We start from the raw sequence: 72089 nt of genomic DNA on the forward strand, positions 1-72089 counted from the left end.
ACCCTCCTCAACTACTTCCTATTATGCTTACCTCACTCATTCCCAAGCTATCCTTATCAAATCAAGGACTGAAAAAGGTGAATAAGGTCAAGAGACTGGCATACTTTAACAATGACTCCTTAGTCACTATCAGTCCACCCCATCAGCTGGGGCCCTAGTCAGGGAGTCCAGAGATTCTCAAACAGACATTATGGGATTAGGCCTCGAATAAATAAATCCCTCTCTCCATTTTTACCAGTCATCTCTATCAGAAGCAACAAAACAGACCCCTTTGTGGGCCCACATAGGACCTTGCCCTCATCTTGGATCAACAACTGTAGAGAATGTTCCATCCTCTGAAGGGGAGATGGACAACATAGTCTATATTCCACCTGAGGAAAATAGGTTCTGAAATTGGGGCAGCTTGAAATGTTCCTACACATGAACACAGAAAATGAGCTCAGATCTACAGATATGCAGAGGTCACATAGGCTCCTAAGCTGAATATGGACCCCAGATCACATCAAATCAGTGGGGTTTACAGTCAACAGTATTTTTACATGTTTTGCATATTTGGGAGCTACTTTCTTCCCTGATTCAGCTTTCTGGTCTTTTTTCCAGACATGAAATCATGTCCCCAGACAGTAAATTGGATCCACTTGTATATCAGATTTCAGGCTCAGAAAAAAAAAAAAAAAAAAAAAAAAAAAAAAAAAAAAAAAAAAAAACTACTATAGCCACAGGCCCTTTGGAATATAACTAAAATATGTCTACTATCTATCCACTAAAGATAGACCACCACCAACTCTTCATCTGCACTATTCCATCCTTTAGGTTCATAATTAGTTAACAATTTGTTTGGCTTCATATGTTAACTCTCTTTTCAGCCACCAGGTTCCTGATGCTAGCATGATGCCAACCAGACCTCCCTGGACAGACAACCCCACCAATGTGTCCTGGAGCTCTGCTTCCCAGAACCCTTCCCTACTAGGGAAAGAGAGAGGCAGGCTTGGAGTATGGATTGACTTGTCAATGCCCATGTTCAGCAGGGAAGCGGTTACAGAAGCCAGACCTTCCACCTTCTGCATCCCACAATGACCTTGACTCCATACTCCCAGAAGGTTAAAGATTAGGAAAGCTATCAAGGGGATGGTATACAGAGTTCCGGTGGTGGGAATTGTGTGGAGTTGTAGCCCTCTTAGCTTATGGTTTTGTCAGTATTTACTTTTTATAAATAAATAAACAAACAAACAAACTTACGGCCATATGATAAAACTACATTTCCAACTAGTAATGATTATATAAACAAGAAAATCAATGCAAAAAATAAGATATGAGTTCATATAACTAAATTTTAAATAAAGTAACTATTATGTTAGTTTAGACCTAAAGATCCTTTCTCTATAGATTCTTAGACATTATTGTTTGTGATGTTTAGTGATCAAAGGGCTCTAGACACTTGTATTGTCCTACTCCTTCAGCTACATCAGAGATGATGTGTCCTAAGCATACAAAATTATTTTTTGCTACAGAGTAGTATTCCACAGAGTATTTATCTCACATCTTAGGTAAGTCAAATGTCTATAGGCACTTCGCTGCTTCCAATCTTTCACTATTGTGAATAATTCAGTTACGAAAATAGGAGTCCCTTCACATTAGTGTTTGAGTATCTCTTGGATAAATACCCAGAGTCCTATTGCTGGGTCATCAGGCAATTACACTTTTATTTTAATTTTATTATTTTATATTTTTATTATTGTATAGAGTCTTCCTAAGGGCCTTCACCAGTGTGCATTCCCACCAGTAGTGTAGCAGTCTTTCTTCCCCCACAACCACACCAATACCTGTCATGTCCCTTTTTGTTGTTGTAAAGTACTCCCACAGGTCTACAGTAGAATCTTGCTATAGTTTTATTTTGTATTTTTTTAGTAATGAACAAGGCTGAACATTTATTCATATGTCTATGAGCCATATATACCCCTTCTTTGGACAACTGGCTATTTAGTTAATCAGCCTGTTTATTTTTCCTTTGTTGAACTCTTATGTTCTTTTTTAGATGTTTAGTATCAGTCATTAGTCAGATGTTCATCTTCTCTGACTTAATGGGTTGCCTGGATTCCCTTGCATAGTTTGCTTTTGATATGTTGTAGCTTTTTAGCTTAATGTAGTGTCATTTATTTATATTGTTTTCATTTCTTGTGCCCATGGGTTTGAGACTTCAAATAAATCTTTGATGTGAAAATTCTGCAATATTTCACCAGTGTTTTATACTATATATTTTTGAGTATTTAGTTTAATATTCAGGTATTTGAATATTAAACTAAAATTAATTTTATTTGATTTTGGTTTATGATGTTAAATAGTAGTCTAGTTTCACTTCATTATCCTATGGAATGATTCTGTCCCTTTGTAATACATTAGTTTGTTTGTGGGCTCCAAGTCTTTCTGGATGGGTATGTTTGGTTCCTTAGGATATATCTGCAGGAGAGGAATTACAGGATCATAAAGTAAGTCCACTTTTTTTTTTCTTCTGAGAGCTCTACAGTCTGCTCTCCACAGGGGCTGGACCAATTGGCATTCCCACCAGCAGGACAGGAGTGTTTGTTTGTTCCCACAACTTCTACAGCATTTGCTACTGCTACCTTTTCTGATGCATGGAGTTCTCACAGGAGTGAATTTGTATCTCATTGTTGTCTTTATTTGCATTTCTCTGACAACCAATGACTTAAATCATTTTTCCATGTGCTTGTTGCCCTTTTGGTACTTTTTTATGGACAATATTCTCATATTTTCTCCCCACTTTTTTTGGATGGGATCATTTGGTTTTTTTTCTTGTTGAGTTTGGTCAGCTCTATGTATTTTGGTTATTAGCTTCTTGTCTGATGTATGACATGTACAAATATTCTCTCATTTTGTGAGGGGCCTTTGTGTTTGGGTAGTGGTTTCCTGTGCTGTGCAGAAGCTTTTTTATTTGATATAGTCCCATCTGTTTATTCTGTCTTAGCCTTCTTTGTAACTGGATTCATTTCATTGAACATGTCTTTAAAATATATATGGAAAAGAGTTCCTCTATTTGATATTTTCTGGTCTAACATCCATTCCCTTGCTCCACTTGGAATTTTTTTTTTTTGGTGAAATATAGTGGTTCACTTTCATCCTTCTGCATGTTTCAACCCATTTTTTCCAACACCATCTGTTGAAGAGACTGCCCTTTCCCCATTTAAAAGTCTGGGTACCTTTATCAAAGATTAGATATCCACAGGCTCGGGGGCTTACTTCTGGGCTCTCAACTCTATTCCACTGGACAGTGCATCTACTTATGTTCCAGAACTAAGGAGTTTTTATTACAATAGCCCTATAATATAATTTGGTATCTGTGAGTATGGTGCCTCCAGTTATGTCCTTTCCTCTTAAGATCATTTTGGCAATTTGTGGTCTCTGGTTCCAGATAAATATTTGTAGCTTTTTCTCTATTCTCCCCAAAAATTGATTGGGACCTTGATGAGAATAGCATTAAATCTGTATGTGTCTCTGAGTAGTATATTCATTTTGAAGGTGTTAATTCTTCCAAACTATGAACATAGAATGATTTTCCACTTTTTTGTTTCTTTTTTTACTCTTGAATAGTGACTGATAGTTTTCAGTATATAAGTCTTTCACTTCTTTAATTAGATTTCTTCCTAGATATTTTTTATTGCTATGGTAAAAGGGATTGATTTATGGATTTCTTCTTCTAACTTAGTGTTTGCATAGAGGAATGTCACTGACATTTGTATGTTAATTTTGTAGCCTGACCCCTTACTGTATTACCTGATGATTTCCAAAAGCTTTCTTGTTGGGTTCTTTAGGTTCTTTATTATTATTATTATTTCTTTATTGGGGAATTAATGTTTTACATTCGACAGTAAATACTTTAGTTTGTACATGCATAAATGTTGGTATGTATGAGACCCCTTCTGTTTCATTTGGTTTAAATCCCCCCTGCTTAACACTATTCTATTTACATAACCACTGTTAACAAGTTTCACCTCCCTCCAGGGCATTTGTGGTTCAGTGATAGGATTCTCGCCTGCTCCACCCCCTCCTCCACCCCCTCCTTGTCACACCCTGATCCCTTCTTTGTCACACTCTGATTTTCACCAGTCACTTTTCTCTCCACCCTCTCTATGTCACATCCTGTTTCCACCTTACTTGGCAAGTATATATAAAGACAGCATTGTGAGTAGTACTGTACTTTACCTTTAGTTTAGCTCAGCTCGGCTTAGATTGCGCTGCGTCCTGCATGAATAAAGAGATACTGCTTACAGCTCAACTATGAGTCCCTGGTCGTCTGTTACCTGCCCGTGAAGCCAGCCCGGCGAAAACAACCTAACCCGGCGAAAACAACACATAACATTTCCAAGTTTTCCATATAATAATACAAACCCCTTTAGGTCCTCTGTCATCCCTCATGGACGTGTATTCTCCCTCACACACACCCGAGAGACTTTTACTTTGGTTCAATATGCCAATTCCAGTTCAGGTTCTACTTGCATTTTCTCAAGGGAGTTCGTTTCACAAGTAGTGGAGCAGTGCTGCAGGTGTCTAGCTTTATCTCCCCCTTAGGTTTTCCCCTCCTCTCTCAATTTCCCTCTGTATTATCCAACAGCAGTAATAACAACAACAAGGGCAACCAAATGGGAAAAAATGACATCCAGGAACAATAGATTTGTAGTGCAGGCACTGAGTTTCAGTGATAAACCTGGAGGAAGAAAAATGCTGAGAGACACTGAAAACAACAACAAAGACATACAGGATGGCCTCAGAAGAAGAAAAACACACATTATTGGCATACCACAAGACAGAAGAGAGGAAGGGAAAGAATCTTAGAATAAATAATAGATGAAAATTTCCCCACCCTAAATTACAGAAAATATATCAAGGTTCGAAAATTCCAGACAGTCTCATACAGAATCAAACCAGACCTGAAGAAACCATGACACATCATAGCTATAATGTAAAGAAGTACATGCTACAAGAGAAAAACAGAGTCATATACAGAGGAAAACTCATAAGACTGTCAGTAGACTCCTCTACACAAACTCAGAAAACCTAAAGAGAATGGCGAGTTCTCAATGGAAAGGGAATCAACCAAGAATAATCTATTTTCCTAGAAGTCATTCAGACTAGATTCATTGGGAAATAAGTCTCATACAAACAGTGATTAAAGAAGTAAAATCTCATCAACCTTGTCATGAAAGATGTTCAAGGGGGCCAGAGCCAAGATGGCAACTCAGAGACAATGCATGGCCTTAGCTCTCCAAGGAGGCTGCTTCAAAACTGGGGAGTTATGGTGATGGTAAGAATTCTGGGTCAGTAGTGGGACAGGGGTGCACTGAGTGGACAGACAAGAACTAAATAAGAGTTTTATAACTCATATTTGGGCTGGCAAACAGAGCCTGAAAAGGGACAAAGGGAACTGAGATTGGCTGGGAGTTTTCTGTTTTGCTAGTTCCCAACCTCACACCAGCTACTCCTAGTGGGATTCCTATAGAGGGAATTTCTTCAGCAAGATTCCTGGATCAGCAGGGGTCTCTTTCAAATGTGTGTCATTCAAAAGACATTGAAGGTAGCAGGAACTCTATCTGAGTGACAGAATAACTGACCAGTCAAGGCCTTGGACTCCCCTGGTGTGTTATTCTGAAGTGTTTTTCAAAAGACATTGAAAGTAGCAGGAACTCTATCTGAGTGATAGACTACCTGACAAATCAAGGCCTTGGTCTTACCTGGGGTAAGGTACTTGTGCTTTTCTGCTAAAACTTGAGTTTGCCTGATATTTACCTCCTATATTTGCTTATTTTTAGTTTGGTTTAGGAAAGAGATGAAGCTGTGTGGTTCCAGTCTGTACTGGTTCAATCAGCAGATTGACTGTTAGAGCATTTTATTTAATTTTATTCTATTATCATTATTACTTGTGCTTACCTCTTTCCTCCCTTCTCCAACTTTGGCAAAAGTAGCCATTGCTGCTTCTTCTACTGATAGGTGATTGGATGTGCTACACATTCTGGGAGGGACTTACTCCCCTCCCTCTCTCTCTTTCCTCTGCTTTTCTTTTACTTCCTTTAAAGCTGATCTGAAAAATATCTTTCCTTTCACTGCTTTTTTTTCATTCTTTTTGACTCACTGGCACTCATTTGTGAATTCTTGTAAAGAAATCTGACTGAGAGTAGACCCTTTCTTCTTCTTCTTCTTCTTCTTCTTCTTCTTCTTCTTCTTCTTCTTCTTCTTCTTCTTCTTCTTCTTCTCCTCCTCCTCCTCCTCCTCCTCCTCCTCCTCCTCCTCCTCCTCCTCCTCCTTCTATTCCTCCTCCTTCTCCTCCTTTTTCTTCTTCTTTTCCTGTCTTCCTCAGGTGTAGCACAGAGTATGTTGTCCATCCTCCCTTTGGAGGATGGAACATTCTCTCTACCACTGTTGATCCAGGTTGACGGAAAGATCCTATGGGGCCCACAAAGGGGTCTCTTTTGTTGTTCCTGACATAAATGGCCAGTAACAATGGAGAGAGGGATTTATTTGAGTTATAGGCCCATCATCTGTTGGGGAATCACAGGACTCCCTGATTAGGGCCCCAGCTGGTGGAATGGCCTGATAGTGACTAAATAGTCATTGTTAAAGTATGCCACTCTGTTGCCCTAATTCAGCTTTTGTAGTCTTTGTTTTGATAAGGTTAGCTTTGGAGTGAGTGAAAGAACTGTAATAGGAAGTAGCTGAGCAGGGTATCTAAGTATAAGTGGACACTATTTCATTATGAATTTGATACTGACTCACTACAGACTATTGTGTATTTTTGCTTTCATGTATATATTTTGCCCTAATTTATGAATACATGTGAACACATGCTCTATCTTACGGGACCTGGCCTATATCTAGGTTTTGGGACATTGTTAGGAAGTGAACCTCCTGGGTTGGAATTAGAGAATATCATGAAAGGAAAGGTCTCACCCGAGTGATTAGGGTGAAGGGTTGGCAATCCATGACTAACATCTCTGAACACAGACTGAGGTAAAGCATGCTGAGATGATACTCGTTGCATTGATTAGGTTGGAATCAGCAGATGTAATATCATTTGGCCTGAAATGAGAGAAGTATGTAGATAAGAGAACCCCACCCCAGAGGTTCCAGTATTGGGAGAAACATAGGCTCTATAGAGGAAGGGGGATATTCCTGTTGTCTTAGGGTTTAAGAAGACAATATATAGTTGTTTTTTTATTTACAATAATCACATTGTTTGTAAATTGGGTTAACTTTGGAGAATATGTTTGTTAGGATTTGCTGTATCATACACACCCTCACCATATTTCATGCCCTTTGACATTGTTTGCACATAGCTATGCCACCAATTGCTTTTGTTCTCCCTGGACTAAGCTTTGAAGAGAGTCAACATATCAAAGACTCAGCCTTTGCATTAAAAAAGACTCAGTCTATGCTTTAAAAAGTTTGAGATATTCAATCAGTCTTTCCCCTCTCATCTTAATTAAATAGTGATTTATATGACTGCAAATTGATAGGAGTGTACACAAACACTATTCCCACCACTGAAAACAGACCTAAATCCTGGAATAATACAGATGAAGTGTTGAGGGCGTACTCTCTGCAGACTCTTGTGTACTTCTGCTTTCAGATATATATTTTTCCCTCGTTTATGGGCATGTGTGAACATATGCTCTATCTCAGGGGACCTGGACTATATCTAGGTTTGGGGACACACAAACAAACTATATATTGCTTGCAAGAATCCCACCTAACCCAACAGGGCAAACACATACTTAAAGTGAAAGAATGGAAAACTCTCCTACTTGCTAATGGACCACAAGAAAGGCAGAAACAGTCGTTCAAATCTCTGACACAATAGATTTCAAATCAAATAAAGTAATAAAGGGTAGGCAATGCCATTATATAGTGATCAGAAGATCAATTAACTAAAATATTTGATAATTATTAGTATCTATGCACCCAAGAAGAGCCCATCTAAATACATCAAACATTTACTGAAAGAGCTACAAAAATATATCAGTAGTAATACATTAATAACAGGAGACTTCAACACCCCACTCTTACATTTAGACAAATCAAGAAAGCAGAGAATAAACAAAGAAACATGAGAGTTAATCAAAGGGATGGATAGAGTAGACCTCCTAGACATTTTCAGAGATCTTAACCCCACAAAAGTGGAATACACATTCTTTTCAAATCCACGTGGCATAACCTCAATAATAGATCACCTGTTAGACCACAAAGACAGTATCAACAAATTCAAGAGAATTGAAATCATCTCAAGCATCTTCTCAGACCACACTGGAGTAAAACTAACATTCAATAACAAACAGAAAATTACTAAAAGTCAAAAAACTTGGAAACTCAACAACATACTGCTGAAAAACTGCTGGGTTAAAGAGAAATACAAGAAATAAACTCAAATGTTTCTTGAAATAAATGAAAAATGAGGACACAAACTATCAGAATATATGGGACACAGGTAAAGCAGTAATAGAGGGAAACTCATAGCCATACAAGCACACGTTAAAGAACAAGAAAAGACTCAAGAAAGCCAGTATACTGCAAGCCTTAACGACTTAGAAGAAGAGAAACAAAAGAACTCTAAAGCGTCCAGAAGGACTGAAATCACCAAAATTAGAGTAGAAATAATCAACATTGAAAATAAGAAAACCATATGAAAGATCAATGAAGCCAAATGTTGGTTCTTTGAAAAACTAAACAAAATTGACAAACCCTTAAACAAACTCACTAAAAAAAGGGGGAAGAGAAAAATCAAATAAATCTAATTGTAAACAATGGAGGGAAGAAATGGAACAATTCTGGTTCCAGAATTGTTCAACAATGGCTGGTTCAACATCCGTAAATCAATCAATGTCATTCATCACATCAATAAAAGCAAAGCCAAAAACCACATGATTATCTCAATAGATGCAGAGAAAGCCTTTGACAAAATCCAACACCCATTCATGCTCAAAACTCTACAAAAAATGGGAATAGATGGGAAATTCCTCAAGATAGTGGAGTCTATATATAGCAAGCCTACAGCCAACATCATACTCAATGGAGAGAAGCTGAAAGCATTCCCCCTCAGATCAGGGACTAGACAGGGCTGCCCACTGTCACCGCTACTCTTCAACATAGTATTGGAAGTTCTTGCCATAGCAATCAGGCAAGAGAAAGAAATCAAAGGGATACAGATTGGAAGGGAAGAAGTCAAGCACTCACTATTTGCAGATGATATGATAGTATACATAGAAAGACCTAAAGAATCCAGTAGAAAATTACTGGAAGTTGTTAGGCAATATAGCAAGGTATCAGGCTACAAAATCAATGTACAAAAATCAGTGGCATTTCTTTATGCAAACACTAAATCTGAAGAAGAAGACATCCAGAAATCACTCCCATTTACTGTTTCAGCAAAATCAATCAAATACCTAGGAATAAAGTTGACCAAAGAAGTGAAAGACTTGTATGCTGAAAACTATGAGTCGCTACTCAAGGAGATAGAAACTGATACCAAGAAATGGAAAGATATCCCATGCTCATGGATTTGAAGAATAAATATCATCAAAATGAACATTCTCCCCAGATCCATATACAAATTTAATGCAATACCCATCAAAGTTCCACCAAGCTTCTTTAAGAGAATAGAACAAACACTACAATCATTTATCTGGAACCTGAAAACACCTAGAATTGCCAAAAACATCCTAAGGAAAAGAAACAGAAATGGAGGCATCACACTCCCAGACCTTAAACTATATTATAAAGCCATCATCATCAAAACAGCATGGTACTGGAACAAAAATAGGCACACAGACCAGTGGAACAGAATTGAAAGCCCAGAAGTAAATCCCAACACCTATGGACATCTAATCTTTGATAAGGGGGCCCAAAGGATTAAATGGAAGAAGGAGGCTCTCTTCAATAAATGGTGCTGGGAAAACTGGGTTGAAACATGCAGAAGAATGAAATTGAACCACTTTATCTCACCAGAAACAAAAATCAACTCCAAATGGATCAAAGACCTAGATGTCAGACCAGAAACAATCAAATACTTAGAGGAAAACATTGGTAAAACACTTTCCCATCTACACCTCAAGGACATCTTTGATGAATCAAACCCAATTGCAAGGAAGACCAAAGCAGAAACAAACCAATGGGACTACATCAAATTGAAAAGCTTCTGCACATCCAAAGAAACTATTAAACAAACAGAGAGACCCCTCACAGAATGGGAGAAGATCTTCACATGCCAGACATCAGACAAGAAACTAATCACCAAAATATATAAAGAGCTCAGCAAACTTAGCCGCAAAAAAGCAAATGACCCCATCCAAAAATGGGCAGAGGAAATGAACAAAACATTCACCACAGAGGAGATCCAAAAGGCTAACAAACATATGAAAAACTGCTCTAGGTCACTGATTGTCAGAGAAATGCAAATTAAGACAACACTAAGATACCACCTCACTCCTGCAAGAATGGCATACATCAAAAAGGACAGCAGCAACAAATGCTGGAGAGGATGTGGGGACAGAGGAACCCTTTTACATTGCTGGTGGGAATGTAAATTGGTACAGCCTCTGTGGAGAGCAGTCTGGAAAACTCTCAGAAGGCTAGACATGGACCTTCCATATGACCCAATAATTCCTCTCCTGGGGTTATACCCCAAGGACTCCATAACACCCAACCAAAAAGAGGTGTGTACTCCTATGTTCATAGCAGCACAATTCATAATAGCTAAAACCTGGAAGCAACCCAGGTGCCCAACAACAGATGAATGGCTGAGAAAGCTGTGGTATATATACACAATGGAATACTATGCAGCTATCAAGAACAATGAACCCACCTTCTCTGACCCATCTTGGACAGAGCTAGAAGGAATTATGTTAAGTGAACAAAGTCAGAAAGTTAAAGATGAGTATGGGATGATCCCACTCATCAACAAAAGCTGACTTAGAAGATCTGAAAGGGAAACTAAAAGCAGGACCTGATCAAATTGTAAGTAGGGCACCAAAGTAAAAACCCAGTGGTGAGGGGTAGACATGTAGCTTCCTGGGCCAGTGGGGGGTGGGAGTGGGCGGGAGGGATGGGTCACGGTCCTTTGGTGATGGGAATGGTGTTTATGTACACTCCTAGCAAAATGTAGACATATAAATCAGTAGTTAATTAATATGAGAGGGGGAAATCAATTGTATGCCTCAAAGGTTCTCAAAAGACAAACTGAATCTTTTTAATAGATAGGCTACGTATTTGATATGCGGACTCTCTCAAAAGCCTAGACCAAGTAGATTAGAAGCTTCCAATAGCACAGCTATATACAAGATACTGGGTACTGTACAGCAAACCATAACAAAGGGACTTTTCAAAGTTAACCCAATTAACAAATAATGTGATGATAATATTAACTATTGATTGTCTTTTTGAACCCTAAGACAGCAGGAACCTCACATCTTCACTATAGAGCCCCTACTTCCCCCAGTCCTGGCACCCTTGGATAGGGCTCACTTTCCCGTATGCATCTCCCAATCCATACCAAATAATATTGCATCCGCCGATCACAACCTAACCAAAGCAACGATTGCCATCTCAACATGCTTCACCTCAGAATGTATCCAGAGACTTCACGTGTGGAATGACAACCCTTCAGCTTCATTACTTGGGTGAGACCTTTCCTTTTATAGTACACTCTAATTTCATCTCAGGTAGTTCACTTTCTAACAAAGTCCCATAACCTAGACATACAACAGTTTCTGTGAGAGAGAGCTTATGTTCACACGTATCCATAAACTACTGCAAAATATATACCTGAAAGCAGGATTACACTGGAGTTTGCAGTGAGTACCTCCCTAACACTTCCTCTCCACTATTCCAAACTTGGGATCCATGATTGCTCAACAAATTGTTTGGCTTTGTATGTTAACTCTCTTTTCAATCACCAGGTTCCAGATGCCACCAGGATGCTGGCTAGGCTTCCCTGGATTGAAGACCCCACCAATGTGTCCTGGAGCTCAGATTCCCCAGAGACACACCTTACTAGGGAAAGAGAGAGGCAGACTGGGAGTATGGACCGACCAGTCAACGCCCATGTTCAGCGGGGAAGCAATTACAGAAGCCAGACCCTCTACCTACTGCAACCCTCAACGACCCTGGGTCCATGCTCCCAGAGGGCTAGAGAATGGGAAGGCTATCATGGGAGAGGGTGGGTTATGGGGATTGGGTGGTGGGAATTGTGTGGAGTTGTACCCCTCCTACCTTATGCCTTTGTTCACTAATCCTTTCTTAAATAAAAAATTAAAAAAAAAAAAAAAAGAAATAATCAACATTGAAAATAAGAAAACCATATGAAAGATCAATGAAGCCAAATGTTGGTTCTTTGAAAAACTAAACAAAATTGACAAACCCTTAAACAAACTCACTAAAAAAATGGGGGAGAGAAAAATCAAATAAATCTAATTGTAAACAATGGAGGGAATATCACAGCAGACAACACAGAAATTCAAAAACTCATGCGAATCTTCTATGAATAACTATATTCCATCAAGCTCAAGAATCTGGAAGAAATGGAAGAATTCCTAGAAACATATCATTCCAAAAGTGAACCAGGGAGAATTACAGAACTTAAATGCAAAAATCACAGACAGATAAATTGAAACCATTATTAAAAATCTTCCCAACATCAAAAATTCTGGACCAGATGGCTTTAAAAATGAATTCTACAGGGAGTCAGGCTGTAGCACAGCGGGTTAAGCACAGGTGGCGCAAAGCACAAGGACCAGCATAAGGATCCCAGTTCGAACCCCGGCTCCCCACCTGCAGGGGAGTCGCTTCACAGGTGGTGAAGCAGGTCTGCAGGTGTCTATCTTTCTCTCCTCTTCTCTGTCTTCCCCTCCTTTCTCCATTTCTCTCTGTCCTATCCAACAATGACAACAGCAATAATAACTACAACAATAAAACACCAAGGGCAACAAAAGGGAATAAATAAATAAAATAAATATTTAAAAAAAATGAATTCTGCAAAACCTTCAGGAAACAGTTAACACCTATACTTTTAAAGCTGTTACAAAAGATCAAGGAAACAGAAACACTCGCTTCCATCTGCTATGGAGCCAACATCACTCTAATGCCAAAAGCAGATAGGGAAGCAACAAGAAAGGCAAACTACAGACCAATACCTCTGATGAACACAGATGCTAAAATATTAAACAAGATCCTAGCCAACCGGAATACAACAGTATATCAAAAAGACTGTTCATCACAACTAAGTGAGATTTATCCCAGGTATGCAAGGCTAGTTCAATATTTGTATGTCAATCAATGTTATTCACCAAATCAATAAAAGTAAAATCAAAACCCACATGATTATCTCAGTAGATGTAGAGGAAGTGTTTGACAAATTCCAACACCCATTCATGCTCAACACACTACAACAAATGAGAATAGATGGAAAATTCCTCAAGATAGTGGAGTCCATATATAGCAAACCTACATCAAACATCAAACTCAAGGGACAGAAGTTGAAATAATTTCCCCTCAGATCAGGGACTACACAGGGCTGTCCATCACCATTACTTTTTGACATAGTAAGTTCTTTCCATAGCAATCAGACCAAAGAAGGAAATCAAAAGAATACAGATAGAAAGGGAAGAAGTCAAGCTCTCACTCTTTGCAAATAAAATGATATTATATACCAAAAGACCTAAATAATCCAGAAGAAAGCTACTGGAAAGCATTAGGCAATATAGCAAGGTGCCAGACTACAAAATCAATGTACAAAAAGCAGTGGCATTTCTTTATGCAAACGATAAATCCAAAGAAGAGGACATCCAGAAATCACTCCCATTTACAACCACAACAAAATCAATAAAATATCTAGGAATAAACCTGACCAAAGAAGTGAAAGGCTGGTATACTGAAAATTTTGTTTCAATATACAAAGAAATAGAAAATGATACCAAGAAATGGAATGACATCCCATACTCATGGATTAGAAGAATTAATATCATCAAAATGAATATTCTCCTCTGAGTCATATACAAATTTATTGTTATACCCAATGAAAATTCCACCAAGCTTCTTTAAGAGAGTAAAACAAAAATCACCACATTTATCTGGAACCAGAAAACACCCAGAATCGCCAAAACAATTCTGAGAAAAATAACAAAAATGGAAGGATAACACTCCCAAATCTTGAGCTATATTGTAAGGTTATCATCATCAAAGCAGCCTGGTACTAGAAAAAAAAATAGGTACACAGACCAGTGGAACAGAATTGAAAGCCCAGAGATAAACACCTACAGCTATGGACATCTAATGTTTAATAAAGGGACCCAAAGTATTAAATGGAGGAGGAGGTTCTTTTCAATAAACAGTGCTGGAAGAACTGGGTTGAAACATGCAGAAGAACAAAGCTGAACCACTTTATCTCACCAGAAACAAAAGTCAACTCAAAATGGATCAAGGACCTTGATGTTATACCATAAACTATCAAGTACTTAGAGGAAAACATTAGTGGAACACTTTCCCACCTAAACCTCAGGAACATCTTTGATGATACAAACCCAGATGCAAGGAAGATTAAAAAAATAAATAAATAAATGAGACTACATCAAATTGAAAAGAGTCTGCATATCAAATGAAATCATCATTCAAAGAGACTCCTAGCAGAATGGGAGAAGATTTTCACATGCTATACATTAGACAAGAGACTAATACCCAAAATATAAAAAGAGCTCAGCAAACTTAAGAACAAAAAAGCAAATAACCCCATACCAAAATAGCGAGAGGATATGAACAGAATATTTACTACAAAAGAGATCCAAAAGGCTAACAAACACATGAAAAATTGATGCAGGTGGGCTTAGCGGGAGGCAGCCATTTTACTAGCTCCATGTGGCTTAAACCGCTGTACTCACACCCAACTCTGGGATGTCCATGTGAATAAAGATTTGCTTCTCACTCCGCCACGAGTTCCTGGTCTCTTCTCTCTCCCTTGCCGTGCAACCTGACATCAGACGACATTGAAATACCACCTCACCCCTGTGAGAATGGCATACATTAAAATGGACAAGAATAACAAATGCAGGCAAGGCAGTGGGGAGAAAGGAACCCTTCTGCATTGCTGGTGGGAATGTAAATTGGAACAATCTGAAGAACTCTTACAAGGCTAGACATGGACCTTCCATATAACCCAGTAACTCTTGTCCTGGGGATATACCCCAAGGGCTCCATAACACCCAACCACAAAGATATTTGTACACCTATGTTCATAGCAGCACAATTCCTAATGGCTAAAACCTGAAGCAACCCAGGTTCCCAAAAGCAGATGGATGACTGAGAAAGCTATAGTATATATACACAATGGAATACCAAGGAGCTCTTAAAAACAATGAACCCACCTTCTCTGACCCATCTTGGATGGAGCTAGAAGGAATTATGTTAAGTGAGCTAAGTCAAAAAGATAAAGCAGAATATGGGATGATCCCATTTTATGAGCTTATGGCAGAAGTTAAGAAGAACAAAGAAAAATTCAAAGCAGGATCTGACTGAGTTTGGAGTAGGTCACCAAGGTAAATATCTCTGGGTGGGTGGTTAGGGTAGATGTTAAGCTTTACTCAGTGGGAGAGGGGGTATATGACACAATCTTTAGGTGGTAGGAATGGTGTTTATATTCACTCCTATTAACTTGTATTCAAATAAGTCACTATTTAATCAATATGGGGGGGGAAAATTGATTGAATGTCTCAAACTTTTTAAATTCATAGACCATAGGCTGAGTCTTTGAAATGTTGACTCTCCTAAAAGCTTAAACCAGGAGAACAAAAGCAACTGGTGACTTTACTTTATAAAATACAAATATATATATATATATATATATATATATATATAATAATATCAAAGGACATGTATGATACAGCAAATCCTAGCAGTGGGATTTTCATACTCAAACAAATTGCCAAATAATTTGATTATAGCAATAACTATCTGTTGCCTTTTTAAAGCCCATAACATCAAGAACCTCCAGCTTCCTCTATAAATCAAAAATTTCACCCAGTCCCAGAACCTCTAATGTGGGGCTCATTTTCCAGCAGACTTCTCTCAGTTCATACTAACTGATAATGCATCTGCTGATCCCAACCTAATCAATGCAATTAGTACCACCTAGGCATGCTTCACTTCAGAATGTGTCCAGAAATGTCAGGAGTGGAATGTCAATCCTTCATTCTGCCTTATTACTCGGGTGAGACCTTTTCTTTCTCACAGGATTCCTTAATTCCAATTCAGGTTTTACGCTTCCTAACAAAGCCTCAAAACCTAGATATAGACCAAGTCCCATGAGATAGGGCAGATGTACACATGTAACCATAAATTAGGGCAATATATACATTAAAGTAAAAGTGTACAATAGTTTGCAGTGAGTAAATAAATGAAGCAAGTAGAAAGACAAAAAAAAAAAAAAAAAACCTTAAAGTACCTAATGAAATAGTTTCTACTTAAACCTAGATAGTCTCCTCACCTACTTCCTATATCACTTCCCTAAGTCACTTCGGAACTAACCTTGTCAAAATAAGGACTTCAAAAGCTGAATAAGGACAGTAGACTGACATACTTTAATGATGACTCTTTAGTCACTGTCAGGCCACCCCATCAGCTGTGGCCCTAGTCAAGGAGTCCTAAGATTCCCACACAAACACTATGAGCCTGGACCTAGAGTGGATCCCTCTCTCCATTATCAGTGGTCATCTCCATTAGGACAAACACAATGGATGCCTTTGGAGACCCCCATAGGACGTTGCCTTCAATGTGGATCAACAATGGTAGAGAGTGTTCCATCCTCTGAATGGGGATTGGATAACATACTCGACCACCTGAATAAGATGGGTCCTGAAAGTGGTGCAACTCAAAATTTCCCTACTGATGCCCACAGATGGCAAGTTCGGACCTACAGGGATGCAGAGTTTACATAGGCTCCTATGCTGAATGTGGGCCCCAGATAAAATCGATGGGGTTTATAGTCAATAATATTAATACAATTATCCCATATTTGGGAGCTACTCTCCTCCCTGATCCAGCTTTCTAGCCTGTTTTTCTGGCCATGGCATCATCTTCCCAGACAATAACATGGGTCCCTCTGCATATCAGACTTAAGTCTCAGGCAAAAATTAACACTGTCATGGGCCCTTTGGAATATACCTAAAATAGACCTACTAGCTCCTTCCAAAATGGATAACCCTAATCTTCATCTGCAATATTCTAGTCTTTAGGTTCATGGTTAATCAACAATTTGTATAGCTTTATGTGTTAACTTTTTTAAGTCACCAAGTTCCAGATGCTAGCATGATGACAACCGAACTTCCCTAGACAGATGACACCACCAATGTGTCTTGGAGCTCGCTTCCTCAGAGCCCTGCCCCACTAGGGAAAGAGAGGGACAGACTTGGAGTATGGATCAGCCTGTCAATGGCCATATTCAGTGAGGAATTAATTACAGAAGCCAGATCTTCCACCCCCCCTGCACCCCATAATGACCCTGAGTCCATACTCCCATGATGTTAAAGAACAGGAAAGCTATCAGGGGAGGGATTAGAATACAGAGCTCTAGTGCTGGGCATTGTACTTGTTTTATACTATGGTCTTTTCAGTGTTTCCATTTTATACATAAATAAGTTTAAAACAAATAAACAAAAAAGAATGAGGTTCAAAAATGACTCCTATAAACATTAACAATAACACCAAAAAACTTGCCATAAATAAGAAGAACCAAAAAACTGTTGAATAATGGCACTGCAATACCTTACATTTATATTATCAATAAAGGTCATTAAAACCATCCCAGACTTCTCAGACCACAGTGGACTTAAGTCAATACTTAACAACACATAGGGTCCTGGAAACTCTGTGGTGGGGCCCACTTTCCTGCATGCTTCTCTAAAATTCACACCAATTGATACTGTTTCTTCTAATCTCAACCAAATCAGTGCAGCCAGTACCAACTTGGCATGTTTCACTTCTGTGTCTAGAGATGTCAGGTGTAGAATGTCAATGCTCCAGTTTCTTTACTCTGCCACCAGGCTCTAGGTGCTATCATGATGCAAAACTGACTTCCCTAGGCAGAGGACCCTATCAATGTGTCCTGAAGACTTGCCTTCCTACCCAGACCCCTGCCCCAGTAGGGAAAGAGATGAAAATCTGGGGCTATTGGTCGACCTTCCAACTCCCATGTTCAGCAGAGAAGCAATTACAAAAGCCAGATGTTCCTCCTTCTACTCCCCATAATGACTCTGGGTCTATATCCCCTGAGGGATAAAAGAAAGCTTTCAAGGGAGGGGATGGGATACCAAGTTCTGATGGTGGGAATTGTGTGGAACTTACCCCTTTTATTCAAGTCTTGTCAATATTTCCATTTTATAAATAAAAAATTAAGTAAAAAAAATAAAGAAAATTAGTAAAAGAGGGGTAGACATGCAGCTTCCTGGGCCAGTGGGGGGTGGGGGTGGGTGGGTGGATGGGACACAGTCTTTTGGTGGTGGGAATGGTATTTATGTACACTCCTAGTAAAGTGTAGTCATATAAATCACTAGTTAATTAATATGAGAGGGGGAAAATTAATTGTAGGTCTCAAAGTTTTTAAAACACAGACTGAGTCTTCTTAATCTATAGTCTGTGTATTTGATATGCAGACTCTCTCAAAATACTAGACCAAGTAGATCAGAGGCAACCAGTGGCACAGCTATTTACAAGATACTGAGTACTATACAGCAAACCCTAACAAAAGGACTTTTCAAAGTTAACCCAATTACCAAATAATGTGATGATAACATTAAGTATCGATTGTCTTTTTGAACCCTAAGACAGCAGGAACCTCACATCTCCACTAGAGAGCCTTTATTTATCCTAGTCCTGGAACCTTAGGATAGGGCTCACTTTTCCACATGCCTCTCCCAATCCATATCAAATAATATTGCATCAGCCGATCGCAACCTAATCAACACAAGATTGCCACCTCAACATGCTTCAGCTCAGACTGTGTCCAGAGACTTCACATGTGGGTGGTGGGGATGGAACACAGTCTTTTGGTGGTGGGAGTGGTGTTTATGTACAATCCTATTAAAGTGTAAACATCTAAACCAGTATTTAATTAATATGAGAGGACAAAAATTGATCATATGTCTAGAACTTCTTAAAACACAGACTGAGTCTTTTTAATACATAGGCTGTCTTTGATATGTTGACTCTGCCAAAAGCCTAGACCAGGGAGAACAGAAGCAACCGGTTACATAGCTATATATAAGATGCTGGGTATTATACCCCAAACCCTAACAAAGGGACTTTTCAAAGTTAACCCAATCACCAAATAATGTGATGATAACAATAAGTATCCATTGTCTTCTTGAACCCTAAGACAGCAGGAACCTCACATTTCCACTGTAGATCCTATATTTCCCCCAGTCCTGGAACATTAGGGTGGGGCCCACTTTCCTGCATACTCCTCTCAATTCAAATAAAATAATATTGCATCCTCAGATCACAACCCAATCAAAGCAACGAGTGCCACCCTAGCATGCCCCATTTCAGACTGTGTCCAGAGACTTCAGGTGTGGAATGACAGCCCTTCACCTTCAACACTCGGGTGAGACCTTTCCTTTCATAGTATTCTCTAATTCCATTCCAGGTGTTCCACTACCCAATAAAGTCCCCAAACCTAGATATAGTCCAGGTCCCCTGAGATAGAGCATATGTTCACACACGCCCATAAACTAGGGAAAAATATATACCTGAAAGCAGAAGTACACAAGAGCCTCCAGGGAATACCCCCCAACACTTCATCTGCACTATTCCAGTCTTTAAGTGAAAATTTCCAGTAACAAGAAGGAAGGGAATTTGTAGATGATTAACCAGGGGTCTCACAGGTTTGAGGGCATTGAAATTCCCAAAAGAACTCAGCAATATTTGTTGGGCAGGAAGGAATAAAAACTAGCTGATAACTAATGCACTATGGTCTGTTCAGACACCAGAAGACTGTTAGGAAAATATATCCCAACCAACTTCCAGAGGCGTGGTCACGAAGCAGCAGGTACTATACATAATTTCCATTACAGTGGGTAGGGGAGATAGCATAATGGTTATTCAAACTGACTCTCATACCTGAGGCTTCCAGGTCCCAGATTCAGTCCCCTATACCACCATAAGCCAGAGCTGAGCACTGCTCTGCCAAAAACAAACAAACAAAAAAGCATGATAAACTATGTAAAGAAACAACAACAAAAATCACCTGTAAACTTCCCGAACTACAACCAGGATTTCCTATGAAACCCACTTAGCTAAAAGTGGCTGTGAGCATACATAGTTAGTGAATGGAAAGGAGGTGAGGGAGAGATTCTCAGGACTTAAAAAGGTCATTTTATTGACTGCTGGCAATGTATTGGTACTCATGCAGCAGATCATATTGTCTATAGCACACAACTGGGGAATTTCTGGACACTTAACCTGTGAAGACTCAGCAGTGTTTACAGGGAAACATGACCAAGAAAAAAGCTGTGTGGGATTCTCATGCACCAGCACATAGCTAGGAAAATAAATCCTACTGGTTCTTTGTATATTAAGAAGACAGCAATTCTCCTATTATTTTTGTCTGAAGATCAATCCATCATCAGTGTGTATGCTTTAAATATAATCCACCAAAATATATAAAACAAACAAGTATTGACCTCAATGCTTTCAATATAATATTCCATGGTGGTTTCTCTTTGTTCCTTCCCCTATAATTCCTCTCCTACTGGCCAGGAAATCATGATTCCACTTGGAATTCCCAGAATTTGAATTTTTTTGAGTCTCTTAAGTGCTGCCTTTATGCTGTTGTCTTAATTCTGACCCCTCCTACTCTGTCATTCTTAAGCTCACATCTCTCAGCTAAATTTTTAAGTTAAATATTGCATTTTATGTTTTTCCAATTTTGTTGACTCATCTCATTATTCTAGACTACTTAATTTTGCACAGGTTAAATTGCATTTTATGTCAACTCATTCAATCATATTTTGAATGTCCTTATTCCAACCATATAGAATTAAATTAAATTAAATTGAAATAAAATAATTGATTTTCTTTAGGATATTTTAGATTTGCTATCTCCTGCAAAGCCCAAGAAGATATATCTTAGTGTAGAATTTTCAAAGTCCAGTTACCTATGTACTTTTTAAATCTGTCATATATCACCCTGCCCTCATCCCTACTGCACACAAGTAAATATTTAGATTCCTTTTGTGTATAGTATCAACTGAACAAGTATTCAATAATACAGTATATCTTAACATACCTCATATGCATGTTAGTGGTATCTCTTTGGCAAATTTAACTTATGCATTTGAAATTACTTTTCTTAAAATATGCAATGGAAATTAATCACACATTCAATATGATCTTTGATACAGAGCTGAACTAAAGAAATGGAGATTATACTCAGAATTAAAATAAAATATTTACATATCATTCCTTTGAATGAAAATATGCTGTGGAGTGATTTTAATATGGTACATATTTTATTGTCCCCTTAGCCTAAATTTCAACCTAACTTTTTCTGACATAATGCAAGCAGTTTGCCATGCTCAGTATGTTTCGTATTTTTTGGTATGTATATTTCATGCAATATGGTCACTAAATTTAATTCAACTGCTTCGTATGTTGCTCAGCAAAAGACACAGCAATCTGTTCTAACACAAGGTAGAAAGCAGTACTCACTATGTGAGAGTCTGTAACTCAAACATTGTGCTTCTATAAAATAATTATAGCAATAATATAGTTAGCCATGTGAGGCAACATTATTTTTCTACATTCTCCACCAACTTGTATCTATACCACAGAGAAAACTGGGATCATTTCACATCATTCACTGCCTTGAGTAGGAATGATGGCCTCCAAAATTTAACCTATTTTTCACATTATTCATTTTTGTTTGTGAGATGATACAGGGTACATGAGAGAGATGTAGTGAGTACTCTGTCCTGTGAAAAATAATTTCTGTATTTTTCATCAATATACTGTCCATTTCTGAAAATGTATTAGATATATTGTCCTCCTAACTCAATTTCCTTATACATATATAAATATTTTCAGTATTCTACAATTAAATTACAAACTCATTATGATACTCACAAAGGTTAGTTATAAAATTAATAAAGGCTGAAAAATGCATGTAGTTGTATTTATCAACCCAGGTACAGAGTCAAACTTGTGATATTACTTTAATGCTGGCTATTCAGTGCTAGCTATGTGTTTAAATGCAGTTTTCAAGTTATTACCTAAATTTTGTTTTAAGAAACTTCTAGGAGTTGTGGACATGGAGTAACAGTACACCCAGATACTATTCCCCAAATCCACAAGGATCAATAACTATTGAACTTAGCAAACCTCATTAAACTATAGCTGAGATGTCCACAGAAGCACTGTAGCCCTATGTTGGGGTCCTGACGAGGATCCGCTTCTCAATGCGACCAAGTCAGCTGACCTACTCTGTTGCACACCAGAGGAGGGGGTCAAAGAGGTCAAATTAAAGGCAGCAGGAGTGAATAATCTAGGGGTCTGTCCCTGCAGAACACTACAAGAGATGAAGCCAAGGATTACCCCAGGACACTATTTGTCTATGAATAGTACATTTATTGCATGACAAGCAGGGTTTTTTATAAGTTGGGGTAGGGGGAAGAACAGGGCAGTTATGGCCTAGCCTTATATTGTCAAGACATCAGGGGATAGAGAAATGGTGAGGATCTTCCCAGTAACCATTGGGTAATTGGTCAAGCTAGTTTGGAGAATGAGGAAACAAAACAGCCAGCTAGCACAGTAGGGGGAAGTGGGTTCCTGCAGGAGGGAGACTCATAGGGGGACTGGAACCTGTTAGGTAGATTCCTTCCTGCTCAACCCATAGAGGCAAAAATCCCCTGGGGAGACTGATGGAAGGTCTATGCCTCCCAGGCATCCAGGGGTCCCCCCAAGATGGTCTGTGCCACACTCACACTCAACCTTGGCTTATTCAAGGCCCCACATCTCCCCTTTTCTTGTTATTAAAGACCTATTCTAGTGGGAAGGTGGCATAGGGATGAACTGATACTCTCTGGACAGTAACCTTGATGATATCTTGTAAGTACCTCCTATGCAACTGGATAAGGCAAGGGGCAATAAGGAAGAAGGTTGCAATAGTAAGGAGGGGGCCTAGGAATGGAGGAGCCAAGAAACCAGCAGGGAGTTAAACTAAGAGTTGAGGCTAAGTTTTTGTAAAGTCTTAACAATCTGACATTGTAAGGACTTGGGGCTTTCTGTTGTGAAGTCTAGGGCCTGCTGAAGCTGTTCTTCTAGGAGTCCAGTAGTGTGAAGAAAGTGGCAGAGGGTACCGCCAGTGAGTCTAATAGAGGTGGTCAGCCCAATATTGATGGCCAGGGGAAGGAACACTGCTCGTTTTGTCCTGGTGAGGGAGGGAAGCTACTGGAACTCGACTTGTTTGTATAAGGTAAGCTGTGGAATGAGAGAGGCTAGGAGGCAGGGACCAGGTGATGAAGAGTTGACAAGGAAGAAAAAGGTGAAGTTACACCAGAACATATAAAGGGGGGGCATACACATTAGAAGATAATGAGAGGTTCTTTGAACAATGAGGAATGTTGGGAGAGGAGGATGAGGTCAGTAGACACAAAAGGATGAAGTTGGGGATGATAGCTTTTGTGTAGAGAGGGATAGGAGTGAGGTGTGGCAGTTTAGTAGAGGAGAAGGATTTAGGTAAACTAGTAATATCCATCGGAGTATTATTTAGTGGTGTAGCAGCAAGGGGTGAAAGAGGGACCATCGGAGGGTTTTGTCCCTGGGCTCCGTGGATCAGGGACATCTTCAGGTCATGCCATGTCACATTGTGGGTTCCAGGGGTGTTGTAGTCATGCCATCCTGCTATCAATACTGGGGCCAGGGACCCAGATGGGTTTTGGAGAATCCTGTGGAAAAACACATGCAAATCCCCTTCCCATGGTTAGCAGAGGGTCTGACCCCTTCCAAAGGCTATCTAAGGGGTCCTTGCATCTGACCTATATAGCAGGGAGGGAGGGAGGAGCTTGCCACCTGTTAACTATAGGGGGGTTTTCAGGATTTTTTAAAGTATTAAATGTAGTAAAAGCAATGGCCAGCTGAACATTTGGGGATGCATTCTTGCTTTTTTAATTTTAAAAAATTAATTTGTTAAGTAATTTTTTATGGTTTGGTGAGCTCTCTAGATGATACCTTGGCCATGTGGATTGTAAGGAATACCTGTGGTATGGGTAATACCCCAAAGTGAGCAAAAGGCTTTGAATTGTTGGCTAGAAAATGTAGGAACACTATCAGTTTTTATCTGTAAGGGGAGGCGCATAATGGCAAAAAAAGATACACCAGTTTGGGCTGCATCCCAGATAATCTTGGAGTATGTATCTATTGTTACAAAGGCATACATTAGTCTGCCAAACTGTGGGATGTAGGTGACGTCAATTTGGCACAAGTGCTTGTAAGCCTTTAAGGTTGGTATGGATACAACAGTAGGAATGGATCTTTGGAGAGAGGCACACATTAAACAATTAGAGGCATTTAGGGTAGTTTGAAAATTTCTATTTTTGTAAATTTTGAAAAGATTAAGTGTAGCCAAGGCTATGGCTGATTTTTTGTTTGGGGAGTATATAACAAAAAATATAGGGATATGAGTGACCTTAGGGGTCAGTACACACCCATGAGTAAAGTATAAGAATATTGTTATTAAGTTACATAACCTGAAATTGGACTACATATAGGGGAATTTCTTACATTAAGATCTTCATATGAAGGCTTGTCACAGTTGTAATCATTCACTTGTGAAGAAAAATCTTGTACCATGTCAGAAGTTCACTAGAACTGATAACTCAATTATTAGAATTGGCTTAAACATTTTATATAAATTTGGAAGGCCTTTTTAACAATAAAATGATTATCATCTCTTTAGTATGATTTAAAGCTGTTTAATCAATTTAAGCACAATATTAGAACTTACTTTACTGCTAGAATGTTAGTAATTCATTTATTATAGATTCATCACGAGTTTATTTAATTACTTATTCATACTCTTATATTTTAGCTGAATTTTATTTCTTATGTAAAACCCTTTCAGTGGTTATGGTTAAGAGTGGATATAAAGCTTTACTAGATCTTACATTTCAAAATTCTGATATGGGCATTCTTGTTGGGGAAGTAGAGGCTAGCAGCAAGCCTCATGTGACCTGGATATTTATATTCTTATTAAAAAAAAAACCAACTGGGACCCTTCTTCCAGTCCTTGCACTTTGAGACACATGCACTTAACCCACTGTGCTACAGCTAGACCCCTGGGGAGGATATTTGACTTGGATGGAGGGTGGTCCATAGGGGTCTGAAGTGACCTGTAGGCCTCAGCAAGACAAGAATTCTGATCTTTAAGTTATCGCTGCCTCTTCATAAGAGTCTGATTCAACCTTTCCACTAGTGGAGGAGGGCTTAGTGTCTGGGGGAAGGGGGCTTTTCAGCAGGGTCGGCACATTGGCGAACAGCCAAGACAATGGCCATGAAATGTAAAGGGAGTTCAAGAATTCTCTCTGTTTCTTCTTTGCAAGCTAAGTAAGCTGTCTGGACCCAGGTGTCCAGTTTGGACCCAGGTGTCCAGTTTGTAGATGTTCTCTGCGGATAGCAAGGGGGTAACTCAGATGACAACATCCCAGAAATGAAGGGCTTGCTTTCTAGAGATCCTAATACCATAGGTTTCTAGGAGGGCACAGAGGCACCTAAGTTGGGGGTTCTGTTGGCTTGTGGGAAGATTGCCCATGATAGGCAGAAAAAGAGGTGCTTTGGGGTTGTCCAACGTATTATCTCTAGGAGCAGCCTAATTTAAAAGGGGAGGTAAGAATTGGGTCTGCCACCCATATGGTCTGTCAGGCCTCAGACAGAGGGGAGACCACCTTTGGGAAACACCAGGGGATGCCCTGGCCAGTGTCCCTCAGCTGTGACCTCTCTCATCTGAGTCCTTGCGATGGTCCACTTCCTAGAGAGAGAGAAAGAAAGAGATGGAAATCTGCAGTGCCCCTGATAGAGGGCTGCAGGGGCAAGAGGCTGGAGGTACTCACCAGAAACCACCTCTTGTCTGCTGCATGTTGTCCAAAAAAAAGTCCCAGCTGTTGGAGTCCTGATGAGGATCCTGCTTCTCAATCCAAACAAGTTGGCTGACCCACTCTGTTGTGCACCAGAGAAGGGGATCGAAGAGGTGAAATCAAGCACTGGGGAGACTGATGGAAGGCCTGTGCCTCCCAAGCATCCAGGGGTCCCCCCCCCGATGGTCTGCGCTACACTCAACCTCAGCTTATGCAAGGTCCCACAGCCTCAGGTGGGTGCTTTCACATTGTTAATGTGAGAAGGTCTATGAGTTTAAAACCAGTCACATAGGCATTTAGAGCACTAAGAGCCAATAGTTCCATTTTGGTTCAATATAGCAGTAGTATACAAAACAAAACAAATTATTTGTTGCAAGAGAGGGGTACATCTGAACTGTTAATTCATGACCTTAGGAAGTTATCACACTGAACATCTGGCAAGGATAATTTCTGGGCTAGTATGGGGTTGCCTCTTCTTGGGGACATATTCTCAGGGTTGGAGAGATCCCCACGGGACCCAGCCTGGGCTGCTACTCACTCAGCGACACGAAAGAGATGACCCAAGAACAGAGCTGGTGGTGTAGAGGCAATTCTATTCTTTACTGATCAGAGAGCCAAGACTTTTAAGAGTTGGACCCAGAAGTGGCAAGTTGGAAAGGGAAATGGCTTGACATGGTTTGGAAAGGGGCAAAGAAAGGCAAAAGGAAGTTGGGAAAGGTAAGAACTTCCTTAGAAAATGTTGCAAGGGTTTTAACTGGTAGGATTAATAATCCCTGCATACAGGGAGGGTCTTGAGGGTAGAAAGAAGACATATCAAAGGACTGAAATGGGTGGGGATCTTTCAGGCTAAACAATGATTATGTAGATAGGCCATAGTATCAGGAATGCAGGATGCTTTGGGAGGCTTCTCAAAATTTTCTGACATCCCGCCCTTTATTTTTATCTAATGGCCATAATATCAGGAATTCTGGGTGCTTTGTGAGGCAGGGAGTCTGATAGGATGAGGCACACCTTTGGGGTTACTCCTGTCCCTTCTTTTTCAACCTCTCTATAGAGAAAGAGACTCTACTTCCCCCAGTCCTGGAACCCTTGGATAGGACCCACTTTCCCGTATGCCTATCCAAATCCATATCAAATAATATTGCATCTGCCGATCACAAGCCAATCAACACAACGATTGCCACCTCAACATGCTTCATTTCAGACTGTGTCCAGAGACTTCACGTGTGGAATGACAGGGTGAGACCTTTCCTTTCATAGTATACTCTAATTCCATCTCAGGTGGTTCACTTCCTAACAAAGTCCCAAAACCTAGATATACACCAGTTTCTGTGAGAGAGAGCATATGTTCACACGTATCCATAAACTACTGCAAAATATATACCTGAAAGCAGAAGTACACTAGAGTTATCTGTGAGTATCCCCCTAACACTTCCTCTCCACTATTATAAGCTTTGGGTCCATGATTGCTCAACAATTTGTTTGGTTTCGTATGTTAACTCTCTTTTCAGTCACCAGGTTCCAGATGTCATCAGGATGCCGGCCAGGCTTCCTTGGACTAAAGACCCCCACCAATGTGTCCTGAAGCTCTGCTTCCCCAGAGACCCACCCTACTAGGGAAAGAGAGAGGCAGACTGGGAGTATGGATTGACCAGTCAATGCCCATGTTCAGCGGGGAAGCAATTACAGAAGCCAGACCTTCCATCTTCTACAACCCATAGTGACCCTGGGTCCATGTTCCCAGAGGGATAGAGAGTGGAAAAGCTATCAGGGGAAGGGGTAGGATATGGAGATTGGGTAGTGGGAATTGTGTGGAGGTGTACCCCTCTTACCCTATGGTTTTGTTATTTTATCCTTTCTTAAATATATATATATATATATATATATATATATATATATATATATATATATAAATGTATCAAGTTATGGTGTGACTGGTAGCAAGTTTAAACAATTAAAGTTTTATTATGGCTGTACAATAGTATAGGATATTACATTTTAGGCATGGAAAAATAAGCAATTATTGGAAAATATATAGGTTACTCATTATGACTATAGAGGAGAGTCTTAGAGTTTACTGGCTAGCTGAGTTACATGTGTTCAGTTCCCAGGAGAAGCAACCATGGCGGGCACCTCAAGCACACAAGAAAGATGGGAGCTGGAAGAAAGAAGTGCAAGAAAGAACTGAGAGCAGAAAGTGTGCATTTAACTAGAGCTTAACACCTTGGTAAAAAAAAAAAAAAGTATGAGAATTAATAGCTAGTCTATATGTACCATCATCCTAGGAGGATTACTGATGCTGTTTGTAAATAAGACATAGGGATTAACTGTGCATCTCAGGTGCCACAGGGAAGATGGCTAATACTAATTTGTCCTGCATGGTCAGTATCAATAATTCTAGAATGCATTTGAACACTTAGAGATTAACTGGAGCACCATAGCAAAACTTCTGGGGAGAGAACCCCAAACACTGGTAGGTGGAATTTTTATTTTATCTATTTTAGTTAAAGAATGAACACAGGAGTGTATAATAGCCTTCCACAGTCAAAAATGGCTTCTAGGATAAATTTGAGTGAATACATACCCCACTAATCAAATAAGTAATGTCCCCAAAGAGAGACTGGAAGGTTAAAGACACAAACAACACAGTGAGGCAACCTGTTAAGATTCATGTCTGTAGTAAGTGGCTATCCTTCAGAGTTGTCCAATGGTTTTCATTGATTTGTGGGCTGGAGGGCTCTACCTTTTGTTTCTTGGAAGAAAATTATCTCTTGTATAAGTTCTGGATGGACAGAAGAATGCCCAGTAAAAGCCTGTTTTACAGAGTAGTCATTTGGTTAAGGGAGGTTTGGAATACCTGTCATCTCTAGATAACTTATAATCAAAGCATTCTAGATGCTCCTTGCAACTCTTTTGTAAATGGCTTCTATTATTAAATTCAAAACAAACCTTGTTTTGCATGGTCTGTACTCAGCCTGACATACAGGTGGCCTGATTTAACATAGCCGTAACATGCTTTATGGGCTTGAATCTTTACTTCAGTACATGCTTTTATCATCTGAGTAATATTTAAAGCTAGATATTTAAATGGTCCAAGAATTCCTTTACAATCTTGGTTTGCATTACCATAGGACTTTTTTTGTTGTGATCTAATTAGCATATAGCTGATGAATTGGATATAATTAGCATACAGGCTGATGTTAGGATGACCTCAGGAAGGAACTTAAGTGCCTCTATGACTGGAGAGGCTTTCTCTGTTGCTGCACGCTGCCTGCTCTCAGTTCCTGAACTGCTTTCTCTGAGTCACAGCTTTCCTGTGTACTTGGGATACACATCATGCTTCTCCTGAGAAATGAATATATATAACTCAGCTAGCCTGTAAACTATAAAACTCACCTCTACAGCCATGTAAACTATAATATATATATATATATATATATATATTATGAACTATATATAGTAAACTATATCTCTGACAATAATTGCTTATTTTTCCGTGCCTAAAATATAACATCCTGCACTACTATGAAGCCATAATAAACCTTTCATTGTTTAAACCCACTAACAGCTGCATCACAGCCATCTTTTATTAATTAATTTTTTAAATTTTTTATTTCTTTATTGGAAGATTAACGGTTACAATTGACAGTAAAATACAATAGTTTGTACATGCATAACATTTCCCAGCTTTCCACATAACAATTCAGCCCCCACTAAGTCCTCCTCTTCCTGTGTTCTAGGACCTGAACCTGCCCATCCTACCTCAGAGTTTTTTACTTTGGTGCAATACATCAACTCCAGTACAAGTTCTTCTTTGTGTTTTACCTTCTGATCTTGTTTTTCAACTTCTTTCTATGAGTGAGATCATCTCATATTCATTCTTCTGTTTCTGACTTATCTCACATGATTTCTTCAAGCTCCATCCAAGATGGGATGAATTCACCATTTTTAATGGCTGAGTAGTGTTCCATTATGTATATACACCACAACTTAATCAGCTACTCAAATGCTTTTGAACACCTAGGTTGCTTCCAGGATTTGGCTATTGCCAATTACACTACTATGTACATAGGTATACACAAATCTTTTTGGATGGGTATGTTTGGTTCCTTAGGATATATCCCCAGGAAAGGAATTGCAAGGTCATAGAGTTGTTCTACTGCTAGCCTTCTGAGAGTTCTCCAGACTGCTTTCCACAGGGCTTGGACCAACTGACATTCCAACCAGCAGTGCAGGATGGTTCCCTTGTCCTCACAACCTCTCCAGCATTTGTTGTGGCTAGGTGTTCTGATGTATGACATTCTCATAGGAGTTAAGCGGATTCTCGTTTTTACTTGCATGTTGCTGATAATCAGTGACTTGGAGCATTGTTTCATATGATTGTTGGCCTTTTGTATTTCTTCTGTGGTGAATATTCTATTCATACTCTCCTCATTTTTGGATGGGGTCATTTGTTTTCTTGTTGAGCTCTATATATTTTGCTTATTAGTCTCATGTTTGATGTATGACATGTAAAGATCTACCATTATTTGAGTGGTGGTTTCTTTTGCTCTACGGAAGCTTTTCAATTTGATGTGGTCCCATTCCTTTATTTTTTATCTAGTCTTCTTTGTAACTGGATTTGTTTCATTGAATATGTCCTCAAAATTTATATAGAAAAGAGTTCTGCCAATATTTTAGAAGAAGCCTTTCAAATAATATTGGCAGAAGTTGGAGCTTTGTTGTCCCAAGCAAAAAATGCCTGAAATCACCAAAAGGTGGAAATGGAAATAAAAGATTTTTCTTTAAAATCTTTGGAGGAGAGGAACACTGCTGATACTTTGAGCTAAAACTTCCTACACCTAGAACTATGAGATAATACATTTTTTGTTAAGTAAATAAAAAATGAGTTAGTTGTTAGACATTTCAAGAAAAGTAATAAATTTTGTTTCACAAAGTTTGTTGTAAAAATATATATTATCACTAATAGTAAGTGGAAGGTCCAGTTTCTCTATAATCTCATCAACAATTTGTATTGATTGTTTTTTAAAATTTCTAATGGTTGGTGGGACAATAAAATGTCTATGTAAAATGACCTTCATTCCTGAGGCTCTAAACTCCTTGGTTCAGTCCACAGAATCAATGTAAACCAGAACTGAACATTTACGTTCTATGTGTAATGTACTACTTTGGGGGTTAATTTTCATTTTCAATTTTTTTTTTAATTTTTTTAATTTCTTCCTTTTTTATTTAATAAAGGAGACATTAACAAAATCATAGGATGGGGGGTACAACTCCACACAATTCCCACCACCCAATCTCTATATCCATCCCCTCCCCACTAGCTTCCCATTCTCTATCCCTCTGGGAGCATGGACCCAGGGTACTTGTGAGTTGCAGAAGGTGGAAGGTCTGGCTTCTGTAATTGCTTCCCCCTGAACATGGGCATTGACTGGTCAATCCATACTCCCAGTCTGCCTCTCTCTTTCCCTAGTAGGGTGGGTCTCTGGGGAAGCGGAGCTCCAGGACACATTGGTGGGGTCTTCAGTCCAGGGAAGCCTGGCCGGCATCCTGATGGCATCTGGAACCTGGTGGCTGAAAAGAGAGTTAATGACTAATGTCATTGAGCAAATCTTCATGTGTGCATTTGACATCTGAATATCTTTTCTGAAAATTTTTTTATTTATTTATGAGGTGAAGAGGAGAGAGCCAGAACTTCATTCTGTACATCCAAATGAATTTTGAAATGTATTATCATTTTCCATAATAAAGTTAAATGGAATTTATTTTATTATATTTTATAATATCAGAAGCTACATCACTTTGAGATGACTCTTTTTTCATACATTGATAGAGTTAGAGGGAGAGAGATAAAGATACCTACACAAACAGATTCTGCTACAGTGCAGTGGGAGTCAGGTTGAAGAAAATTATTTCTATCTCTCTGCTGTTCACAAGACGAAGCAGACATCCTCCAAAGTGAGCTCTCTTGCCAAGTCTACTGGAATTTTTATTATCTTTTCTTCAATATATAAATGAATCTGAAGAAGAAAGGCATCTTAATACTGACTCTCCCAATCTATAAATATGGTGTATATGTATCCCACTTACATAGGTCTTGTTTAATCTTTTAGGTCTTTATAATTTCTCTTCAGAGGTTTATAACTTTCATCACAGAAGTTTTGCTCATTTTTTATTAAATTTATTTCAAGGTTTCTATTATTAGAGAGGGTGAGGTGGTGTCATACCTGGTTGAGTGCACACATTACAATGTGAAAGGACCTGTGTTTGAGCCCCTGGTCCCCACCTGCATCAGGAAAATTTGTGAGAAGAGAAAGAGTACTGGAGATGTCACTCTCCTCTGTAGCTCCCTTTACTCTTGATTTTTTAAAATATTTATTTAATTTATTTATTCCCTTTTGTTGCCCTTGTTGTTTTATTGTTGTAGTTATTATTGTTGTTGTCATTGTTGGATAGGACAGAGAGAAATGGAGAGAGGAGGGGAAGACAGAGAGGAGGAGAGAAAGATAGACACCTGCAGACCTGCTTTACCGCCTGTGAAGCGACTCCCCTGCAGGAGGGGAGCCGGGGTTCTAACCGGGATCCTTATGCCGGTCCTTGTGCTTTGCGCCACCTGTGCTTAACCCGCTGCACTACAGCCCGACTCCCTCCTCTTGATTTTTGTCTGTCTATATTCAATAAAGAAATAAAGATAATAAAAACCAAGTAAAATAAATAAATATATTAGATGCTATTATAAATGACACACTTTAAATTTGAATTTTTACTAACATATATAGAAATGCAATAAATTTTATATAATGATCTCTCATCCTTAAATCTTGATGAATCTATTCATGAGTTACAAATATTATTTTTAAATAAATTCTATAGTGTTTTGTATACATGTGATAAGAGCATATGTTTTTTAAGACAGATTATTTTTCTCAACCAGCAAGCCTTTTAAAATTTTTATTGTTATATTGTTAAGAAGTTCAGTATAATTTTATTTCAAATAACTATTATCCACCACCTCTTTTAAAATGAAAATAATTGTTTTAAATATTTTTCTTGATTTTATAATTATTCAGAGCAGGAGAATAAATCTGGCCTTATTCCATTATGGATACACATATAACCCAGATAAATATTTTGAGTTGATACAAAAGAAAGTAAAATCTGCATGATAGCACTTAGGTTTTTGGTTGAACTAACTTATGAAAGCACTTAAAGTCATTAAATTATATTGTTTCAGTTTAATTTTAGATTTATTTTTATTCTTATTAGGAATAGAATAAAATCTTATAGTAAATTATATTTCGGATTTTTAAAAATTTCTTTATTGGGAGATTAATGGTTTACAGTCAACAGTAAAATACAATAGTTTATACATACATGACATTTCCAGTTTTCCACATAACAAAACAACCCTCACTAGGTCCTCTTCTGCATTTCGGAATTTTCAAGTTGAATTAGGTCTTCAAATCTGTAACTAAGAATGCATGTTTGTGTTTGTTTTTTAGACTTCAGTATAATTGGTTCCTAGGACATTTCTCCATATCTAACTTGTTAAGTATACCGTTGAAAACTATACTTTCTATATTAAATATTTTCTTCTGACTTATTTCACTCCTTGCTTCCACAGACTTAAGCATATCTTTATTTAATAAGATATATTAATAATAAACAATTTTGTTTGTTTTACTTTGGTATATGTGTCTCAGTGCATGTAAACATAACATATGCCATAAAGTTAAACAAAAAATAAGCAAATAATCTTAGGATATGTGTGTGGGGGGCAATTTACTTGAAATGCAATAACACTTCCTGAGTAATTGAGATGGTAGAGTTGTTTATGTACATAAAATGTAGTAGAATTGCTTTTTCTTATATATGTGAATTTAATTCCCTTTTACATTTTTACTTTGTTTTTACAGATTTTCCATAGGATGTACTCTGTACTGATCTTGGCATGGTTTCAGGTTGTTAAATTATCAGTAACTTGGTCTCTCCAAACTATCAGAATGATGAAATCATGAATGCTGAGTGACAGTTTATAAGATGTTGCTTTATATCATAGTTTTTTTTTACTTTTTGAATTTTTAAAATGCTTTGCAAAGTATAAACATGTACATTTATTTAAATTATTTAACATGTGCTTTTATTTACTACAAGTAAGTCAAGTCATCTGAAAGGAGGAGAGTTTAGTTTTTTAAAGAGACATATGGGGAACAAGTTTAATATATGCTAAAATATGCTCTCTTGTCCAAATAATATAATCTAAAAAAAGAAAAAGAAAAAAATGGCATTTATTAATAATATATTTATTTTTTAATTTTAATTTTTATTTATAAAAAGGAAACATTGACTAAACCATAGGATAATAGGGGTACAAATTCACACAGTTCCCACCACCAGAACTCTGTATCCCATACCCTCCCTCCCCTGATAGCTTTCCTATTCTTTAACCCTCTGGGAGTATGGGCCCAAGGTCATTGTGGGATACAGAATGTTGAAGGTCTGGCTTCTGTTATTGCTTCCCTGCTGAACATGGGCATTGACAGGTCGATCCATACTCTCAGCCTGTCTATCTCTTTCCCTAATTGGGGAGTGGGGTGGGTTCTGGGTAAGTGGGGCACCAGGACACATTGGTGGTGTCATTTGCCCAGGGAAGTCCGGTTGGCATCATGGTAGCATATGGAACCTGGTGGCTGAAAGAAGAGTTAACATATAAAGCCAAACAAATTGTTGACTAATCATGAACCTAAGGGCTGGAATAGTTCAAATGAAGAGTTGGGGGGGTGTCTCTGTTTTGTAGACAGTTAGTAGTCCTGTTTTAGTTATATTCCAAAGGGCCCATGACTATACTAATTTTTTCCCTGAGCCTGACAGCTGATATGCAGGTGGATTCAAGTTATTTTCTGGGGAGATGATTTCATGGCTGGAAAAAGGACCAGAAAACTGGATCTTGGAAGAGAGTAGCTCCCAAATGTGGGAAAGGTGTATTACAGTACAGAAAATCATTTCAGCCTGCACCATTTTTTCCTTTTACATTTCTAAATGTTGTACTGAAAATATGTAGATATAACTGGTCTATCAGTTCACTTTTGATCTATACATAAATCTTGTGTCTAGTGGCAGAGAGGATGAATGGCATCATTCCATCTTGGCCGAGATATTTACTTTAGGAAAATGTGCAAAATTTAAGTGTTATATTATAATGACATTTTCCAAACTCAAAGAGCATGTCACAATGGGAATATAACTAAAATGTGTGTTCTTTGGCAATGAATCCTTATATTTTTGCCTCACATTTAAAAAATATAATTCATGTTTTATGCTATTTTTCATAATTTTTATTAGTGATTTAATGATGATTGACAAAATTGTGGTATAAGAAGGGTTCTATACAAGTCCCACCATCAGAGTTCCATATCTCCCCCCCTCCATTGAAATTTCCCTATCATTTATCCCTCTGGAAGTATGGACCAAAGTTCTTTTTTTTAACATGCAGTGAATTTTTTTAATATTTATTTGTTTTCCATTTTTTGTTGCCCTTGTTGTTTAACATTGTTGTGGTCATTGATGTTGATGTTGTTGTTAGATAGGACAGAGAGAAATGGAGAGAGGAGGGGAAGACAGAGAGGGGGAGAGAAAGACACCTGCAGACCTGCTTCACCGCTTGTGAAGTGACTCCCCTGCAGGTGGGGAGCCCGGGGCTCGAACCTGGATCCTTATGCTTTGCACCACCTGCGCTTTAACCCACTGCACCACCACCGACTCCTGGACCAAAGTTCTTTATGGGGTACAGAAAGTGGTAAGTCTGGCTTCTGTAATTGTTTCTCTGCTGGACATGGACATCGACAGGTCGATCCATATGGCCAGACTGTTTCTATTTTTCCTAAGTGCGGTAGAGCTCTGGGGAGGTGGTGTTCCAGGACACATTGGTGAAGTTGTCAGCCCAGGAAGTCAGGTTGGTGTCATGGCAATATCTGCAACTTGGTGGCCGAAAAGCATTAGGAAGTAGAACAATTTGTTTAATAATCAGGAACCTAAAGGTAAAAGCATACAGATGAAATTGTGATCTTTATTTTGGAAGGAATTAGGAGGCCTATTTTAGGTATATTCCCAGGGGGCCATGATTTTACTAATTTTTGACTGAGCCCAGAATCTAATACGCAGGTGGACTAGGAGTATTGTCTGGCAAAATAGTGTCAGAGTTGAGGATAGGAGTAGAAAGCTGGATAAGGGCAGAGAGAAACTCCACAAAATGGGAAAAGTATATAAATACCATTAATTATAATCCCCATCAACCTGACCTCAAGCCCATGTCTATTCATATTTAGCACAGGAACCTGTGTAGCCACTGTATCCCTGTAGGTCTGAGCTCATATTCCATGGTCATAGCTAGGAATGTTCTAGGTTGCACTCATTTCATGTCCACTCTTCCTTGAATGTCAGAGTATGACCCAGCCTCCTTTCAGAGAGTGGGGCAAATTCTACCACTGTTGCTCTACATTGAGAGCAATGTCCAGTAGAGACCCACAGGAGGGTGTGTCTCACATTTTTTTAAAATTCTTTATTGGAGGACTGATGATTTAAAGTCAATAGTAAAACATAATAGTTTGCACATAACATTTCTCAGTTTTTCACATAACAATTCAAGCCCCACTAGGTCTTCCTCCACCATCATATTCCAGAACCTGAATGCTCCCCCTCCACATCAGTCTTTTACTATGATGCAATACACCAACTCCAGTCCAAGTTCTGATTTATGTTTTCCTTTATGTTCTTATTTTTCAGCTTCTGTTTATAAGTAAGATCATTCCATATTCTTCTCTTTCTTGCTGATCTTAATTATCATGATTCATTTAAGCTCTATCCAAGATGCGGTGAAGAAGGTGAATTCACCATTTTTTATAACTACTTTTGAGTAGTATTTCATTGTGTATATATACCACAACTTACTTAGCCACTCATCTGTTGTTGGTGTTCCCACAATTTTTTTCTTCACCTTCAGCCAGGATTTGCAGTCATCTGAGAAGCTCCCTCATGATGACTGGACAGAGAACTGCTTCGATAGAGTTATTTTTTTTTATTTAAGAAAGGATTAATTAACAAAACCATAGGGTAGGAGGGGTACAACTCCACACAATTCCCACCACCCAATCTCCATATCCCACCCCCTACCCTGATAGCTTTCCCATTCTCCATCCCTCTGGGAGCATGAACCCAGGGTCATTGTGGGTTGCAGAAGGTAGAAGGTCTAGCTTCAGTAATTGATTCCCCACTGAACATAGGCGTTGACTGGTCGGTTCATACTCCCAGTCTGCCTCTCTCTTTCCCTAGTAGGGTGGGTCTCTGGGGAAGCTGAGATCCAGGACACATTGGTGAGGTCTTCAATTCAGGGAAGCCTGGCCAGCATCCTGATGGCATCTGGAACCTGGTGACTGAAAAGAGAGTTAACATATGAAGCCAAACAAATTGTTGAGCAATCATGGACTCAAAGCTTGGAATAGTGGAGAGGAAGTGTTAGGGAGGTACTCACTGCAAACTCTAGTGTACTTCTGCTTTCAGGTATATATTTTGAAGTAGTTTATAGATACTTGTGAAGATATGCTCTCACAGAAACTGGTATATATCTAGGTTTTGGGACTTTGTTGGAAAGTGAACCACCTTAGAAGGAATTAGAGTATATTATGAAAGGAAAGGTCTCACCCGAGTAATGAAGCTGAAGGGTTGTCATTCCAAAAGTGAAGTCTCTGGACACAGTCTGAGCTGAAGCCAGTTATACGAATGTTACTTCTTTTGAGATCATCCCATATGTCTCTGTTGTTGTTTTCAGTGTTTCTCAATCTCTTTTTAAGATCTTTCACCTCTTTCTTCATTTTCTCTAACTCATCCTCTGTCTGACTAATTCTGTTTTCTGCTTTTTTTAGTCTGCTTTCCCTTGCCTCAGCTTCTCTCTTCATTACAGCTATTTCAGCTTTCATTTCTCTAATTGCCTCAAGATAATTAGTATTTTCCTTGGGGGTCTCAACTGTTGTTTCCCTAACACTGCCATTCCTTTCCTCCAGTGTTGTTCTGTGATTAATAAGTTTATTATTGCTTGCATACTTTTCTTATCTATGGTTACTTCTGGCTGATTTGTAGTTTCTTCTGGACTCTTGTCTTCATTCATTGGAGTAGCAGTTTTATTTGTTTTTGATCTACCCATTTTTTAATTTATGTGTTTATTTTTTTATATGCTCTGTTGTTCCTCAGTTGTTCTGTCTTGAGTACAAGCAACATTGTACTAAATACCTTTATGACAACTGCACTCACCAACCTCAGGAATTACAGTAGCAACTGAAGCAAGTATTGAAGCAGTTTAATCACTGCCAGTTAGCCAAACAATTTCTCCAGTCAGTGAAAAAATAGTAACCAAATCCCAGTGAATAATAAAGAGAAAAGAAAGAAGGGATAGCAAGAATATACAGTTATGCAAATCTACTATCCACTGTATATTCTAGGGGTAACAAGAGGGGAAAGGGAACTAGAGCAGAGATACACACAGAGAGAGTCCACTCTGAGTCAGATTTCTTCCCCAAAATAATTCATAAATTCAGAAAGGCAAAGAAGAAGGAAGAAGTGTATGACAAGAAAAAAAAAAGAAAAAGAAAGAAGGGACAAGAGAGAGAAAATTGAAAAGATAAGAAAAAGCTGTAATTAAAGAGCAGTGAAAGGAAAGGATTTTTATTACTTTATTTTTAATTTAATTTAATTTAATTTTTTTGTTTAGCTAGGAGGGGGAGGGAGGGGAGAGTCTGTAGAGGAGGTAGGAGTAAGGAGACAAGTTCCTCCCACAATAGATAAGATGCCCACTACCCTAGCACTGAAATATATGCTAAGAGTTAATTCTGATCAACCTAAAGGGGGGGAATATATATGCCTTTATATAATATTAATAGTAAAATAAGCAGGGTAAATATAAAATAAAATAAAAGCCCTGTCCCATATTACCTCAAAACTTGTGATCAGAGGCAGCTGATTGTTAAGAATGAGAAAAAAAAAAAACCATCAGGACTAGACAAGGATAGCTGAAATAGACAGTTATGCAAATCTACTATCCACTCTATATTCTAGAGGTGGCTAAAGGAGGAAGGGAAGATGAGCAGAGACACTCGCAGTGAGAGTGTCTCTGAGTCAGAATTCTTCCCCAAAATAATTCCCAAATGTGTATCAGTGAATTCAAAAAAGCACACTGTTTGGTGGTGTGGGGGCTGGGGCCTGTGGCTTTGGAAGCTGTAGGATTAAGGAAGAAAGGATGACAAGAATGAGAAAAAGAATAAAAAAGAAAGAGAGAGAGAGAAAAAAGAAAAAGATAAGAAAAAGAACAGTCATAAAAGAGCAGTGAAAGGAAAGGTTTTTTTAAATTTATTTATTTTTAATTATTTAATTAGCTATGCGGGGTGTGGTGCGGGGAGTTGGCTACAGAGAAAGAAAAAAGGCCAGAGGTTTCAGAAGGGTATAGATTTAAAATGAATGATACTCCCTGGTGGGACAGGAATTTGGTAAAGAAAGAGGCTCCTAGCAGGGGCGCCTGCTAGGAGCTGGTCCCCAGGGACTGGTTATGGGGGGGGGGGGAAGGGGGAGGAGTTATGCTTAAAAATTAAAAGGAAAAAAAAATTTCCCCTTTTTTCCTACTGTAATTCTTAACCCTAATTAAGTTATAGTCACCTCCTTTGCGTCACCGCTAGGACCCCTTATTGACTGGCCTACTAAAGGCATAAAATCCTACCGTTTCCAGAAGATGTGGTCAGAGCTCTAGCCACTAGTAGCTTCTCAGTCCATCATCTTCTGGGAACCCTTCTCTATAGAGTTCTAAAGCTAATTTTAAATCCTGACATTGGTTACAAATCTCAGGGCTGTGAAGGCAGGACTGTCCCCTTGTGTTTTCTTTTTTTTTTTTTTTAATATTTTATTTATCCCCTTTTGTTGCCCTTGTTGTTTTATTGTTGTAGTTATTATTGTTGTCGTCGTTGTTGGATAGGACAGAGAGAAATGGAGAGAGGAGGGGAAGACAGAGAGGAGGAGAGAAAGACAGACACCTGCAGACCTGCTTCACCACCTGTGAAGCGACTCCCCTGCAGGTGGGGAGCCGGGGTTCTAACCGGGATCCTTATGCCGGTCCTTGTGCTTTGCGCCACTTGCGCTTAACCCGCTGCGCTACAGCCCGACTCCCCCCTTGTGTTTTCTAAGCAAATATGGAATAGGAATCAATGTCAGTCTGGGACCATTGACTCACCAGGCTTGCAAGAGCAGGGACCACCTCAAGGTAGCATGGCAGTTTCCGCTTCTCCTAGGGACCCTCCCTCCACCACCACCCTGTCTCTGATGACCCTTCTCCTCTTCCTCTTGGAAGCTCATGAAAGAGCCATCACTTCCTCAACCAAAGGTCTGTAAAGCCCAAGCAAGTGAGCCAGTATGCCTGGAGAGGGGAGTGACGTTTTTATCTTCTCTTCTAGGACTTTGAATGTATAAAGCCAGCTGTTTTTTTTTTCTTCTTAATATCTTTATTGAGGAATTGATGTTTTACATTCCACAGTAAATAGAATAGTTTTTATATGCATAACATTTCCCAGTTTTCCATATGACAATACAACTCTCACTAGGTCCTCTGTCATCCTTTCTGGACCTGTATTCTCAACCCACCCACCCCAGAGTCTTTTCTTTGGTGCAATATGCCAATTAAACTTCAGGTTCTACTTGTGTTTTCTCTTCTGATCTTATTTTTTCAACTTTTGCCTGAGAGTGAGATCATCTCATATTCATCCTTCTGTTTTTAACTTATTTCACTTAACATGAATTTTTCAAGTTCCATCCAAGATGGGCTGAAAACGGTTAAGTCACCATTTTTTATAGCTGAGTAGTATTCCATTGGTATTCCATTGTGTATATAGACCACAACTTGCTCAGCCACTCATCTGTTGTTGGACACGTGGGTTGCTTTCAAGTTTTGGCTATTGAAAATTGTGCTGCTACATACATAGGTATACACAAATCTTTCTGGATGGGAGTTATGGAGTCCTCAGGATATATCCCCAGAAGAGGAATTGCAGGATCATAGGGTAGATCCATTTCTAGATTTCTGAGACTTCTCCAGACTGCTGTCCAGGGGTTAAACACATTAACATTCCCACCATAGTGAAGGAGTGTTCCTTTGACCGCACAACCTCTCAGGCATTTGGTGCTGCTACCTTTTCTGATGTATGAAATTCTCACAGGAGTGAAGTGGTATCTCATTGTTGTCTTTATTTGTATTTCTCTGACAACCAAAGACTTGGAACATTTTTATATGTGTTTCTCAGACTTTTAGATCTCTTCTGTGGTGAATATTCTGTCCATATCCTCTCCCCAATTTTGGATGTGTTGTTTTCTCCGGGCTATGTTGTTTTCGCCAAGCTGGCTTCACGGGCGGGTAACAGACAACCAGGGACTCATGGTTGAGCTGTAGGCAGTATCTCTTTATTCATGCAGGACACAGCGCAATCTAAGACGAGCTAAGCTAAACTCAAGTACCCTAAAACTCACAATGCTGTCTTTATATATACTTGCCAAGTAAGGTGGAAACAGGATGTGACATAGAGAGGGTGGAGAGAAAAGTGACTGTGAAAATCAAAGTGTGACAAGGAGGGGGCAGAGCAGGCGAGAATCCTATCACTGAACCACCAATGCCCTGGAGTGCTTTATGTAAATGTAAAAGTGATTTATGTAAATAGACCAAATCTTAGAATGGGATTAAATCTATCCCTATATAGGCATATGGTTAAGCAGAAGCCAGGGGGAGCTGGCATACTATCCAACATGGATGGGGTTATTTATTTTCTTGTTGTTGAGGTTGTCAATCACTTTATATATTTTGCTTATTAGTCTCTTGTCTGATGTATGACATGTAAATATCTTCACCCATTCTGTGAAGGGACTCTTGGTTTGGGTAGTGGTTTCTTTTGATGTACAGAAGCTTTTTAATTTGATGTAGTTTATGCTTGCCTTAGTCTTCTTTGTAATTGGATTTGTTTCATTAAAGATGTCTTTAAAATTTATGTGGAAAAGAGTTCTTCCAGTATTTTCCTCTAAGTATCTGAGAGTTTCTGGTCAAACACCCAAGTCCTTGATCCACTTGGAATTTATTTCTGTATTTCGTGAAATATAGTAGTTTTATTTCATTCTTCTGCATGTCTCAACCCATTTTCTAACATCATTTGTTGAAGAGACTCTGCTTTCCCTATTTAATAGTCTGGGCACCTTTGTCAAAGACTAGATGTCCATAGGTGTGGGGGTTTACTTCTGGGCTCTCAATTGTATTCCACTGCTCAGTGTGTCTATTCATGTTCCAGTATCAAGCAGTTTTGATGACAAAGGCTTTATAATAGAATTTGAGATCTGGGAGTGTGATGCCTCCAGTTCTGCTCTTTCTTCACAAGATTGTTATGGCAATTATAGGTCTTTTATAGGTTCCAGATAAACATTTGTAGCGTTTGTTCTATTCTCCTAAAATGTGTTTGGGATCTTGATGGGGATAACATTAAATTTGTAGATGGCTCTGGGTAATATATTTATTTTGATGATGTTAATTCTTCCAACCCATGAAAATGGGATATCTTTCCACTTCTTAGTGTCTTTTTCAATTTCCTTGAGTACTGACTCATAATTCTGAGTGTACAAGTCATTCGCTTCTTCAAAAGAGTGAACTAAAGCCACACTGGTGGGGTCTTCAGTCCAGGGAAGTCTGGCCGGCATCCTGATGACATCTGGAACCTGGTGACTGAAAAGAAAGTTAACATACAAAGCCAAACAAATTGTTGAGCAATCATGGACCAAAAGCTTGGAATAGTGGAGAGGAAGTATTAGGGGGGATACTCATTGCAAACTTTAGTGCACTTCTTTTTTCAGGTATATATATTGCACTAATTTATGGATATGTGTGAGCATATGCTCTTTCTCAAAGAAACTGGTGTATATCTAGGTTTTGGGACTTTGTTAGAAAGTGAACCACCTGAGATGGAATTAGAGAATACTATGAAAGGAAAGGTCTCACCCGAGTAATGAAGCTGAAGGGTTGTCATTCCACATGTGAAGTCTCTGGACACAGTCTGAAGTGAAGTATGTTGAGGTGGAAATCGTTGCATTGATTAGGTTGTGATCGGCAGATGCAATATTATTTGATATGGATTGGGAGAGGCATATGGGATAGTGGGCCCCATCCAAGGGTTCCAGGACAGGGGTAAGTAGAGACTCTATAGTGGAGATGTGAGGTTCCTGCTGTCTTAGGGTTCAAAAAGACAATCGATAGTTAATGTTATCATCACATTATTTGGTAATTGGGTTAACTTTGAAAAGAACTTTTGTTAGGGTTTGCTGTACAGTACCCAGTATCTTGTATATAGCTGTGCTATTGGATGCTTCTGATCTACTTTGTCTAGGCTCTTGAGAGAGTCTGCATATCAAATACACAGCGTATATATTAAAAAGACTCAGTCTGTATTTTAAAAAACTTCGAGACATACAATTAATTTTCCCCCTCACATATTAATTAACTAGTGATTTATATGACTACATTTTGCTAGGAGTGTACATAAACACCATTACCACCACCAAAAGACTGTGAACCATCTCTCCCACCCACTCCCACCCCCCACTGGCCCAGGAAGCTACATGTCTACCCCTCACCACAGGGTTTTTACTTTGGTGCCCTACTTACAATTTGGTCAGGTCCTGCTTTTAGTTTCCCTTTCAGATCTTCTTACTCAACTTTTATTGATGAGTGGGATCATCCTATACTCATCTTTATCTTTCTGACTTAGCTCACTTGACATAATTCCTTCTAGTTCTGTCCAAGATGTGTCAGAGAAGGTGGGTTCATTGTTCTTGATAGCTGCATAGTATTCCATTGTGTATATATACCACAGCTTTCTCAGCCACTCATCTGTTGTTGGGCACCTGGGTTGCTATTAAACAAACAAAGAGACCCCTCACAGAATGGGAGAAGATCTTCCCATGCCATACATCAGACAAGAAACTAATCACCAAAATATATAAAGAGCTCAGCAAACTTAGCACCAAAAAAGCAAATGACAACATCCAAAAATGGGCAGAGGATATGAACAAAACATTCACCTCACAGGAGATCCAAAAAGCTAACAAACATATGAAAAACTGCTCTAGGTCACTGATTGTCAGAGAAATGCAAATTAAGACAACAAGTAAGATACCACCTCACTCCTGTAGGAATGGCATACATCAAAAGGACAGCAGGAACAAATGCTGGATAGGCTGTGGGGACAGAGGATCCCTTTTACATTGCTTGTGGGAATGTAAATTGGTCCAGCCTCTGTGGAGAGCAGTCTGGAGAACTATCAGAAGGCTAGACATGGACCTTCCATATGATCCAGTAATTCCTCTCCTGGGGTTATACCCCAAGGACTCCATAACACCCAACCAAAAAGAGGTGTGTACTCCTATGTTCATATCAGCACAATTCATAATAGCTAAAAACCTGGAACCAATCAATATATTTTCTTCAGGTTCCATCTAAGATGACATAGATACTGGGGATTTAGAGTTTCTGGTTTAATATTCTTGTATATCATAGTTAGTCTTGACTCTTCAATATTGGTCATATCATTCTTTCCACTTTGCCCTTAATTTTCTTGTTTTTACTTTTATCTTTTGCTGTTGTTTGTATTAGTGCTTCTATTTTATTTCTAACAAAGATAACCTCAAATAGAATTGGAATTCTTGAATGAGAGTAGCTTCCAAATATGAAAAATGTATATAAATATTAGTGAATGCAAATACCATTGATTTGATCTGATCTGGGGCCCATATTCAGCTTATGAATCTATGTGACCCTTGCATCCCTGTAGCTCTGACCTCACATTCTGTGGTCATCAGTAGGAACATTCCAAGATGCCCCAACACCAGGAACCCTCTTCCTCAGTTGTAGCATAGAGTATGCTGTCCATCCTCCCTTCAGAGGATGGAACATTCTCTACCATTGATAATTCAAGTTGAGGGCAAGGTCCTATGGGGGTCCACAAATAAGTCTTTTTTGTTGTTTCTGATATAGATTACCAGTAACAATGGAGAAAAGGACTTTATTCGAGGCCTAGGCCTATCATTCATGTTTGGGAATCTCAGGGCTCCCTGACTAGGGTTCCAGCTGCTTGGGTGGCCTGATAGTGACTAAAGAGTCATTGTTAAAGTATGCCAGTCTCTTGCCCTTATTCAGCTTTTGCAGTCCTTGCTTTGATAAGAGTAGCATGGGAGTGAGTGAAGAAAGTATAATAGGAAATAGGTGAGGAGGGAATTTAATTCTAAGTAGACACTATTTCATTATGAACTTCATACTGAATCACTGCTGAATATTGTGTACTTTTGCTTTCAGGTATATATTTTGCCCTTATTTATGGATACGTGAACATATGCCCTATCCCATGGGACATGGTCTATATCTAGGTTTTCAGACTTTATTGGGAAGTAAACCATCTGGAATTGAATTAGAGAATCCTATGAAAGGAAAGGTCTCAACTGAGTAATGAGGCTTAAGGGTTGATATTCCAAGCCCAATGTCTCTGAACACAGTCTGAAGTGAATCATGCTGAGGTGGTACTCATTGCGTTGATTAGGTTGGAATCAGCAGATGCAATATCATTTGGTATGAATTGAGAGATGCATGCAGGATAATGAGCCCCACACTAGAGGTTCCAGAGTGAGTAAATATAGATTCTATAGAGGAAGGAGGAGGTTCCTGCTGTCATAGAGTTTAAGATGATAATAGCTATTGCTATAATCACATTGTTTGGCAATTGGGTTAACTTTGAAAAATCCTTTTGTTAGGATTTGCTGTCTCATACACATCCTCACCATAATTTATGTTCTTTGATATTATCTGTATATAGCTGTGCCACCAGTTGCTTCTGTTCTGCCTGGTCTAAGCTTTTAAGAGTCAGCATATCAAAGACTCAGCCTATGTATTAAAAATACTCAGTCTGTTCTTCAAAAAGTTTAAGACATTCAATCATTTTCTCCCTCTCATATTGCTTTAAAAGTGACTTATATTACCACAAATTAATAAGAGTGTACATAAACACCATTCTCACCACCAAAAGACTGTGTCCCATTCCCCCCACCCCCTGCCCTATGAAGCTGAACATTCACCTTCACCCTCCACCCAGGGTTTTTTCTCCTGTGCCCTACTCCAAATTTAGTCAGATCCTGCTTTGAGTTTTACTTTTTGTTATTCTTTCTCAACTCCTGCTTATGAGTGGGATCGTCCCGTACTCATCTTTATCTTTCTGACTTAATCTCACTTAACAGAATTTCTTCTGGCTCCATCCAAGATGGGTCAGAGAGGGTGGGCTAATTTTTCTTGATAGCTGCATAGTATTCCATTGTGTATATATACCACAGCTTTTTCCGCCACTCATCTCTTGTTGGGCATTTGGGTTGCTTCCAGGTTTTAGCTATTACAAATTATGCTGCTATGAACATAGGCATACACATATAATTTTGGTTGTGTGTTATAGAGTCCTGGGAGTATATCCCTAGGAGAGGATATTCCCATATTTGGGAGCTACTCTCTTCCCAGATCTAGTTTTCTGGTCCTTTTTCCAGCCATGACATCATCTCCCCAGACATTAACTTGGATCCACCTGCATATCAAATTTCAGGCTCAGGAAAAAGAAAAAAACTAGTATAGCCACAGGCCCTTTGGACTATAACTAAAATATACCTACTAACCTACTAGCTATCTACATAATGGAGACTCTCCCAACTCTTCATCTGCACTACTCCAGCCCTAGGCTTCATGATTAGTCAACAACTTGTTTGGCTTTATAGTTAACTCTCTTTTCAGCCACCAGGTCCCAGATGGTAGCATGATGCCAACCAGACTCCCCTGGACAGACAATCCTGGAGGTCCGATTCCCCAGAACCCACTCCACTAGGGAAAGAGAGAGACAGTATGGGAGTATGGATCTACCTGTCAACGCCCATCTTCAGCAGGGAAGCAATTACAGAAGCCAGACCTTCCACCTTCTGCATCCCACAAGGACCTTGGGTCCATCCTCCCAGAGGGTTAAAGAATAGGAAAGCTATCAAGGGAGGGAATGAGATACAGACTTGTCGTGGTGGAAATTGTTTGTAGTTGTACCTCTCTTATCCTATGATTTTTGTCAGTGTTTCCTTTTTATAAATAAATAATAAAAAGTAAATAAAAATAATATACTTAAAAAAAGAAATTGAGTTCTTGTGCTTCTTTCATGTAGGAGTCATTTCAGTATTTCTTGCAAGATAGGGTTGTTGGTAGTCAATTTGTTCACTTTCTCCTTGAAAAACTCCATCTCTCACGTTCCCCAAAGCATTTGTTAACCTCATTTTTGTGTCTAAGTACATGCTATTCATTGAGATTCTCTTATTTTCCTGGGTTTGTTTATTCCTCTTCTATGGTTGAGATCATTCTACCTTTTGTTTGTTTGGTTTTGCTTTTGTATTAGTCCTTTTAGGATTTCTTGTAGGTCTAATTTAGTTATAACTACTTCAGCTATCACTACTCTACAAATATTTCCCTGTGTCCTTTAAATCTGATTGATAACCTCTCAGGATAAAGTGTTTTTGCATAGAACAAAAATGTGAATACATTCAGCCAGTTTATTGTGGTTTATTTAATTTTTCTGTTGAAAAACTCAGGTGATAATCCTACAGAATAATCTTTATAGGTGGCTATTAACTTTACTCTAGCTCCCATCAGAATTATCTTTTATCTATCTTTTACTTTGATATTTGACATTTTATTACATGATTGCTAAACATAGGTTTGGATTAATTTTCCTTGGTGATCATTGGGTCTCCTGGATCTGGAACTCTATATCTTTTTAATTGGGAGAAATTCTCAACCAAAATTTCTTAAAATACAATTTCTGTTCCATTATCTCTCTTCTCTTTCTTGTACCCTTATAGGATGAATAATGTACCTCTTTATTTCTGTCCAATAATTTTATTCTATTATCTTGTTTTCATAACTTTTTACTTTGTGTGTGTATACCTTCTACCTTATCTTCTTGTTCTCCACTTCTCTTTGTTCCTTTGATCACTGTTAGGAAATTTTTTTATCATTTTTATCATATTTATCTACAAATTTCTTTATCATTTATCTTTAATTATTGCAGTTTACCTCCATAATTCTTCAAATTAGTGTACATCTGTAGGACCATAGCTTCGAGGATTTTATCAATGTGTATGTTTAATTCTGTTGAATTTGGAGTTTTCTTCAAGCTGCTGTCTCAGTCCAATGTTGCAGGCAGATTATTTTAAATTCCCATTATATTTTATTTTTTGTGAACACCAGAGCCAGAATTGTATGTTGTGCCTGTTATAGCACACACTGACGCATTGGGTGTCAGAACCATAGCTAATATGGCCGGATGTTGGCAACAGAGGAAGGAAACTCAGCCAGAACAATGTAGACTGAGTAAGACACAGATGAGCCAGGCATAGATTCATCCCTGTGCAAGCTGAACAGTGTACATGGAACTGAGCAGCTGCCACAGATGCAGCTGGCACCACAGCAAGTAAGCGTGTGGAGAGTTGATTCTGGGGTAGGCAGCAGAAACAGAAACAGTGGGAGCCAAAGCAGCTGGAGTTAAAGCAATCTGAGTCAACAGTGATGACAGCATGGGGATAAAGTTGCAAACTGCAATGATATGAACCTCATTGGATGGTATAGAATTAGTGGGAAGCAGATTTTTATCTTTATTTTAAGTAGCTTAGAACATGGCACCTATATTCTGAGCTTCTGTTTCCTTTGTTTTTAGTTGTTCTGAGTTCCTAGTACATTTCTTTCTTTTTAAAAAATAACTGCTTATTTTCTTTTTTTTTAAAGTATATTTATTTATTTATTATTGAAGAGACAGAGAGATATTGAGAAGGGAGGGAGAGAGAGAAAGTGGGAAAGATAGACACCTGAAGCCCTGCTTCACCACTCAGGAAGCTTTCTCCTTGCAGGTTGGGACCAGGGGCTTGAACCCAGGTCCTTGAGCACTGTAATGTGTGCACTTAACCAATTGGATAAGTACATGGCCCCCCTAGCACATTTCTATACTGATTTTTCCATGCATGCTGTAAATTTTGTTGCAGTGGTGGCAGTGAGAGAAAACAAGAATTGTTAGACCTCCCATACCTTGACAAGAATGTTCTTCTTTTCTTTATTTAAATTCAGTGTACTTACTTCTTTATCATGTATATAAAGTTTCCATTATATATTTCATTTAGAGAAGCCACAGATTTTATTTATATTAAGCTGCATTCTTTTTATGTCATCTTACTTCCTATGTAATTTGTAATTTTTTATGAATAGAAAAATCACCTGTGCAGAATTGGTGCTATTTAATCAAGAAAAGCAGATTTTACTCATTTAAATCAGATTAAATGCTATATATATATATATATATATATATAGTTATTTTATTCAAACTTACCTGTCAAGTGTGCAAAAAGAGCCTTCATTAATCAAATATGACATTCTTTTTATATATTGCCTAAGCTGATAGTACTGAGCACTCAGTTATAGATTGAAAGTATCCTATATTTAAATTGTATGAAAAGAAAATTAAGACATATTATCTCCACAAGGTGCCGAAATATGGAATATTTTTTATGAATACTTTTCATGTGGTCTTGAGGACTATAATTTTCCAAATGATGTGAGGAAAAATTATTTCTCAACTTTAAATAAGCCAAATTCTATAGGAAATGAAATTAAAGTAGGAGTTATGTTATCTTTGTGATATATATTTAAATTTGTATTTATTTATCTATTTACACTGATTTAATAATGATCAACAAGACTGTAGGATAAGAAGGGTACAATTCCCACCACCAGAGCCCATATCCCATCCCCTCCATTGGAAGCTTTTCTCTTCTTTATCCCTTTGGGAGTATGGACCCAAGGTCATTATATGGTGCAGAAAGTAGGAGGTCTGGATTTTATGCTGGACATGGGCATTGACAAGTTGATCCATACTCTCAGCCTGTGTCTATCTTTCCTTAGTGAGGCAGGGCTCTGGAGAGGTTGTCTGCCCAGTGAAGTCATGTTAGCATCATGGTAATCTGCAACACTGTGGCTAAAAAACATTAATATATAAAGCAGAACAAACTATTCAATAATCAGGATACTAAAAGTAAGAATATAGCAGATGAGATTTGGTGTCTCCATTTTGAAAGAAGCTAGAAAGTCTATTTTAGATATATTCCAAGGGGTCCATAACTTTACTAATTTTTGCCTGAGCCTGACAGCTAACATGCAAGTGGGTTAAAGAAATTGTCTTGAGATATGGTGTCAGAGTTGGAAATAGGACTAGAAAAAAAAAAGTAAATAGACACTATTAATTGTAAACCACAGTTTTCATCTGGAACACATGTTTGTTCATATTCAGCAAAGGAGCCTATATACCCTCTGCATCCCAGAAGGTCTGAGCTCATATTCTGTAGTTAAGCTAGGACCATTCTAGGCTGCACTCATTTAAGAACTTGTCTTTCTCAAGTGGCAGAGTATGTGGACTCAACTTCCTTTCAGAGAGTGAGGCAGTACCTATAGTTACTATTCCACATAGTGGGGAAAGTCCTGTAAAGGCCAACAAGAAGGTCCACAATGGTGTTCCTTATGGAGATGACCAGCAACAATGGAGTGAAGGACCTATCATAGACCTAGGCACATCATATCTATGTGGTAATCCCAGGATTCCCTGACTAGACCCCGAGGATGGGGTTGCCTGATAGTGAATAAAGAACCATAATTAAAGTGTGCTCGTCTCTTGCAATTATCCAGCTTTTGTAGTCCTTACTTTATTTGACACAGTTGGACTTAGAGTTATTATGGAATGTGAAATAGGAAGTAGGTGAGGAAGTTATCTAGGTCTAAGTAGAAACTATTTGATTAAGTACTTTATGGTGCCTTTTTAAGGTCTTTCTACTTGCTTTCTGCACTTAAGTCACTGTAGACTGTTGCACACTTTTGTTGTATGGTATATATGTCTCCTAGTTTATAGATACATGTGCCCATGTCCCCTATCTCATGGGCCCTAGTCTATATCTATGTTTTGTAGATTTTTTATAGGAATTGTACCACCCAAAATGTAATTAAAGAGTCCTCTATGAAAGGTATCAACAGAGTAATAGAGTTGAAAGTTTGACAATCCACACCTGATATCTCTGAACACTGTCTGAAGTAAAATATGTCATGGTTGTACTGGTTGTATTGATTTAGTTGAGTTTATCAGATGTAGTATCAAATGGTATGGATCAAGAGAAGCATGGGGAGTCAGGCAGTAGCACAGCAGGTTAAGTGCACATGGTGCTAAGCACAAGGACAGGAGTAAGGATCCAGGTTCAAGCCCACAGCTCCCCACCTGAAGGGAGGTCACTTCACAGGTGGTGAAGCAGGTCTGCAGGTGTCTATCTTTATCTCCCCTTCTCTGTCTTCCCCTCCTCTCTCCATTTCTCTGTCCTTTCTAACAATAATGACATCAATAACAACAATAATAATAATTCAACAATAAAACAACAAGGGCAACAAAAGGGAAAATAAATAAATAAATATTTTTTAAAAAGATAGAAGCATGAAGGAAGATGAGGCAAGCTCCAGAGGTTCAGGACAGGGAGAAATATGGGTTTTACGGAGAATAAGGACGGTTTCTCACTATCTTAGAGTTTTAGAAAGCAATATATAGTAATTATTATGATCAAGTTATTTGGGAATTTGGTTTACCTTCAAAATATTATAGTTAGGATTTATTGTAACACACAATACCTTACTATCTTTTATGATATTTGATGCTGTTTACAAATAGCTATATCTTATATGCTGACAAAGCCAGTTGCTTCTGGTCTAAGATTATAGGTGATTCGATAGTTCAAAAAAAAGTTATTATTAGAGACACATTAACAATTTAAACCCAGTGTTGAAATTCAATCAAGTTACTAATTTGAAACCTTAAGTGCTTAGATTGAAGTAATATATACACAGAACTGAGGTCTATGCATTAAAATGTTCAAGACATTCAATCTACTTTCCTCTCTCATGTTGATTAAATGGTGTTTTATAAGACTATAAGTTGGGGAGTCGGGCTGTAGCGCAGCGGGTTAAGCGCAGGTGGCGCAAAGCACAAGGACCGGCATAAGGATCCCGGTTTGAACCCTGGCTCCCCACCTGCAGGGGAGTCCCTTCACAGGCGGTGAAGCAGATCTGCAGGTGTCTATCTTTCTCTCCCCCTCTCTGTCTTCCCCTCCTCTCTCCGTTTCTCTCTGTCCTATCCAACAATGACGACGACGACAACAATAATAACTACAACAATAAAAAAAACAACAAGGGCAACAAAAGGGAATAAATAAATAAAATAAAAATATTTTTTTAAAAAAAGACTATAAGTTAATAGGAGTGTATATTAATACCATACCTGCCACCAAAGATCTGTTTCCTTTCCCACAACCCCCTATAGTGGAGCTGAAAAATCTAACCTCTCCCTCCCTACAGAGTCATTTACTTTGGCGCAATACTCCAAACTCAGTCAAATTCTGCTTTGTGTTTCCCTTTCTGTTCTTCTTTCTCAATTTCTGTTTATGAATGGCATCATCCTGTACTTATTTTTCCCCTCCTAACTTCTCTCACTTAACATAATTTCTTCTAGTTCCATTAAAGATGGGTCAGGCAAAGTGGGTTCATTATTCTTAGTATCCCATTGTGAATATATATCACAACTGTCTCAGCCATTCCTTTGCAATTCCATGGTTGTTTCCAGATTTTGGCTATTATGAATTGTGCTGCTAGGAACATAGGTGTACACATATCTTTTTGAATGGGTGTGCTTGACTCCTTAGGGTATATCCCTAGGAGAGGAAACATTGGGTCATAAGGAAGGTCTATTTCTAGCCTTGTGATGATCTCCAGACTGCTCTCCACAGGGGTTGCACCTGTTTACATTCCCACCAGCAGTGCAGAATGGACCCTTTGACCCAACAACCTCTCCAGCATTTGTTGCTGCTGTAACTTCTGATGTATGACATCTCACAGGAGTGAGGTGGTAGGTATTTAATTGTCTTTATTTGTATTTCTCTAATAATCAATGATTTGGAGCAGTTTTTCATATGTCTGTTGGCTTTTTGCATCTCTTCTGTAGTGAATATTCTGTTCATATCCTCTCCCCACTTTTGAATTCGGTTATTTTTTATTTGTAAAAAGGAAACATTGACAAAACCATAGGATAATAGGGGTACAACTCCACACATTCCCACCATCAGAACTCCACATCTCATCCAGCCCCTGATAGCTTTCCTATTCTTTACTCCTCTTGGAGTATGGACATAGGGTCATTATGGAATGCAGAAGGTGGAAGGTCTGGCTTCTGTAATTGCTTCCCCGCTGAACATGGATGTTGACAGGTTTATCCATACTTGTAGCCTGTCTCTCTTTTCCCTTAGTAGGGTGGGGCTCTGGGGAAGCAGGGCTCCAGGACACATTTGTGGGGTTGTCTGCCCAGGGAAGTCTGGTCAGCATCACGCTAGCACCTGGAACCTGGTGGCTGAAACGAGAGTTATCATACAAAGCCAAACAAGTTTTTGACTAATCATGAATCTAAAGGCTGGAATAGTGCAGTTGAATGGGGAGTGTGTGTCTCCGTTTTGTACATAGCTAGTAGACCTATTTTAGTTCTATTCCAAAGGGCCTATGACTATACTATTTTTTGTTTGTCTGTTTTCTTCTCTGAGCCTGAAATCTGATATGTAGGTGGATCAAAGTTATTCTCTGGGGAGATGATGTCATGGCTGGAAAAAGGACCAGAAAGCTTGATGAGCTCTTTATATATTTTGGTTATTAACATCTTGGAAGATGTATAGCATGTAAAGATCTTCTCCCATTCTGTGAGGAGTCCCTTTGTTTGGGTGATTAGAGAAGAGGAACAAAAAAGAAAAATAATACAATAGAATAGAAAAATAAAGAAAATATTATCTTTTAACACTTTGAATGTATAGTACTACAATCTCTTGATCTCTAGGGTTTTTGTTAAATACTTTTTTAAAAAAAATTTTATTTAAGAAAGGATTAATGAACAAAAACATAAGGTAGGAGGGGTACAACTCCACTCAATTCCCACCACCCAATCTCCACAACCCACCCCCTCCCATGATAGCTTTCCCATTCTCTAGCCCTCTGGGAGCATGGACCCAGGGTCGTTGAGGGTTGCAGAAGGTAGAAGGTCTAGCTTCTGTAATTGCTTCCCCGCTAAACATGGGCGTTGACTGGTCGGTCCATACTCTCAGTCTGCCTCTTTAAGGAAAATATGTGATATCTTTAGAATGCACTTTGTTTCTTTTTATCTAGCAGCTTGCATTTTTTATTTGTGATTTTAACAGTTTTGTAATGTTATGTCTTGGTGTATATCTATTTTGGACTTCTCTGTACTTCCTGAACATGTACATAGGGACCATATCCCACTTATGGAAAACTGTACACTGTTATTTCCTTGCATAAGGTCTCTGCTTTCCTCTCCTTTGGATGCCCAATAACTATGATCTATGTATTTCTGTTGGAGACTTGTTTTCTTAAAATTTAATCTATATGCATATATGTATATATATATATATGTATATATATATGAACATATAAAGGCAAGAGAAGACTTGTCTCCCATGGCTTGAAGTAGTAATGAAAGTCCTCATCAATAAATAAATTAAAATGGGATCTCAAAGTATGTATAATTTTAAATAAATGAAAATGATAAATCTATTCAAATGCAAATGAGGGCAAGGTCCTATGGGGGTCCACAAAAAGGTCTATTTTGTTGTTCCTGACAGAGATGACTGGTAACAATGGAGAGATGGATTTATTGGAGATCTAGGAACATCATGTCTGTTTGGAAATATCAGGACTCCCCGAATAAGGCCTCAGCTAATGGGGTGGTCTGATAGTGACTAAAGAGTCATCGTTAAAGTATACCAGTCTCTTGCCCTTATTCATCTTTTTGTAGTCCTTGTTTTGGTAAGGATAGCTTGAGAGTGAGTAAGAGAAGTGTAATAGGAGGAGGAGGGTATCTAAGTCTAAGTAGAGGAGGGTATCTAAGTGAGGAGGGTATCTAAGTCTAAGTAGACACTATTTCATTATGAACTTTATACTGACTCACTGCAAACTATTATGTACTTTTGCTTTCAGGTACATATTTTTCCCTAATTTATGGATACATGTGAACATAAGCTCTATCTCAAGGGACCTGGTCTATATCTAGGTTTTGGGACTTTATTGGGAATAGAATTAGAGAATCCTTTGAAAGGAAAGCTCTCAGCCGAGTAATGAGGCTGAAGGGCTTACATTCCATGCCTGACATCTCTGGACACATTCTGAAATGAAGCATACCAAGGTAGTACTCATTGTGTTGATTAGGTTGGGATCAGTGAATGCAATATCATTTGATATGAATTGAGAGAAGCATGCAGGAAAGTGAGTCCCACCCTAGAAGCTGCAGGACTTGGGGAAATATATGCTGTATAGAGGAAGTGGGATGTTCCTACTGTCTTAGGGTGAAGAAGGCAATAGATAGTTATTGTTATAATCACATTATTTGGCAATTGGGTTAACTTTGAAAAAAAATCCCTTTGTTAGGATTTTCTGTCTCATACACAACATCACCATAATTGATGTACTTTGATATTATTTGTATATAGCTGTGCCACCAGTTGCTTCTGTTCTCCCTGGTCTAAGAGAGTCAACATATCGAAGAATCAGCCTAATGTCCGTACATGAAAAGTTTGAGACTTTCAATCATTTTTCCCCTCTCATAGTAATTAAGTAGTGATTTATATGACAATAAATTAATAGGAATATTCATAAACATCATTCAAAGTAAGCTGTACAATATACTTTACGCTACTCCTTAATAAGATGTGTTCTGATATTGGGGCAGCTTGGAAGGTTCCTACTCATGGTCACAGAATGTGAGCTCAGATCTACAAATATGCAGAGGTCACATAGATTCCTAAGCTGATATGGGCCCCAAATCACATCAAATTGATGGGGTTTACAGTAAACAATGTTTATACACCTTTCCCATATTTGGGGGCTACTCTCTCTTCCCTGATCCAGCTTTCTGGTCCTTTTTCCAGCCATGCCATCATCTTCCCAGACAATAACTTGGATCCACCTGTGTATCAGACTTCATGGTCAGGGAAAAAAAAAAAAAAAAACTATTATAGCCACAGGCCCTTCGGAATAGAACTAAATAGGCCTACTAGTTATGTATAAAACGGAAACCCCCAACACTTCATCTGCACTATTCCAGCCTTTAGGTTCATGATTGGCCAACAATTTGCTTGGCTTTGTATGTTAACTCTCTTTTCAGCCACCAGATTCCAGATGCTAGCATGATGCCAGCCACACTTCCCTGAATAGACAGCCCCACCAATGTGTCCTGGAGCTCCAATTTCCCAGAACACTGCCCCACTAGAGAAAGTGAGGGGCAGGCTGGGAGTATGAATCGACCTGTCACCACCCATGTCCAGCAGGGAAGCAATTACAAAATCCAGACCTTCCACATTTTGCATCCCAAAATGACCCCTGCAGGCCACTCTAGTCCACGCATCTTCCTGGCCATTGGGAGATGGAGGTGAAAAGCATCCCTGGGGGTCCTGGGGTAGCTCAGCTCGTTGAGGACAAAGTGCACAGAGAGACAGGATAATCAGCTCTGGGAAAAGCCTCTGAGGACAGTTCATTTATTGAAACAGAAAGTGAGTACATATATCCATTGCCAGGTAGAAGGTCAAGGTAATCATTAGTTCAAGCACAGAGCAACACAATGCATAACAGTATCTTGACCTGCAAACTATTTGTTCACAAATGAAAAATTACCTTACCATACAAGGTTTGATCACAAGCTTCACAATGCGTATTTCCCTGGGGGGTAAATTAGAGGCACCTCAGGGTAAATTACAGGCACTTCAGAGGAAGTGGGAGGAGGAGGGAACAATTGAGCAGGAAGGTATGTGGTGGCTTTTAAGTTAGGCAAAACACAATATACAGTAATTCATGGCCTTTGTTTTAAGGAGAGAGAGGCATGTGCAGAAAGGTACCCCCATTCTGGAGAAGCCATCCATCATTAGTTCAGTGGGTCAGGGGGACCTGCCCTCATCAGGACCACCTTCTGTATCCCCAGATGACCTTGGGTCCATACTCCCAGAGGGATAAAGAATATAAAAGTTATCAGGGGAGGGGATGGGATACAGAGATCTGGTGGTGGGAATTGTGTGGAGTTGTACTCCTCCTATACTATGGTGTTGTTAATGTCTCCTTTTTTTAATAAATAAGAAAAAAAAGAAAATAGAGGGGTTCTTTGCAAGGGAAAAGAAAGAACAGGAAAGCTATCAAGGGAGGGGATGGGATAGGGAGATCTGGTGGTGGGAATTGTGTGGAGTTGTACCCCCATTATCATATGCTTTTGTCACTGTTTCATTTTTATAAATAAAATAAAAATATATTCAAATCAAAGAGAAACAAATGAGCAAAAATACAGACATTTGGGAATCGGGTAGTAGTGCTGCTGGTTAAATGCACTTGAGGCAAAGTGCAAGGACAGGCTAAGGATTCTGGTTCGAGCCCCTGGTGGCTCCTTACCTGCAGGGGAGTTGCTTTACAAGTGGTGAAGGAGGTCTGCAGGTGTCTCTCCCCTCTCTGTCTTCCTCTCTTCTATTCATTTCTCTCTGTCCTATCCAACAACAATGACATTAATAACAACAACAGTAATATTACAACAATAAAATGAGGGCCACAAAAGGGATATATAATATATATATATATAAGACATTTGAAGAAAACTCATCCCTGAAACTGAAGAAGATATCTATATAGAGTTTTTCAGTTTTACTCAAGTTCTTCAGCATTTATAATACACAAGAAAATAAATGTGTATTGTGAAGAGCTACCAATTTCAGAAAGTATTGTGTGCAATATGAAGTCATGAATAATTTTTTAAATTTATTTTTTACTTAAGAAAGGATAAATTAACAAAACCATAGGGTAGAAGGGGTACAACTCCACACAATTCCCACCACCCAATCTCCATATCACATCCCCTCCCCTGATAGTTTTCCCATTCTTTATCCCTCTGGGAGCATGGACCCAGGATCATTGTGGGTTGCAGAAGGTGGAAGGTCTGGCTTCTGTAATTGCTTCCCCGCTGAACATGGACGTTGACTGGTCCATCCATAATCCCAGTCTGCCTCTCTCTTTCCCTAGTAGGGTGGGTCTTTGGGGAAGCTGAGCTCCAGGACACATTGGTGGGGTCTTCAGTCCAGGGAAGCCTGGCCGGCATCCTGATGGCATCTGGAACCTGGTGGCTGAAAAGAGAGTTAATATACAAAAAACAAAGCCAAACAAATTGTTGAGCAATCATAGACCCAAAGGTTGGAATAGTAGAGATAAAGTGTCGGGGGGTACCCACTGCAAAATCTAGTGTACTTCTTCTTTCAGGTATGTATTTTGCACTTGTTTATGGATATGTGTGAACATATGCTCTCTCTCACAGAACCTGGTCTATATCTAGGTTTTGGGACTTTGTTAGAAAGTGATCCACTTGGGATGGAATTAGAGAATGTTATGAAAGGAAAGGTATCACCTGAGTAATGAAGGTGAAGGGTTGTCAATCCACAACTGAAGTCTCTGGGCAAAGTCTGAGCTGAAGAATGTTGAGGTGGCAATTGTTGCTTTGATTAGGTGGTGATTCGCTGATGCAATATTATTTGATATGGATTGGGAGAGGCATATGGGATAGTGGGCCTTATTCTAAGGTTCCAGGACTGTGAGAAATATAGGCTCTATAGTGGAGATGTGAGGTTCCTGCTGTCTTAGGGTTCAAAAAGACAATCGATAGTTAATGTTATCATCACATTATTTTGTAATTGGGTTAATTTTGAAAAGTGCTTTGTTAGGGTTTGCTGTATAGTTCCCAGTATCCTGTAAATAGCTGTGCCACTGGTTGCCTCTGACCTACTTGGTCTAAGCTTTTGAGGGAGTCCGCATATCAGATACACAGCCTATATATTAAGAAGACTCAGTCTGTGATTTAAAAACTTCGAGACATACAACTAATTTCCCCTCCCATATTAATTAACTAGTGATTTTTATAACTACACTTTACTAGGAGTGTACATAAACACCATTCCCACTACCAAAAGACTGTGTCCCATCCCACCACCCCACCCCTAACCCCACACCAGCTCAGGAAGCCACGTGTATACACCTCACCACAGGGTTTTTACTTTGGTGCCCTACCTACAATTTAGTCAGATCCTGCTTTTAGTTTACCTTTCAGATCTTCTTACTCAATGTCTGATGAGTGGGATCATTCCATACTCATCTTTATCTTTCTGACTTAGCTCACTTAACATAATTCCTTCCAGCTCTCTCCAAGATGGGTCAGAGAAGGTGGGTTCATTGTTCTTGATAGCTGTATAGTATTCCATTGTGTATATATACCACAGCTTTCTCAGTCACTCATCTGTTGTTGGGCACCTGGGTTGCTTCCAGGTTTTAGCTATTATGAATTTTGCTGCTATGAACATAGGAGTACACACCTCTTTTTGGTTGGGTGTTATGGAGTCCTTGGGGTATAACCCCAGGAGAGGAATTACTGGATCATATGGAAAGTCCATGTCTAGCCTTGTGAGAGTTTTCCAGACTGCTCTCCACAGAGGCTGGACCAATTTACATTCCCACCAGCAATGCAAAAGAGTTCCTCTGTCCCCACAGCCTATCCAGCATTTGTTGCAGCTCTCCTTTTTGCTGTATGCCATTCTTATAGGAGTGAGGTGGTATCTCAATGTTGTCTTAATTTGCAATTCTCTGACAATCAGTGACCTAGAGCAGTTTTTTATATGTTTGTTAGCCTTTTGGATCTCCTGTGAGGTGAATGCTTTGTTCATATCCTCTCCCCATTTTGGATGGGGTCATTTGCTTTTTTGGTGCTAAGTTTGCTGAACTCTTTATATATTTTGGTGATTAGTTTCTTGTCTGATGTATGGCATGTGAAGATCTTCTCCCATTCTGTGAGGGGTCTCTTTGTTTAATAGTTTCTTTGGATGTGCAGAAGCTTTTCAATTTGATGTAGTCCCATTGGTTTGTTTCTGCTTTAGTCTTTCTTGCAATTGGGTTTATTTCATCAAAGATGTCTTTGAGGTGTAGGTGGGAAAGTTATTTGCCAATGTTTTCCTCTAAGTATTTGATATTTTCTGGTCTAACATCCAGGTATTTGATCCATTTGGAGTTGCTTTTTGTTTCCGGAGAGATAAAGTGGTTAAACTTATTCTTCTGCATGTTACAAGACAGTTTTCCCAGCACCATTTATGGAAGAGAGCCTCCTTTTTCCATTTAATTCTTTGGGGACCCTTATCAAAGATTAGATGTCATTAGGTGTGGGGATTTATTTCTGGGCTTTCTATTCTGTTCCACTGGTCTGTGTGCCTATTTTTGTTCCAGTACCATGCTGTTTTGATGATGATGGCTTTATAATATAGCTTGAGATCTGGGAATATGATGCCTCCATTTCTGTTTCTTTTCCTCAAGATGCATTTGGAAATTCTAGGGGTTTTCAGTTGAGATATAAATGATTGTAGAGTTTGTTCTATTCTCGTAAAGAAGCTTGGAGGAACTTTGATGGGTATTGCATTAAATTTGTATATGGCTCTGGGGAGAATATTCATTTTGATGATATTTATTCTTCCAATCCATGAGCATGGGATATCTTTCCATTTCTTGGTATCAGTTTCTACTTCCTTGCGTAGTGACTCATAGTCTTCAGTATACAAGTCTTTCACTACTTGGTCAAATTCATTCCTAGGTATTTTATTGATTTTGCTGACACAGTAAATGGGAGTGATTTCTGGATGTCTTCTTCTTCAGATTTCGTGTTTGCATAAAGAAATGTCACTGTTTTTTGTACATTGATTTTGTAGCCTGGCACCTTGCTATATTGCCTAATAACTTCCAGTAATTTTCTGCTGGATTCTTTAGGTTTTTCTATGTATACCATCATATCATCTGCAAATAGTGAGAGCTTGACTTCTTCCCTTGCAATATGTATTCCTTTGATTTTTTTCTCTTGCCTGATTGCTGTGGCAAGAACTTTGAATACTCTGTTGAAGAGTAATGGTGACAGTGGACAGCCCTGTCTAGTCCTCGATCTGAGGGAGAATGCTTTCAGCTTCTGTCCATTGAGTATCATGTTGGCTGTAGGTTTGCTATATATAGACTCCACTATCTTGAGAAATTTCCCATCTATTCCCATTTTTTGTAGAGTTTTGAGCATGGATGGGTGTTGGATTTTGTCAAAGGTTTTCTCTGCATCTATTGAGATAATCATGTGGTTTTTGGCTTTGCTTTTATTGTTGTAGTACATGACATTGATTGACTTATGGATGTTGAACCAGCCTTGCTTTCCTGGGATGAATCCCACTTAGTCTTGATGAACAATATTTTTCATGTGCTGCCGTATCCGGTTGGCCAAGACCTTGTTTAATATTTTGGCATCTATGTTCATCATAAATATCGGTCTGTAGTTTTCCTTTTTTGTTGTGTCCCTATCTGCTTTTGGTATCAGAATGATGTTGGTTTCAGAGAAGGTGGGAGGGAGTATTCCTGTTTCTTCAATCTTATGGAAAAGATTAAGAAATATGGGTAATGTTTCTGAAAGTTTTGTAGAATTCGTTGGAGATTCTTAATAACAGTTTCAATTTCTTTGTCTGTGATTGGTGTATTTAGGTTTTGTAGTTCTTCTTGGCTAAGTTTTGGAAGAGCATATGATTCTAGCAATTGTTCCATTTCTTCCAGATTCTCTATTTGGTGGTGTATAGTTCTTCATAGAATTTTCACATGATTTTCTGGATTTCTTTTCTTTTTTCTTTTATTTAAGAAAGGAGACATTAACAAAACCAAAGAATAAGATGGGTACAATTTCGCACAATTCCCATAATCTGATCTCCTCATCCCACCCCCTCCCCTGATAGCCTTTCCATTCTCTATCTCTCTGGGAGTATGGATCCAGGATTTCTGTGGTGTCAGTTGTGATATTTCCTCCATCGTTTACAACTCTATTCATTTGAGTCTTCTCTCTTTTTTGTTTGGTGAGTCTGGATAGGGGTTTGTCAATTTTGTTTAATCTTTCAAAGAACCAACATTTGGCTTCATTGATCTTTGTATGGTTCTCTTATTTTCGATGTTGTTTAATTCTGCTCTAATTTTAGTGATTTTAGTACTTCTAGTTGCTTTAGGGTTCCTTTGTTCCTCTTCCTCTATGTCCTAGAGGTGTGCAGTAAAGTCATTCATTTGAGCTTTTTCTTGTTGTTTAGTAAGTGATTGTATGGCTATAAGTTTCCCTCTCAATACTGTGTTAGCTGTGTCCCAAATATTTTGATAGATTGTGTCTTCATTTTCATTTGTTTCCAGGAACATTTGAATTTCCTGATTGAGTGATTCTCTACCCAGTGTTTCTTAAGGAGTATGTTGTTTAGTTTCCAAATTCCTTGACTTTTAATAATTTTCTGTTTGTTGTTAAATGTTAGTTTTACTCCACTGTGGTCTGAGAAGATACTTGGGATGATTTCAATGCTCTTGAATTTACTGATGCATTCTTTGTGGCCTAACATGTGGTCTATCCTTGAGTATGTGTTATGTGGATTTGAAAAGAAGGTGTATTCCATTTTTTTGGGGTGGAGGAGTCGGAAATCGTCCAAGAGGTCTAGTCTATAGATCTCTTGAAAAAAATGTGTATTCTAGTTTTTGGGGGTGAAGGACTCTGAAAATGTCCAAGTGGTCTAGTCTGTCAGTCTTCATTTAATTCCCTTGTATCTTTGTTGATTCTCTGCTTTGTTGATCTGTCTAAGTTTGAGAGTCAACCCGGCTTTGATCTAGCACGTTATGATTGGGCCCTCCTCAATCGCTATCAAACAGGCCATGGCCGGTGTGCCGCTATGTTCCATCACTGGGGAGCCAGAGACGACTCGAACTGCCCCTGTGGCTCCAGACAGACTATGACCCACATAGTCAACGACTGCCACCTCTCCAGATTCAAAGGAGGTCTCGAAACTTTACATCAGGCTCAACCTGATGCTGTTGACTGGCTAGGGAAGAAGGGCAAACGCTAGAAGAAGAAGAAGAAGTTTGAGAGTGGGGTATTAAAGTCTCCCACTATTATTGTATTACTCTTGATGTATTTTTGAAATTCTTTCAGTAGGTGTTTGATGTATTTAGATGGTCCCTCATTGGGTGCATAGATGTTAATAACTGTTAAGTCTTCTTGGCTCATTGATCCTCTTATCATTATGTAATATCCTTGCCTATCTTTTATTACTTTTATTAATTTAAAATCCATTGTGTCTGAGATGAGAATGGCTATTCCTGCCTTTTTTTTGTGATTCTTAGCCTGTATGATAGTTTTCCATCCTTTCACATTAAGTCTGTGTTTATCTTGTTTGGTCAAGCGGGATTCTTGCAAGCAGCATATGTTTGGGTTATGTTTTCTGATCCATCCCCCCACCCTGTGCCTTTTGATGGGTGAGTTTAAGCCATTGACATTTATTGATATTATGGATTTAATGTATTATAGTGCCATTGTTCAAAAAAAATTTGTTTGCTCTGATATTTTCAAGTATTATAGTGATGTTCTTGTTTATAAGAGGTCTTTTAGAACCTCTTTCAGGGCCGTCTTGGTGATGGTTGCCTCCTTTAACTGTTGTTTATCTAAGAAGGTTTTGATCCCTCCATCTAGTTTGAATGAAAGTCTAGCAGGATATGTTATCCTTGGTTGAAACCCTTTTTCATTCAGGCTCTATAGATATCTTGCCATTGTCTTCTGGCTTTTAGAGTTTGAGTGGAGAAGTCTGCTGATAGTCTTATGGGTTTTCCCCTGTATGTGACTTTTTGTTTCTCTCTTGCAACCTTTAGCATCTTTTCTTTATCCTTCCTTCTTATCATTGTGACTATGATGTGTCTTGGTGTCTTCAGGTCTGGGTTGATTCTGTTTGGTACTCTCTGGGCCTCTTGAATCTTGATGTCCTTTTTGTTATTCAGGTCTGGGAAGTTTTCTTCTATTATTTCCTCTAGAATGTTTGCTTCCCCTTCCTCTGTTTCTTCCTCTGTCATGCCAATTATACGAATGTTACTTCTTTTGAGATCATCCCATATGTCACTGTTGTTGTTTTCACTGTCTTTCAGTATCTTTTTGAGCTCTTTCACCTCATTCTTAGTTTTCTCTTACTCATCCTCTGTCTGACTAATTCTGTTTTCTGCTTCTGTTAGTCTGCTTTCCCTTGCCTCAGCTTCTTTCCTCAGTTCAACTATTTCAGCTTTCAGTTCTCTAATTGCCTCAAGATAATCAGTATTTTCCTTCAGGTCTCAACTGCTGTTTTCCTAATACTGCTATTCCATTCCTCCAATGTTGTTTTCATTTCTGTGATTAATAAGTTTATTATTGCTTACATACTGTTCTTATCTATGGTTACTTCTGGCTGGTTTGTAGCTTCTTCTGGGCTCTTGTCTTCCTTCATTGTAATAGCAGTTTTATTTGTTTTTGATCTACCCATTTTTTGATTTATGTGTTTCTTATTTTTATTTTCTGTTGTTCCTTAGGTTTTGTGTTTTGAATACAAGCAACATTGTACTAAATAACTTTATGAAAAATGCAATCACCAACTTCAGCAATTACAGTAGCAACTGAAGCAAGGATTGAAGCAGTTTAATCACTACCAGTTAGCCAAACAATGTCTCCAGTCCGTGAAAAAATAGCAACCAAGTCCAAGTGAAGAAGAAAGAGAATGGAAAGAAGGGATAACAAGAATAGACAATTATGCAAATCTACTATCCACTGTATATTCTGGGGGTAGCAAGAGAGGAAATGGAAGTATAGCAGAGATACCCACATAGAGAGTCCACTCTGAGTCAGATTTCTTCCCCCAAAATAATTCACAAATGAATATCAGTGAATTCAGAAAGACAAATAAAAGGAAGGAAGAAATGGAAGACAAGATAAAAAAGAAAATAGAGAGAGGAAAGAAAAAAGATTTAAAAAGAGCTGTAATAAAAGAGCAGTGAATGGAAAGTTTTATAATTGATTAATTTATTTTTTATTTTAATTTATTTTTTAATTATCTAGGAGGAGGTAGAGGGGAGAGTCTGTAGAGGAGGTAGGAGTAGTGAAACAAGTTCCTTTTGCAATGGATAAGATGCCCTATCCTCTAGCTATGAAAGATACCCTAAGAGTTAATTCTGGTTGACCTAAAGGGGGTGGAAGATACACCTTTTTATAGTATTAATAATAAAATAGAGCAGGGTAAAAAACCTGTCCCAGATTGCCTCAAGCCTCCTGAGCAGAGGCAGCTGATTGTTAAGAAAGAAAAAACAAAAAACCTCAGGACTAGACAAGAATAGCAGGAATAGACAGTTATGCAAATCTACCATCCACTGTATATTCTAGGGGTAGTTAGAGTAGAAAGGGAAGTAGAGCAGAGACACAGGCAGAGAGAGTCCACTCTGAGTCATATTTCTTCCCCCAAATAATTCCCAAACATGTACTAGTGAATTCAGAAAGCTGAAGGAGGAAGAAGGTATGACAAGAATGAGAAAAAGAAGGGAAAAAGAGAGAGAGAGAGAGAAAAGAAAAAGATAATAAAAATAACAGTAATAAAAGAGCAGTGAAAGGAAAGAGTTATTTATTTATTTATTATTTAATTAGCTATGTGTGGGGGGAGGGAGAGAATGGGTAGGGGGGTAGGAAGAGTCAAACAAGTTATTTTAACTGTAACATAAGACACCTAGTCCCCTAGCAATGAAAAATACACTAAGAGTTAATTCTGTTCAACCTGAAGGAGAGGGCGAAAGGGATATGCGTTTATCTAGTATTGATAATAAAATAGAACAGAGTAAAAAAACCTGTCCTGTCTTCAGCTTGGATGACTCTAGATTGCCTCAGGCCCCCTGAGCAGAGGCAGCTGATTGGCTACTTAGAAAGAGAAAAGGCCAAAGGTTTCCAAAGGGAATAAAATTAGAATGAATGATACCCCCTGGTGGGACAGGAATCTTGGTAAAGAAAGAAGCTCAGCAGGGGAGCCTGCTCAGAGCAGATTTCTAGTCCCCAGGGACTGGTTATGGGGGGGAAAGGGGAGGGGGTGCACTTTGGGAATAATAATTTAAAAAAAAATTCCCTTTCTTTTTACTTTATTTTCTAACCCAAATTGAGTTATAGTCATCTTCTTGGTGTTACCGCTAGGACCCCTTATTGGGTGTCCTATTAAAGGCAAAAAATCCTACCGTTTCAGGTAGATGTTGTCGGAGCTCAAGCCACTATCAGCTTCTCATTCCGCCATCTTCCAGAATCTCCATGAATAATTTTTTAGAAGTTGAATTACTATTGATTTTCCTAGAAGGTGAATCTGGCAACAAATTATATTGTGTCTTGAACCAGGAGGATAATTATAATAAGATTATTTTAGAGGCAAAAAAATAGGTGCATGCCTGTAGATAATATGATATGTGATATATTATTATGACTAGAATTTGAAAGCAAATAAAGGCTAAATTGGGCTACTAAGATTGGTTGACTACTCATAGTCACAAAGAGCAGACTTCTTGAGGAAAACTTACATATGTGAGACATACATAGTAGTGGGAAAAACATTATGTTCAGAGTTGAGAAAACTCTGTTGTCTTGAAAATGCATGACTCTGAGAACTCATTTTACCTTTCAATATTTATTTCCTTCAGACAGAGGAATGATAACTAAAATACAACAAACTCATCAATCTCAACTATTAAAAGCAAACCTACTGAACAATGGAGGAAGATATAGGAAAATTTTTCTGCCAACATCAGATTAATTGCTAAGGAAGTTCTGATGCATATACATGTCTGAGTACTATGCAGCTGTTAAAAACAATGAACTCTTCCAGGCTTGAACCTGGAACCTTGCACACTGTAATGTGTGCACTTAACCAGGTGTGCCACTGCCTGACCCCTGTACACACACATTTTATTAGAATCCTAGAGCTCATATGTAGGCTGCATTTCTTGCCTGAGAGTAGAGTCAGTACAGGTTACACTAAGAAGATGTTTGACTACTTACTCTGAGGAGAGTGGAATAAGGAGAGAACCAGACATCTTGGAGTAGAAGGGGATGTGATTGTAAAGAAATGATCTATTAAGTGGAAAAACCTTGGTGCAAGGTGGTGCTACACCCTGTAGTGTGCACATATTAGAGTAAGCAATGACCTAGGTTCAAACCCCTTGGAGGGAAAGAGAGAGGAAAGGAGAAAAGGAAGAATAAAGTAGAATAAATTTAATTTCCCATTTTTTCTCTTTTATGTATGTATTTTCCCTGGACATTTTTACACTAAACACTTCAAAAATAAACTTTAAACATGGCTGTAAATCAAGGGCATGCTTTATACACAGAGTCATCAAACCATAGCTACTGTGTCACATACAGCCTACCACCTGTTTTGGCTCATTTATAATGATGCAAATGAATGTTATTTACTGAAATGGTTGAAAAAGGTAAAAGAAGCACAATAATTGTGATTATGTGAAAATTCTATGAAATTAAGGTATAATTTCTGTAAATAAATATTAATAGAACATAACCACATGATTTCAGCCCTTTTAATACTGGATATTTTAATACTGAATAGAGACAAAAACATAGAAAAATTGAGAGGAGAGGGAGACATAGGGAAAAGAGATAGAAAGATGCACTTGAAGCCCTGCTTCACCACTCATGAAGCTATCCCCCTTAAGGTATAGACCAGAGACTTGAAACTGGGTCCTAGTGCATGGTAATTTATATGTTCAACCAGCAGCACAACCACTTGGCACAAATTTCATTCATTTTTACAAAAGATTTGGTGTTACAACAAGGGCCAAATACTTGTGCATCTACTGTATCTCTCTCCTGCTATAAATCACAACAGCATATGTGCCATTGTGGGAAACAGTGCAAAACACACTCTGTCTATGCTTTAAAACAAGGACTGAGACAAGGATAGTCATGAGCAAACCAAAAATTTTACATATATATACAAGGGTGTAAGCCAGCAAGCACACCAAAGGCAATCTTCAGAGCCTTTTTATACATTACTGGACATGGAATAACCTGTCTTCTAACCCTTTGGATAGAAGAAATTGGCTCACAACCTAACCATGTTCAGAAAAAGGGGATGGGAGCAGATATTAGAAGGGATCCCGGGGTCTACTATAATGGGAAAGGAAGTTCAAGGAAGGGGATTTGGGCAAGGACAGTGTGGCTATAATGGGAAAAGGGAGATTTAGAAAGGGGCTGGGAAGTCTAAGATAATTTTGAAGAAAAACAAGGCATGGTTGCAGTCACGTAGACATGTAAAAGTCAGGGGTCTGTAGTCAGACTTCATTAATAGACATCAATGAAAAGGCTACAGCCAACTGGGTTATTTCTCACACCAGGTTTTCGAATACTAATATATTATCTGTTTGTAAAATAAATAAATAAAAATTAAAAAAAATACTTAAAAAAATTAAAGCAGATTATTATTAACAAATACAATAGGTAACCAATTTTAATGATAGGTATCATTCATTTTAAATCCCAATTAAATAATTAAAAATTATTTGTTGGAGATTAATTATTTACAGTCAACAGTAAAATACAATATTTTGTACATGCATAACATTTCCACATAACAATATAACCCCCACTAGGTCCTCCTCTTCCATCATGTTTCAGGATATAAACCCTCTCCCCCACCCGAGTCCTTTACTTTGGTGCAAGACACCAACTCTATTTCAAGTTCTGTTTAGAGTATTCCCTTCTGATCTTGTTTTTCAACTTCTGCCTATGAGTGAGATCATCCCATATTCATCCTTTTATTTCTGACTTATCTCACTTAATGTGATATCTTCAAGTCCCATCCAAGATGGGGTAAAGAAGGTAAATTCACCATGAACCTGAGAATTTGGAGCCTCAGGAATAAGAGTATTTTGCATAACCATTATGCCAACTATCCCTGTTCACATTTCTAAGTTTTCCACATAACAATGAAATGCCTCGCTATGTCCTCCTCTGCCATCATGTTCCAGGAGACTAAGCCTTCCCCCACAACCCCAGAGTCCTTTACTTTGGTGCAATACATGAGACTCAGCCCAAGTTCTGCTTTCTGTTTGTTTATTGTTCAACATTTTTTTTTTGTAATTGGGTTCCTTTCATTGAAGATGCCTTTAAAATTTATATGTAAAGGAGTTCTGTCAATATTTTCCTCTAAAAATATGATAATTTGATAAAATATGAAATTTGGTAATTTCTAATCTAACATCCAAGGGGTGCCGAAATTCCCTGCTATTACTGTGTTGCTGTTAATATATTTCTGTACCCCTTTCAGCTGATGTTTAATATATTTACATGACCTCTCCTTGGGTGTATATGTTAATAATCATTACGTCCTCATCATTGACTGATCCTGTGAGCATTAAGTAATGTCCATCCCTATCTTTTTAATTTTTTTAAATTTTAAGATCTATCCTGTAAGATTAAGAATAACTGTTCCTGTCCCTTTTTTGTGATCCATTGGCTTGTATGATAGTTTTCCATCCTTTAACTGTGAGTCTGTGTTTGTCTTGTTGAGTCAGGTGGGATTCCTCTAGATAATATATGGTTGGGTTGTGTTTTCTGATCCAACTTCCTACTCTGTGCCTTTTAATATGTGAATTCAGGCTATTTATATTTATTGATATAATAGAATGAAGATATTTTAATGTCATTGTTCTACAATTTTAAAGTGTTCTGATATATGGCATGTTTATGATGCTATGATTGTTTGTAAGAGACCTCTCAGAACTTCTTGTAGGGAAGGCTTGGAGATAGTTGATTCCTTCAACTGTTGCTTGTCTAAGAAGGTTTTTATGCCACCATATAGTTTTAATGATAGTCTAGCAAGATGCTAAAGTCTTGAGTGAAAGAATTTCTCACTGAGAACTCGACAGATATCTTGCAATTCTCTTCTGGCCTTTAGTGTTTATGTGGATAAATCTGCTGCTAATCTTATGGATTTTTCTCTGTAGGTGACTCTGTTTTTCTTTTGCAGCCTTCAGGATCCTTTCTTTATCTTTATTCCTTTTCATTGTGAATATGGAGTGTCTTGGTGTCTTTATATCTGGGTTAATTCTGCTTGGCACCCTCTCAGCTTCCTGAACCTTTATGTCTTTTATCTTTTCTAGAGTTGGGACATTCTCAACTAATATGTCCTCTAAAATTCTTTATTCCCGTCCCTCACTTTCTTCCTCTGGCAAGCCAATATTGCATATATTACTTCTTTTGATGTCAGTCCATACTACTCTATTGTTATTTTCAGTATCTCTTAATCTCTTTTTGAGATTTCTTATTTATTTCTTAGTTTTCTTTAGTTTCTACTCAATCTTGCTATTTCTGCTTTCTGCCTCACATATATTATTCTCTTTCCCACCCCTTCTACTATGTTGTTTTCTGTAGCTCACCTGTTTTGCTACCCTTTTCAAATACTGTATTATCTTGTTCAGATAGTTGTGCTCTTAGCTCAGCTATTTCAGCTTTCAACTCTCACCTCAGTAAAGAACAAAATGTAAAAAAAAATGACTCCACCAAACATTAGCAAAAACATATGAGGAGTTCAGATCTATTTTTTTTTAATTTTACTTTTAATAGACCCTTATTTTTTTCTAATGAGTGTGGTACAGAGGGAGAGGTTAGATCACTTGTCTGCTCTGATTATAGTGCTGCTGAGTATTGAACCTCAATTCTATATCCCCAGCCCCTAAATCTATTTCTCATTAAACATTGCACCTAATTATCACAAGCTAGTCCTTATGTAGATAAATTCTTAAGACAAACAGAAACCTAAAATGTAAGCAACAAATCCTTTCCTTCTATGTTTACATTTTATTTAGATTTTGTCATGAGGAGAAGATTCAGTCTTCACTCTGCATGGCTAACATCATGCTTTCTTTTCTACTGTTTAAGTTATAAATGAAATATTTTGAAAATTAACCCTAGAAGAAAAATGATATGTTTCACATTTTAGATATTCTTTGGAGTTTCCTGATAGAAATGAGAATAAGAGAAGTGTATCTATCAGAAAGTCTCATACAGACTATATAGCTACTAAATGGTTCAAATCAGAGACAGCACAGCAATCTCCATCTGTCACATATACACTAAAGTAGACATAGCTGGCAGGGTGTGTTCATGGTTCAGTCATTTTTTTTACAGATATGTGGCCAGAATTATAATAGATATAGATGTTAGGAAGAAGACATGATGAATACCTCTGATAATTGCATAGTCTAATAAGGAGAAAATAAAGAGAAATTTTATAGGGGACACTTAGTGGTATACCCGGCTGAGCAGACATGCTACTATGCACAAGGACAGAGTTTTAGTCTTTGCTCCTTCTTGCAGGGAGAACCTTCACAAACATCACAACAAGAATGACGGTGTTTATCTTTCTCTCTCCATCTCTACCAATCCCTCCTTCTCAATTTCTCTCTGCCCTATCAAATAAAATAGAAAAAGACAAGAGAGAGAGAGAGAGATAAAAAAGAAAGAAAAAAATGGCCTCTTGATGCATTAGATTTGTATTGCTGGCACAAAGTCCCTGGTTGTAATTTAAAAATATATATAACATTTATCATAATACATAAATTTTGCTTTGACTAGGGTAATTAATAGCAGGTTATGTCCCATGATGGGATCTCACTGAGTACTGTACTATGGCCATACTATATCGAGTGCAAACATGTTAGCTGAACACACATTTGAAAAATCTCTCTCCTAGTATGTAAACCACTCTATATCAGACATGCAAGGGAGTCGCTTC

Source organism: Erinaceus europaeus, chromosome X (genome assembly GCF_950295315.1).
Source record: "Erinaceus europaeus chromosome X, mEriEur2.1, whole genome shotgun sequence".
NCBI lineage: Eukaryota > Metazoa > Chordata > Mammalia > Eulipotyphla > Erinaceidae > Erinaceus > Erinaceus europaeus.